This window comes from Plecotus auritus, assembly GCF_963455305.1.
Source record: "Plecotus auritus genome assembly, chromosome: 15".
Classification (NCBI taxonomy): domain Eukaryota; kingdom Metazoa; phylum Chordata; class Mammalia; order Chiroptera; family Vespertilionidae; genus Plecotus; species Plecotus auritus.
Window position 1 is genome coordinate 3,972,409 of NC_137781.1, and position 67,664 is coordinate 4,040,072.

At 55.8% G+C, this 67,664-nt stretch overlaps 1 protein-coding gene and 1 pseudogene across 2 annotated transcripts; one reads left to right on the forward strand and one right to left on the reverse strand.

Moving 5' to 3' along the window:
* The first annotated feature begins 16,734 nt into the window (after window positions 1–16,734).
* On the forward strand, window positions 16,735–53,428 carry OTUD7A (OTU deubiquitinase 7A). The gene is given in 14 exon segments (XM_080651666.1): window positions 16,735–16,934; window positions 39,007–39,099; window positions 40,149–40,303; window positions 40,710–40,892; window positions 42,050–42,268; window positions 43,096–43,197; window positions 44,416–44,543; window positions 46,282–46,397; window positions 47,294–47,421; window positions 48,324–48,473; window positions 50,245–50,359; window positions 50,487–50,571; window positions 51,823–53,027; window positions 53,029–53,428. Coding segments are annotated over 12 exon segments (2,847 nt in total). The 5' UTR covers window positions 16,735–16,934; window positions 39,007–39,099; window positions 40,149–40,152; the 3' UTR covers window positions 53,294–53,428.
* Window positions 35,194–35,531, reverse strand: LOC308238999 (large ribosomal subunit protein eL34-like; annotated as a pseudogene). Its single transcript has one exon. The product of its transcript is annotated as a large ribosomal subunit protein eL34-like (transcript).
* Window positions 53,429–67,664: the final 14,236 nt, after the last annotated feature.

Consider the following 67,664-nt stretch of genomic DNA (forward strand, 5'->3'; position numbering starts at 1 on the left):
TGGGCCCTTGACGGGGAATGGAACCGTGACCTCCCGGTTCCTAGGTCGACGCTCAGCCACTGGGCCACGCCGGTGGGGCCAGCTCTTCGCCATTTCTGGAGAGTGATGCATCCAGGGGCTGTCGGCGGCAGAGATGGAGGCGAAGGTCGTTCCCGACATTCTGCGCATCAGCTCGCCTCTGGTCTCAGGGGCCAAGAAAGCCGAAAACCAACGTCCCTCCCCTCCTCTCCGCCTCCTCCCCGGGCAAACCCGAACTCTGCTGGACTTGGAGATGGAGCAGTTTGTACCTTTGGCCGCTAGGTGGTGCCACAAGACAACCTTTTCAAAGAAGGGACTTTGACCTTCCTCCACCGATGAGATTTCTTCTCGTCCTGAAGGTCCAGAGATTTTAGTCCAAATAACGATTGAAAAATCAGCCCCAGCACCTGGCCAGGGAGGGGGCCACATCGTCAAAGGACCGCTGGAGGGTTTCTTTACAAAAGTCTCTGCCTTCCCTGGTAGAAAAATCCATGCCACACCGATGCCAGTGCAGGGAATGGCTTGCCCTTCAGGGCACAGTGACCTTGCCCTCGACCACCACCCCCTCGTCAGGGCAAACTGGTGCTTGGTAAACGTGTACATACGCTGTCAGTCTTTATTTTTATTTTTTATTTTTTTTTAGTTTTCTTAGTTTTCAGTATGAGTCCTGCCCGTGCTTTGTCAGCTTTGCATTAAGCAATTCTTTGTCTTTTTTTTTTTTTTTTTCAGTGAATGTAACGGGTATTTTATTTTCAATTTCAGTTTCTACATTTCACTGATAGTATAGAGAGGCAAAATGGATTTTTGTATGTTGGACTTATATTCTGCAAACTCACGAAACTCACCAGTATTAGTCCTGATATATATATATATATACACTGAGTGGCCAGATTATTATGATCTCTGAACACATTTGTCCCAATATATATATACACTGAGTGGCCAGATTATTATGATCTCTGAACGCATTAGTCCTAATATATATATACACTGAGTGGCCAGATTATCATGATCTCTGAACGCATTAGTCCTAATATATATATACACTGAGTGGCCAGATTATCATGATCTCTGAACGCATTAGTCCTAATATATATATACACTGAGTGGCCAGATTATTATGATCTCTGAACGCATTAGTCCTAATATATATATACACTGAGTGGCCAGATTATCATGATCTCTGAACGCATTAGTCCTAATATATATATACACTGAGTGGCCAGATTATCATGATCTCTGAACGCATTAGTCCTAATATATATATACACTGAGTGGCCAGATTATTATGATATCTGAACGCATTCGTCCTAATATATATATACACTGAGTGGCCAGATTATCATGATCTCTGAACGCATTAGTCCTAATATATATATATATATATATATATATATATATATATATATATACACACACACTGAGTGGCCAGATTATTATGATCTCTGAACGCATTCGTCCTAATATATATATACACTGAGTGGCCAGATGATTATGATCTCTGAACGCATAATAATCTGGCCACTCAGTGTGTGTGTGTGTATATATATATATACACATATATAGATAGATAGATAGATAGATAGATAGATAGATAGATATTAGAGGCCCGGTGCATGAATTCGTGCATGGGTGGGGTCTGGCCAGGGGGAGGGGACATGGGCGGTTAGCCAACCTGCCTGCTGGTCAAACTCCTGGTCGAGGGGACAATTTGCATATTAGCCTTTTATTATATAGGATATACACTGAGTGGCCAGATTATTATGCGTTCAGAGATCATAATCATCTGGCCACTCAGTGTATACGTATATGTATTATGTGTGTATATATATACACATCCATACACACACACACACACACACACACACACACACACACTCACAGTATTCCAAAAAATGCATACACACCTTAACAGCTGATGGCTCAATTTTGAAAATGAAATGTATTTTAATAAACACCGCCTTTATAATTATTCAAAGTATGTGTATACCATTTGGGACAAGCACACACACACACACACACACATATACACACATATGTATGCATGTATGTATGTATGTATTTTGTAGGTTCCTTAGAATGTTGTACTTGGACTGTTGGGCTGGGCCTGCTGGAGGCATTGACCCTTTATCATTGTGCTATGTCCCTCTCTGCCTCTGGTCATTTTCTTTCCCCGAAAATCTGCTCTATGTGATAACAGACTCATTCTGGCCTTCTTTTTTTTTTTAATATTTTATTGATTTCTTACAGAGAGGAAAGGGAGAGGATAGATAGTTAGAAACATCGATGAGAGAGAAACATCGATCAGCTGCCTCCTGCACACCTCCCACTGGAGATGTGCCCGCAACCAAGGTACATGCCCTTGACCGGAATCGAACCCGGGACCCTGCAGTCCGCAGGCCGACGCTCTACCCACTGAGCCACACCGGTCAGGGCTCTGGCCTTCTTCTGATTAATGTGTTTTCTCATCCCCTTCTTTCAGTCTAACCAGATCGTTATATTTGAAGTGAGTTTTTCCTAACTTAGGTGTGTAGCTGGGTCATTATAAAAACAGTTCAGTCTCTCTTTTTTAATTTATATATTTTTAGACCATTTATACTTAATGTAATCACTGATATTTAGGGCTTACGTCTTCCCATTTATTTTTTTCTTCTCACTGTCCCCCCTGTTTTTGGTTGCTGTGTTGTTGTTTTTTTCTTTCTCTCTGTGTTTATGCTGCTTTCCTGTGGCTCCCTGGGACATTTTTTTTTTTAGAATTCCATTTTGATTTTTCTATAATTTTTGAGTGTATCTCTTTTTATAGATGCCTCATTGGTCGCCTCGATATTCCATCTCCGTGTAGGTGCGAGCATGACAAAGAGCATGCGCGTTCCCGACGTCGGTGCAGCGAGAAGTGGGCCTTCTGACGTTTCCTGTCGTCTGGGCGGGCAGGGTTGTCGCTGAGACAGGCTGCATCCCCCCACGTGGCCATGAAAACGCTGCCAAGAAGGAGACTCGGGTTCTGTGTGTGGCCCGCGTGCTGGGGTGCGTGGGCCTTGTCAACGCCACGGGTACGCAGCTCCCCTCCCCTGGCGACTCCCCAGCCTCCCCAGGGTCTTCCTTTCACGCCCGTCCGACCCCTGGGGTCCCTTCCCTCCTGGTGTCATCGCATCACCGCGCGGGCACCCGCAGGAGCCACAGAGCCCCGCATCCAAAACGCCAAGTTTGCTAGGAACCGTGGGGTTTCCGTGGGGACTCTGGCCCGTTGCCCCCCCCCCCCCGGGGCGCGTCACAGCAATTCGAGCCGGCGTTCCAATGCCACGGCCAGCCCCCAAGGTCAGGGCTGAGGTGCCAGCGGGGCAGGCAGGCGGGCAGGTGCTGTTCTTTTGTGCAAACCAACGTCCTCGGCGAAATGGCCAAGGACCCAGGTCCCGTGAGCTCAGAGGGCGTCTCCCAGCACTGGCTGCTCCCGCAAAAGCAGCTTTCCTAACGCAAGGGAGAGACGGAGGCCGCCAGACGACGGTGCAAAGACTTCTCGAAAGGGAGTTTTCACATGTCAACGGGGGTCATGACTCATCCTGTTGACTTTGCTAAAAATCTGAGTTTGTGGGTGTGTTTTTTTTGTTTTGTTTTGTTTTTTGTTTGTTTTTTTTTTAATATTTTTTATTGATTTTTTACAGAGAGGAAGGGAGCAGGATAGAGAGCCAGAAACATCAATGAGAGAGAAACATTGATCAGCTGCCTCCTGCACACCTCCTACTGGGGATGTGCCCGCAACCAAGGTCCATGCCCTTGACCGGAATCGAACCTGGGACCCTTCAGTCCACAGGCCGACGCTCTATCCACTGAGCCAAGCCGGTCAGGGCTGTTTTGTTTGTTTTTTACTGTGTGGGGGGAGCCAGCATCTGTCACCAGAAAAAAAAAAAAAAGAGAGAAGAAGAACAGGAAGGATGGATGGAGCGGCGTGGCAAGGTTGAAAGTGTAGAAACACCCAGGTACGAGGTCCGTTCTTTTCCATAAGTCATGCGCCACGAAACGTAAACCACGAGACACCGGGAGGAAAGCCAGCGGCGCGGGGAAAGCGTCCAATGCTGTGGACAGGCCCCGGCAGCCCCCTTCGCCGTACGATGCGCAGTGCAGGGGGGTTAGGAGTTGGGGGTGGCAAACGCTGAAGACACAGGGGGGACATGTCCACGGAGGAGTGGCTGCCCGATGAAGGAAGACCTCTAGGTAGTCCGAGCCTTTGCATTCTGTCTAGCGCAGGGGTGGGCAAACTTTTTGACTCGAGGGCCACCATGGGTTCTTAAACGGGACCGGAGGGCCGGAACCAAAGCATGGATGGAGTGTTTGTGTGAACGAATATAAATTCAAAGTAAACATCATTACATAAAAGGGTACGGTCTTTTTTTATTATTATTTCAATAGTTTTATTCATTTCAAACATTTTAACAAGAAGAATGTAAACACTAATTATTATAATTTGAAACTTCAAAAAATGGAGGGATCATAGCACAATAACATACCTTATATTGAAGATGGCAAAGGCAAAATGAAATTGCCTAACAAAGGAAAGGTACAAAAGCCGTTCAAATTAAACTTAAATATAATAAAATAATTGAAAACTAAAACAAATAGAAAAGAACAAAATGTGTAAACAGTAAATTAAACATTTTCTTTAGTGCAACTTCCAAATGATGCCCGGGACGTAGATGTAGATGGCAATGTAGACTGGGTTGAAAGGTTTTTGGTCTTTAAAACATCCACTGCAGTGGGAACAGTGTTGTTGGTCTCCTTTTTAGCTAATGCTCTGATCCTGTGCTCTCCAGGGGCGTGTCTCCCTACATCACCACGATAACGTGTCTATGCATTCCCAGGGTGATGTCGGGGGACGGTCCGCGGGCATTACAAGGAGCCTCTGGAAGATGGAGAGGTTGTTCCTTCTACTGAATGGGGATATAAATCCGCCCGCTCAGAAGAAGGAGCTGCGGCCGTGTTTCCCGACGTTGCCATGTTAACACTGCTGCTGGTGAAGGAGCGGAGGGGAGAGCAAGAGAACCCTCCGCTCTTTCTGCTCCGCGGGCCGGATAGAACAGCCGCACGGGCCGGATCCGGCCCGCGGGCCGTAGTTTGCCCACGGCTCGTCTAGTGACTCGTTTGTAACAAACCTTCACAAAACCGGCGTTTAGAGACAGTGAACAGACCGGGTGGCGTGGCTCAGTGGTTGAGCATCGATACCCCCATGAACCGAAAGGTCACCGGTCTGATTCCCCGTCAGGGCACGCGTCCGGGCTGCGGCTTCGAGCCCCAGCGCGGGGGGGGGGGGGGCGTGCACGCGGCCGCCGATCCGTGATTCTCAATCACTGATGTTTTTCATCTTTTTTCCCTCCCTCTCCCTGCCTCCCTGAAGTCAATAAAAATATATTTTTAAAGGTCAAAAAAATAGCATCTCCGTGGCTGGAACGCGGTTACAGTCATCGTTCTTGTCCTCTCATCATTGCCATCTGCTTGCATCATTGCGTTTCTGGTCTGCAGACACCCACGGGCAGCGCTCCCTCGTTGAATCGTCACCACCACCACGGAGGGTCCTCGTGTCATCGACAGAGAGATGCTCGGGGGCAACTGGTCGCCCGCCTGGCGAGGACCCGTCCGCAGCTGCTGGCCCTCAGTTCTGCTGTGCCCACCCCCCAGCCCCCCCCCCACTGCAGCCCACCTTCCCCAGCTCCCCTGCCGCCTCCACGCCCCCCGCACTTGCTTCCCTCACTGGGTTACTGTGACAGGAGCCGCCAGCCCTGGAAACGCCTCTTGGAAAGTTGCTATAGAAACCGCCCCCCCCCCCCCCCCGGGGGATGTTCCTTAGGCTGCGGGGTGTGACTGCGCCCTGGCTGATGCCAGGAGCCAGGAGCGCTCAACCAAGGCCCCCTCCATCTCCCAGGAGACGTGTGCCACCCTGCTCCTGTCTGGGTGACGCTAGCATCGAAGAGAAAGGGGGTCTTTCCTGAAGAGCGCATGAAGCTGAGCCCAGGGTGGCCACTGGCCGTCAGGGTGCCTCACGGCCAGAGACGGGCAGAGTGCCACCTCGCCACCCACCCTCCCGGAGCGCCACCAGGCCGTCCGCCCTCCAGAGCAGGCTGGTGTGCAGGTGGGAGGAGCCGGCCCCCAGCTGGGTTTTGGACGATAACCTCCCACCTCTTGCATCCCCCTCAAAGCCGCCTGGTTCTAGCCCAGCCAGCGTGGCTCAGTGGGTGAACATCGACCCACGGACCAGGAGGTCTCGGTTCGATTCCCGGTCTGGGCACATGCCGGGGTTGCGGGCCTGATCCCCAGTAGGGGGGCGTGGAGGAGGCAGCCGATCTATGCGTCTCATCATGGATGTTTCTGTCTCTCTCTCCCTCTCCCTTCCTCTCTGAAATCGATAAAAAAATGTATTTTTTTTAAAAAAAGAAAACAGCCCTGACCGGTTTGGCTCAGTGGATAGAGCGTCGGCCTGCGGACTGAAGGGTCCCGGGTTCGATTCCGGTCAAGGGCATGTACCTTGGTTGCGGGCACATCCCCAGTGGGGGGCGTGCAGGAGGCAGCTGATCGATGTTTCTCTCCCATCGATGTTTCTAACTCTCTATCCCTCTCCCTTCCTCTCTGTAAAAAAATCAATAAAATAGATTAAAAAAAACAAAAAAAACAAGACCTGTAACTGGCCACAGCCAGGAGCCCTGCAGAGGGAGGGACACAGAGACATCCTCGGAACACACAGCTCCACAGTGGGTTTCGAACCAGCAGCCACGAGGCCGCCCATGAGAACATCACGGTCAGGGTGGGCGGGGCCAGTGGCTGCCAGCCGGGCACTCGGGGCACCGGATCCCACCTTGTGGGTTTTCACAGCGTTGCCCGTGACGTGTTTGTACGAAGCAGCGGAAAATCGGGTCTCTGAGGGGCCTGCCTCAAAACAAGTAAAGTTCTATTGGGACGGTACCCACCAATTACCTGAAAAACGGGGGAATGTGTAGCCAGCGATGGACATTACTTTGAATAAAGCACTCTTGATGTTTCTCTTGAAATTATCGTGTTTTCTTTGATTACAAAATCTGCATTTTTAACTGGTTGACAGTTCATCTGCATTTTTTTTTTAACCGGTTGAGAGGCAGTCCTCATTTTTAACAGTTAATAATTAGTCTGCATTATTAACTGGTTAATAGATAATCTGCATTATTATAATGAGGATTTTGTAATCAAAGAAAACACGATGATTTCAAGAGAAACATCAAGAGTGCTTTATTCAAAGTACTGTCCATCGCTGGCTACACATTTCCCTCATCTTTCGGGGAATTTGTGGGTACCGTCCCAATAGAACTTTTCTTGTTTTGAGGCAGACCATTCAGAGACCCGATTTTCCGCTTCTTGGTAAGTTTTGAAGGGCTGCTCAGAAAGTGCGTGTGCCATCGATCGGAACAAGTGGTCATCTGAAGGAGCGAGGTCTGGTGAATGCGGAGGGTGGGTTAATACTTCCCAGGCAGGATCTTTTAACGTGTCTTTAACTGGTTTTGAAGTGTGTGATGGTGCGTCATCATGAAGCAAAATTACTTTGCCGTGTCTTCTGGCCCATTCTGGTGGTTTCACGATCAAAGCGTGGTTCAAATTGATTATTTGTTGTTAGTAGTGATCCGTATTAATGGTTTCCCCTGGTTTTAGAAGCTCAGACTACACCACACCTTCCTGAACCCACCAAACGCAGAGCATGGTCTTCTTTCCGAAGCGATTTGGCCTTGCAGTCGATGTTGATGGTTGACCTGGATCCACCCATGATTTTGTGCCTTTGGGATTCTCAACATAAATCCACTTTTCATCGCCAGTCAATTCGATGCAAAAAAAGACTTTTCTTTCGTGCCGTTGAAGCAACATTTTACTGATGACATTTTGGTTTTCCATTTGTCTTTCGTTCAGTTGATGGGGCACCCATTTTCCTTCCTTTAAAATCTTTCCCATTGCTTGTAAACAATCAGAAATTGTTTGCTGAGCAACGTTTAATTTTTCTGCCAGTTGTTTTTGAGTTTGACACGCATCTTCATCCAATAATGCTTGTCATTGTTGGTCTTCAAACTTTTTCAGTTGACCTGGACGTTCTTTGTCTTTCACATCGAAATCATCACTTTTAATGCGTTTAAACCAGCGTTCACAGGGATCTTGAGATGGAGCATGTTCACCATAAGCTTCCCGAAGTATACGATCACTTTCAGCAGCACTTTTCTTCAAAATAAAGTAATGAATTAAAACTTCCCGCAAATGCTCTTTTTTTTTGGCACAAAATTCGACATTTTTTTAAAAACATACTTTATTGATATTTTACAGAGAGGAAGGGAGAGGGATAGAGAGTGAGAAACATCGATGAGAGGGAAACATCGATCAGCTGCCTCCTGCACACCTCCTACTGGGGATGTGCCCGCAACCAAGGTACATGCCCTTGACCGGAATCGAACCCGGGACCCTTCGGTCCTCAGGCTGATGCTCTATCCACTGAGCAAAACTGGCTAGGCAAAATTCGACATTTTTAAGCGTAAAAATATCTATGATGTTAACACCTTCACAAAATTTGACATAGGAAGTTTTGAAGCTTGTTGTCAATACAACAAAATAGCATACATATCAAATCGAATATACACGGAGTGGCCGGATGACGATGATCTCTGAGCGCATAATCATCTGGCCACTCAGTGTATATCCTATATAATAAAAGGCTAATATGCAAATTGTCCCCTCGACCAGGAGTTCGACCAGCAGGCAGGCTGGCCAACTGCCCATGTCCCCTCCCCCTGGCCAGACCCCACCCATGCACGAATTCATGCACCGGGCCTCTGATATATATATATATATGTGTGTGTGTGTGTGTGTGTGTGATATATATATATATGTGTGTGATATATATATATATATATATATATATATATATATATATATATATCCTGAGTGGCCAGGTTATTATGCGTTCAGAGATCATCATAATCTGGCCACTCAGTGTATATCAACATGTGTGGAACCCCATCTATTGAGAAAAAATCTGCATTATTAACCAGTACACCTAGTAAATCCTGCTGAAGGGGGGGATTCACGGAGGAGACGTGACAGATGTATCCTGTTCTGCCTGAGATGGCTAAGAGCCCACCAATGTTCGCAAGAAGCATGAGCTGGAGAATGTCGGAGACACAACAGGCCTTGGAGACAGGGGGGCCTTGTGGCCCCTATGAGATAGGGGAGACCGAGAGCAGGTGCAGCTTTTAAAATGCCATTTACCCGAACACACACCGAGTACCCCCCGTGTGGGAGGTGTTGGGCCGGGGAGGGCCAGGCCTAGAGATGTAAGTAAGAGACAGTCCCCTGCCCTGGCCAGTGTGGCTCAGTGGATAGAGCGTCGGTCTGTGGACTGAAAGGTCCCAGGTTCGATTCCAGCCAAGGGCACGTGCTGGGGTTGCGGGCTCGATGCCCAGTAGGGGGCTGTGCAGGAGGCAGCCGATCAGTGATTCTCATCATTGATGTTTCTATCTCTCTCTCCCTTCCTCTCTGACATCAATAAAGAAATATTTTTTTAAAAAAAAAAAAAAGAGAGAGAGTGAGATAGTCCCCTGTTCCATGGGCAATCCAGTGTAGTTAGGGGACCGAGACACAAGAAAATACACCACAGGGCAGAATGGCAAGAAATACTAAAAGGCCGGTGTGTAAGCTCTCTAATTCTCTTTTTAAAGGGAATTCAGAAGATCAAACAGAATATCCAGTCATTATTTTACCATTGCCTAGAGGTGTGATATATGCATAATGGCAATGCCAGAAGGATAAGAAAGCGAGAAACCACACAAAACATTTGAAGTCATGACTGCCACATCCACGGTTAAACTCAGAAGACCAAAAACCACAGATCCAGGGAGCGCGAAGGACACCAAAAAAAAGTAAGTAAGTACCAAAAAAAAAAAAAAAACAATCTATACCTCGGCGTATTGTATTCAAACTGCAGAAAATTGAACAATAGAGATCATCTTGAAAAGATGTCCAGAAAAAAAAAAAAAAAAAAAAAAAAAAAACCCGACTTACTTATAGAGGAACAAAGGTAAGAATTACATTAGAGCCGAAACCGGTTTGGCTCAGTGGATAGAGCGTCGGCCTGCGGACTGAGGGTCCTGGGTTCGATTCCGGTCAAGGGCATGTACCTTGGTTGCGGGCACATCCCCAGTAGGAGGTGTGCAGGAGGCAGCTGATCGATGTTTCTCTCTCATCGATGTTTCTAGCTCTCTATCCCTCTCCCTTCCTCTCTGTAAAATATCAATAAAATATATTTTTAAAAAAAAAGAATTACATTAGACGTCTCTTCAGAAACCATGAAAAGCAAGAAGAAAGTGGAATAAACAGTGAATGTATGGAAAGAGAAATCATGAACCAAGAATTCTGTACCCAGTGAAATTATCCTTAAAAACAAAAGTGTGTAGGGGGGGAGGGCGGGGGGGAATAAAGACTTTCTCAAACAAGGAGTTTATAGACCTGCCTTTAAAACGTGTTGGAAGAGAGTCCTCCGAGAGAAGAAAATAGTATCAGTGAGAAATTCTGAACCACATTAAGAAAGAAAGCACATCAGAGGTGGAATAAACGAGGTAAAAATAACTACTGGCTTATGATGACCGAAAGATGATTAACTTCTGCATATTTAGCTTGAATCCACCAACGGCTCATCTGAACGCTCGATAGTTATAAATGTATTTCTTTAGATTCTATCGGGCTTTTATGTAATAAACTTGTCTATGAAGAGCATCAGTTTTGTTTCCAATCCATGTGACTCTTTTTCTTTTCTTATTGCATTTGCAAAGATCTCTAGGACATTGTTAAACAGAAATGATCCTAACAGACACTGTTATTCTGTCCTGAATTTAAAGGAATACTTCTAAAACGTAGCCATTATGCCCTAACCGGTTTGGCTCAGTGGATAGAGCGTCGGCCTGAGGACTGAAGGGTCCCAGGTTCGATTCCGGTCAAGGGCATGTACCTTGGTTGCGGGCACATCCCCAATAGAGGGTGTGCAAGAGGCAGCTGATGGATGTTTCTCTCTCATCAATGTTTCTAACTCTCTATCCCTCTCCCTTCCTCTCTGTAAAAAATTAATAAAATATATAAAATAAAAAAATAAAAAATAATAATAAAATAAAATGTAGCCATTAGGTATAGTGTGTGCTGTAATTTTTATTATAAAATAACACTATTAAATAATAATAATTTTATCATATAAACCAGGATAAAAATGTCTACTATTATACTTTTATCATACATTACACTTTTGCATATTTCAAGAATGATTAAGATAATGGAATCTTAAGGAGAAACAATTGTAATAATCTGAACAATAAAGATTTATTAAATTAAAAAAAAAGATAATGGAATCTTTCATTGCTGTAAGTTACACTAATCCATTTTTTTTTTCAGGTTCAATTATTCCTGGGATTAACTCTATATTCTGATAACATGAGGAGTTTTTTTTTTTTTATCACATTACTGGATCTGAATGAAATTAATAGTCTATTTTTGTCAAGGTTACATGAATCTCATGATTTGATTTGGTCACCTTTGCTTCCGTATGTATTCTGTGGAAAATTTTCATTAAAATGATGATTACTTGTTATTTGAAAGTTCTACGGAGCCCCCTGGACATGCCATAAGCCGCGTGCCATATGGGAGAGAATACAGGAGAGTCTCGATTCCATTTCTTTAAAGCTAATGGGACTATTCAGAGTTCCTATTTTTTTTTTTTTAATTTTTAGTGGCCAGTTTGGTCACTGACATATTTTCTAGGAAGTTAGACACTTTCATTTTTCAAGTATAATGGTAAGATGGTACGCTTGGTTTTATAATTGTCAGATTATTCCTGTGTCTTAAGATACGGTTGTTAGCCAAAACCGGTTTGGCTCAGTGGAAGAGCGTCAGCCTGCGGACTGAAGGGTCCCGGGTTCGATTCCGGTCAAGGGCATGTACCTTGGTTGCGGGCACATCCCCAGTGGGAGGTGTGCAGGAGGCAGCTGATCGATGTTTCTCTCTCATCGATGTTCCAGACTATCTATCACTCTTCCTTCCTCTCTGTAAAAAATCAATAAAATATATTTAAAAAAAAAAAAAAAAGGATACGGTTGTTAGTCATTACTGGGACCTTCTTATGTTCGCGTGATTAATCTTTCCGTGTGTCCATTTTATTAGTAGTCCTCTCCTAGGAGCTAGCCCTGGGCTTGCCTCGCCATCATCACGGCATCTTCACTTCCCCGTTCAATGGTATCTGTGCTTTCTCTACTTTCCCCTTCTCTCCTCGGAATTAGACTCTTTTCAAATATATTCTTATTGATTTCCAAGAGGAAGGGAGAGGGACCAGAGAGAGAAACAACGACGAGAGAGAATCATGGATCGGCAGCCTCCTGCACACCACCCCCCCCCATCGGGGATGGAGCCCGCAACCCAGGCACGTGCCCTTGACCGGGAGCCGCACCATGACCTCCTGGTTCCTGGGTCAACGCTCAACCAGTGAGCCACCCTGGCCGGGCATCCAGGAGTTTTTACATTTCAGGTGGGGTCTATTAGCTTCCGACAAACATACTTGGCATCTATTTTTAGACCTCATCAGCTTAATGAAAGGCGCGCTGAATGCTTCACCGCCAATTACCGTGCTCAAGATAAATGCATGCATTTATTCACTCTGGGTAGTGATGATTAAGTGGGGGCGCATCTCACCGTAGCCTCGCAGACATTGGAAATATAAATGAACGGACTGCGATGAAGAAGACCCCCTCCCCGGCCCAGCCTGAGGGAAATGCTACTCATAGGGCTCCCTCATCCTATTAGCGTGCAGTCGCCCCTCTGTTCCCCCTGCGCGTTGTGGGGATGAGATAAAGCACGAGCCAGACGCGTGCCACTCCAAGAAGGGGCCTGGCCCAGCCAGCGTGGCTCAGTGGTTAGAGCGTCGACCTATGAACCAGAAGGTCACGGTTCGATTCCCGGTCAGGGCACGTGCCCAGGGTTGCAGGCTTGATCCCCAGTAGGGGGCGTGCAGGAGGCAGCCGATCCATGATTCTCTCTCATCATTGATATTTCTATCTCTCCCTCTCGCTTCCTCTCTGAAATAAATAAAAAAATAGATGTTTTTGTTGTTTTTTTTTTTTAAAAAAAAAAGATGTCTGGGTGTAAATACTGGTAAATGCTTTTTTCTTCTTTTGTTTTATGACTGTATTATAAAACATTTTATGACCAAAATGTCAACTTTCAATGCTTACACAAATACAGGGTATCTCCCAAAAATGTGTATACACACATTTTGAATAATTACAAAGGCAGTGTTTATGAAAATGCATTTCGTTTTAAAAGTTGAGCTACCAGCTGTTAAAGTGTATATACATGTTTTAGGACACCCTGTCTATGTATTTGTTAAATAGTATTTATCCATAAATTAAATAAGTTAGTACTTTTTAATCGCTTTTTTAAATTGATTTTATTTTTTTAAATATATTTTTATTGATTTCAGAGAGGAAGGGAGAGGGATAGAAACATCAATGATGAGAGAGAATCATTGATCGGCTGCCTCCTGCATGCCCCCCACTGGGGATCGAACCTGCAGCCCAGGCATGTGCCTTTGACCGGTATCGAACTTGGGACCCTTCAGTCCGCAGGCCAACGCTCTATCCACCAAGCCAAACCGGCCAGGGCTAAATTGATTTTAAAGAGAGGAAGGGAGAGAGGTTGAATCATGAATGTGAGAGAAAAACATCGATCGGTTGCCTCCCGCACACACCCTGACCAGGTCTGGGGATCGAACCCGCAATCTAGGTATGTGCCCTGACCAGGAATGGAATCCACGAGCTTTCTTTCTTCTTTTCTCCTCTCTCTCTCTCTCTCTCTCTCTCTCTCTCTCTCTGGTGCACAGGACAATGCTCTAACTGACTGAGCCACCCGTCCAGGGCTATAATTATTTTTTGAAAGTCACAGTCCCCACTTCGATTCTGCATTCATTGTATTAATACTGTTCCTCATCGATGCCTCCATTAAAACCACGTGCTTTATATTTCCCGCCGCCGAACAGATTTTATCGCCATCCATAGCCCCCAGGGCTTACTAGTAGACAGAGGCTCGATTTTAAAGGAGGGCAGGGAGCATTTGAAAGTATGTGCCAAAGCAAACACATTCTGTGCTCAACAACTGTTTCTTACGCAATTCTTGGCCTTCCAGGTGCCAGCCACCGTCCTAGGAACCGGAAATACCGCAGCGAGCCAACCGGACCTGCGCCCGCTCTGGTGGAACCTACAGGCCGGAGGGAGGGCTCAGCGGATAATGAAAGAAGCAAGGGAAGCGTATGTGTCCGTGGAAGAAAAGGCCCCGACACGGTAGGGAGAGAGGCAGGTGTTTGACTTCAGGGAGGGTGTTCAGAGAAGACGTTTCTGGGAAGAGTTGTTTGAGCAGAGACGTGAAATCGTGTGAGAACAAGCCATGCAGGTTGCCCTCTGAGGGCACTCTGGGCATTCGGAACAGCCAGTGCCCATGCCCCATGGGAATGCCAGGGATGGCTTGGAGACGAGAAGGACAGGGCCCCAGTGAACAAAGCTGGGAGGATGGGGGCTAGGGTCATGGTGGTGGTGGTGATGGCATGGGCTAGGGTCATGGTGGTGGTGGTGATGGCATGGGCTAGGGTCATGGTGGTGGTGATGGCATGGACTAGGGTCATGGTGGTGGTGATGGCATGGACTAGGGTCATGATGGTGGTGGTGACATGGGTTAGGGTCATGGTAGTGGTGATGGCATGGGCTAGGGTCATGGTGGTAGTGATGGCATGGACTAGGGTCATGGTGGTGGTGGTGGTGGCATGGGCTAGGGTCATGATGGTGGTGGTGGCATGGACTAGGGTCATGGTGGTGGTGATGGCATGGACTAGGGTCATGGTGGTGGTGATGGCATGGACTAGGGTCATGGTGGTGGTGATGGCATGGACTAGGGTCATGGTGGTGGTGATGGCATGGGCTAGGCGCAGGGGTGGGCAAACTTTTTGACTCGAGGGCCACAATGGGTTCTTAAACTGGACCGGAGGGCCGGAACAAAAGCATGGATGGAGTGTTTGTGTGAACTAATATAAATTCAAAGTAAAGGAGCGGAGGGGAGAGCAAGAGAACCGGATAGAACAGCCAGATCCGGCCCGTGGGCCGTAGTTTGCCCAAGGCTGGGTTAGGGTCATGATGGTGGTGGTGATGGCATGGGCTAGGGTCATGATGGTGGTGGTGATGGCATGGGCTAGGGTCATGGTGGTGGTGGTGGCATGGGCTAAGGTCATGATGGTGGTGATGGTGGCATGGGCTAGGGTCATGATGGTGGTGGTGGTGGCATGGTCTAGGGCAGTGGTCGGCAAACTCATTAGTCAACAGAGCCAAATATCAACAGGACAACGACGGAAATTTCTTTTGAGAGCCAATTTTTTTAAAACTTAAACTTCTTCTAACGCCACTTCTTCAACATAGACTCGCCCAGGCCGTGGTCTTTTGTGGAAGAGCCACACTCCAGGGGCCAAAGAGCCGCCTGTGGCTCGCGAGCCGCAGCTGGCCGACCCCTGGTCTGGGGACATGATGGTGGCATGGATACGTATTGCAGCGGGACAGTGATGAAAAGGAATCAGATTTGAATATGCTTCGAAAGTCGAGCCCTCAGGAACGTACAACACTTGCGTGCAAACAGCCTGTAGAATAACTACCCCTATCATCCCCAACGGGAAGCCACCCACATAACCTTCAGGGAGTGAACGAACCGAAGGTGGTGGGTGGTCCCAGCTGGCGTGGCTCAGGGGTGGGGCGCGTAGACAGGAGGTCACCCTGGGATTCCCGGCCAGAGCGCACAGCCAGGTCACCGGCTCCATCCCCAGCAGGGAGGGGGGGCGTGCAGGAGGCAGCGGATGGATGATCCTCGCACATCTTTGATGCTTCTCTCTCTCTCCCTCTCCCTTCCTCTCTGGAAATCAATAAAAAACATATATATATTTTAAAGTCAAATAACTTACATTGTGTTAAACATGGTATACAACGTTTAGAAACCTTCACGAATGCCCTAAGCTTGGAGGAGTTACATGAGGATTGTCAAGAAATGCGCGAGGGCGGTGTGATCGGGGCTGTTATTTGCAAAGGGGGCGTGGTCACGCCCGGAGGCAGACGTGGGCCGTCCTCGGCATCAGCCGCGGAAACCACCCCGAAGCGGTGGCGCGAGAAGTTGCTAAGAGGGAAGCGAGAAACGGGCGAAGGTCGGAGAAGCGGCTCAAGAGGCAGAAGGACCGACTCCCGGCTGAGATGAGACGTGATGCGTCGGCCCGGAGCAGGGCTTGGAAACGGAGCCGAGACCGGATGGGTGGGAGAAAGTTTGGGATGCTTAGGAAGGAGGAGGGGTGGACGCAAACCGCCCCCGGCAGGTGCCCCCGGGGGCATCGGGAAGGGCGAGCGTCGGAGCGCAGGTGCCAGGGCGCGGAGGGGAGCCGTGCGCTCTCCCGGGTCCTGCCACGAGTGCGCGCGCTCGGGAAGGGGGGGGGGGGCCGGCCGCGGCGGGGCGGGGCGGGGACGCAGAGCAAGGCGCGCACTCGTCCACCTTCCACGGGCGGCTGGGCCGCGGCTGCGGCCGGTGACGTCAGGGGAGGGCGCGCGCAGGGCGGCTGCGGGCGGAGCCGGGAGGCGGTCGCTGCGCGCGGCCGCCAGCGCACGGGCGCGAGGGGCGGAGCGGCGCGCGGGAGGAGGCGGGGGAGGAGAGGCCCCCGGGACCGCGATCGGCAGCTGGGGAGGGGGCCGCGGCACCGGAGCGGAGCGCGAGAGGAACAGCTGATCTGATTTTTCCGTGAAAGCGAGAGAAAATGGAAGTCGGGTAGCCTCGGCTTCGGTGCGGGGCCGGCAGAGCGCAGAGGCGCGCGCGTGCGGCAGGTGAGACGGCGCTGGCCGCGGTGCTGACGGCAGCGGCGGGGTCGGGGCCGCGAACCACACAGGTGCTCAGTGCGAGCGCGGGCGCCGGGTCCCTCTGTGGCCCCGCGGCGAGGCGGGTGGGCGCACAGACGGGGTGGCCCTGGATCGAGGGCGCGGGGGACACAGGGTGGGGGCGCCGGGGTCATGGGGTCCGCACAGGGCTCGCCCGCGCGTCTGCATTGCAGGCTCCTCTCTGGACCCCGAGGGCGGCCGTGGCCACCGGCTCCAGCCCGGAAGGCGCGCCTTCTCCCGGGCAGGGCGCGGCGCTCCGGCTGGATCGGGGCCGGCGGCTCCTCCGGGCCGCCTCGCTGTCCGCACTGGAACGTGAGGACAGGCGTGGGGGCACCGGCCCCGCTATGCGTGCGGACGCGCCGGGTGCGGGGCGGGGGGGGGGGGGGTCTCGCGAAGCCGGCTGATTCCCAGGCCCGGCCCGGCCCGGGAGCGGTGCGTGAGGCCGCCAGCCGGGCGCCCGGGCTGTGGCTGCGTGGGCCACCGCGGCCCAAACCACCGCTCCCTCCCTCGCTCCCTCCCTCGCTCGCCCCGCTGGGTCTGGCTGGACAGCAGGCAAGCCGCTCATGCAGTTTGGCTGTGAACCCGGAGGCCTTCCCGAGCGTCTTCTCCCTGGAGGAGGGAAAAAAAAAAAAATTGCATCGCCTGTGCCTTAAATGCTCCTTTAAATTGGGGAGATGTCAGTGACGTCATCATGAACAAAAACTTTCCTTCATTGGACACAGCCGCTCGCGTGTCCCCTCCCCTCCTCCCCTCCTCCCCCCGGGGTAGCGGTTGCAGCCCTAGCAGAAGCCTGGGCATCAAGCGGATCTGCCCTCTGCCCTCTGCCCTCTGTGCGCCATCCAGCGCCTGGCAGGAGTGCAGCGCTGTTTCTGTGGCTTGGGGATGGACCGATGTGAGGGGAGCCGGAGGGGAATGTGGAAGCTCCCGGTGGGTCTGGGTGCTGCTTCAGCCACAGGGAAAGTCACGCATGACACTGGCCAGGCCCGAGATGGCTAAACGACAGCGGGCCGAGAGCCGGGGGGGAAAAATTGTAAAGATATTCTATTGTTGGGGGGCGGGGGGGGGGGCAGGTGGTGTGTCCAGGAAGAGGTGGACGGGTTCGCCCAGATCGTCACAGGCCTTGGCGGCGTCAGGGACATCTCCAGCTCTCCTTCCTGGTCGTCACCCTCCCTCCCCCTCTCCGACCCCCTCCCTCTCCCCCCAGGATGTATCTGGGAACAGCCTGCCCCGCCAAAGGGGGTGGCGGTGTTTGATTTCAAGTTCGCACATGTATTTCTTCATTTGTTAACCCTCAGCCGAGGATATTGTTCTGTTGATTTTTTTAGAGAGAGTAGAAGGAAGGGGACGGGGGCGGGGACATTGGTTGCCTCCCCCCCACGCACCCCGACCCGAGGCCAGGGGTTGAGTCTGCAACCTTGACCGGAATCGAACCCGGGACCCCTTCCGCACGCAGGCCGACACTCTATCCGCTGAGCCACACCGGCCAGGGCTTCTCCGGGGCTTTTGCGTCCTTACCGTGTCCCACCAGCGTCCACGGCCAATTCAACACCCAAAGCGGGCAGAGAGCGAGCAGGGGGCCCGCAGACCTCCCTACGGCGCCGCCCTCCCCCCCCCCCCGTCCCCGGTTCTGGGGGAACCCTCCCCCCACAAAGTGTGAGCAGCGGGCCATCATGGTGGGGCCTGTGGCTGTTCCATGAGTGCCGACAGTTGTGAGAAGGAAAGGAAGCAGGTCCCCAAGGCCGTCTGGATGCCTCGTCAAGCCCGTCATTTCCAAGGGATGCCCCACCAGGGACCAGGCTATCGACCTGTTTGCATTTAATAATGAATGACCGCTCCTCGTTGGTCAGAATAACGCTGGCCTTGCCCGGCCGGCGTGGCTCCGTGGCTGAGCATCCACCTAGGAACCGGGAGGTCACGGTTCCATCCCCGGCCAGGGCACACGCCCGGGTTGGGGGGGGCTCCGTCCCCAGGGCGGGGCGCGCAGGAGGCGGCCAGCCGATCCATGATCCTCTCTCGTCACCGATGTTTCTGTCTCTCTCTCTCTCTCTCTCTCTCTCTCTCTCTCTCTCTCCCTCCCCCTTCCTCTCCGAAATCAATAAAAATATATGAAAGTAATGATGAAATAGGCATGCCTGACATTACCAGGGTAGCATGGCGGGTCCGTAAGGAGTACAATACCACGTGCCACGCAAACGTTAAGAGTCTGGTCAGGGCCGAAACCGGTTTGGCTCCGTGGATAGAGCGTCGGCCTGCGGACTGAAAGGTCCCGGGTTTGATTCCGGTCAAGGGCATGTACCTTGGTTGCGGGCACATCCTCAGTGGAAGGTGTGCAGGAGGCAGCTGATCGATGTTTCTCTCTCATCGATGTTTCTAGCTCTCTATCCCTCTCCCTTCCTCTCTGTGAAATATCAATAAAATATATTTAAAAAAAAAAAAAAAGAGTCTGGTCAGGGACGCGCGACTCTCGGCCCCTGGATGGGCGTGAAGGGGATGGGAAAGCTGTGGTGTACCAGAGGCCCCTGGCATTCAGGGTGGCCATGGGCAGAAGCTGTTGCTTTTAAAAAATATATATATATATATTTTTTTATGGCATGCGCCCTTGAACGGAATCGAACCCGGGACCCTTCAAACCGCAGGCCAACGCTCTATCCACTGAGCCACACCAGCCAGGGCGAAGCCATGGCTCTATGGAGTCTTCCCAGGTCTGGGTCTCAGCTGAATTCTGTGTGGCAGGTGTCCCCTGAGGGAGGGACTGCTGAGGCCCTCAGCCCTGGGCGGGTGGGGGGGGGGGCGGGGGCAGCACTGGCGTTGGGGAGGCACTGAAGCCTGTGTTCGCCTTGTGGAGGAGGGGGCGGCCCCACCCTCGGAGGCAAGCAGGGTGTCATGCGCCTTCCCTCCCGGAGCCGCCACACGCGTGTCCGTCACGGCCAGGCTGGGTGAGACGGGGCCTGGGAGCGGAGCTGTGTCCAACGTGTGCGTGTGTTTAGCGAGTTTGCACCGTTGGGCGTGTGTTGGTTTCTTTGTTGTTTTAATCCTCACCGCGGGGATGCTTTTCCACTGATTTTCATGGAGAGGGAGAGAGAGAGGGAAAGACAGAGGGAAACATCGATGGGGGAGAAACACATCGACGGGCTGCCTCCTGCACGTGCCCCCCGACCAGGGCCCGGATTGGGGAGGAGCCTGCAGCCCAGGTACGCCGTGCCCTTTGAGCGGAATCGAACCCCGGGACCCTTTGGTCTGCAGGCCGCGGGTCTATCCACGGAGCCACACCGGCCAGGGCTGCCCTGATGCTCACAGGCGCTCTAACATTTGGTCGAGGCGTTTCTGCGCGTGACGTGTTCTCCGTGGAGGAGATGGGTCGTTAAGGCTCTGGGCTGTGAACCTTTTAGAAATGGGGTCTGGATGCAGGTTCGGTCCCCCCGCCCCGGTCAGGGCACGCATGGGGGGTGGCAGATAGAGGGTCTCTCACATCGATGTCTCTCTCTCTCTCTCTCTCTCTCTCTCTCTCTCTCTCTCTCTCTCTTTCTCTCCCCCCCCCGCCCCTCCCTCCCTCCCACTCTCTCTGGAAAGCAAGTCTGTGCACCGGTCTGGCCGCAGACCCCGTGTATGCTCACCTGTGGCTTGTGGGGACGCTCACCGCGGGGTTCCTGGCCGAGGTCCCTGCGTTACGTGTGAAAACGAACACAAACGCGGTCCGTCTTCCCAGCTAAACCCTTCAGAAAAGCAGTCCCTGCGGCCCCTCCGCCGTTTCCCCCGCCTCGGCTGTTCCTTTCCTTCCCTGTGGAGCAGGGGGGTCCTCACACTTTTTAAACGGGGGGCCGGCTCCCTGTCCCTCAGACTGTTGGAGGGCCGGACTATAGTTTAAAAAAAAAAAAACTATGAACAAACTCCTATGCGCACTGCGGGGCCCGGGACGCATCGGCTGCTAAGCAGGACAGGCAGCGGCACCCGGCGGGCCGGATCAATGTCCTCGGCGGGCCGCCTGTGGCCCGCGGGCCGTAGTTTGAGGACACCTGCGAGCTTCAGGTCACGGATTTCCTGCCTTAGGCCCCCCGGGGAGGAGGGGGGGAGGCTGAGTCAGCTCCTGTGCGGGACCAGCAGGGGGCGCGCTCCACGGGGCCCTTGGGCGCTGGGGGACCCCCTACCTGAGCCACCTTGGGAGGGATCGCCACGTGGGGAGGCGGGGGGAAGAGTGGGGGGTGTGCGCGCACGGGTATGTGTGCGCTCGCTGCGCTGGGGTTGGGGGGATGGAAGCAGACAGAAGGTGGGGCGCATACGTGATTGAATAGCCAGCCGTGGTGGGCCTCCCTGGAGGGGCCAGGGAGATGCTTTCGTCAATGGCTCCGTGTCGTGTCCTGGGAGAGGGGCGGCTGGTTCTTGGCTGCAGACCCAGTGCCCTTCCCAGACCCCCTGCCCCAGCTGCTGCGGAAGGGAAGGAGGAGTTGGCCCCCACACGGTGAGGGCTTGGGGGTGCAGGCCCTGTGCTGTCTGGTCTGGGTTTGACCCCTGTGGGCTTAAAACCCCTGGGACTCAGGGTGGGCGGCACCTCCCAGGTCCATCTGCCTGCCTCGCCACGATCGCTGGCCACACTCAGGGTTTCCCCGATGGAGACCAGCAAGTGGTCCATCACCGGGCGTTTCTTTTGCCATAAAAACAAACAAACAAACAAACAAAAAAACACAGGCCCAGCCGGCGTGGCTCAGGGGCTGAGCGTCCACCTAGGAACCAGGAGGTCACCGTTCGATTCCCGGTCAAGGGCACAGGTCGGGGTGGCGGGCTCCATTCCTAGAGTGAGGCGAGCAGGTGGCGGCCGATCCAGGATTCTCTCTCATCACGGATGTTTCTCTCTCTCTCTCTCTCCCTCTCCCTTCCTCTCTGAAACCAATAAAAACATATTTTACAAAAAGAAAAGGAAAATTTTTAAAAAAACGGGAGCAAAGAGGCAGCTGTGCTTTGCCCAGGAGTGTGTTTCCGGCGTCAGGCGAGGGCCGGCTTCCTCACCAGCCAGTCCCCACCGGGGCCTCTTCTTGCAGGAACAGGGCCTGGGGAGGGAGGGAGGGGGGGAGGGAGGGCCCGCGTGCAGGCCCCTTTTGGGGATGTTGTTCCCCTATCTCTTCCCACAGAGCCCACACGCGAGAAAGCGGAACCGTCGCACCCTGGAGGGGAGTGATCTTCTCCTAGAGAACTACCCCTACGCCACGCCCGGACATGGCTTTGTACTTCTTAGTCTGTCGAACGCGCACGGAGGCCCTGGTCGGCTTTGGCTCAGTGGAAAGCGCGTTTGGCTGGTGGCCTGAAGGGTCCCAGGTTCGATTCTGGCCAAGGGAACGTGTCAGTTGCAGGCTTGATCCCTGGCCCTGGTGGAGGGCACGTGCTGGAGGCAGCCAATCAATGATTCTCTCTCATCCTCCCTCTCTCTCTCTCTCTCTCTCTCTCTCTCTCTCTCTCTCTCCTTCCCTTCCACTCTCTCTAAAAATCAATGGGAAAGTATCTTCAGGTGAGGATTAGCAAAAAGAGGGAGGGAGGGAGGGAGGGAGGGAGGGAAAAAGCAAACTATTGATTTCCGGGGGACAACAGGATGGTGCGTTTGGAGCTTTGGGCTGAGCCAGGCTCCGCACTGGCACACTTCAACTGGCTGCAGGGAGAGGTGCCACTCGATGTTTAAAAGCAAACCAGCAGGTGGCTACTTGTACTGATTTCAGAGAGGAAGGGAGAGGGAGAGAGAGAGAGAGGAACCTCGGTGATGAGAGAGGGTCACCGACGGACAGGGCCCCTGACTTTCCTTCGACCCGAGTCGACTTGCCTTATCCCGGGGAACGGTCTGGCAGGCGGCAGCGCGGCTCACCAAGGGCGCTTGAGGCCTCGGGGCTCCTGGGAGGGGCCGGTCCAGGCGAGACCCCACTGCTCAGCACGTGGGGTCTCGTTGTTACAGCATCGGTACGCGGCTGCGTTTCAATTCAGCTCCTGCGCGCCTGACGTGCCTGGACGGCCGGGAGCACGGACACGGGCGTGGATGAGTGTCTGTCTGTGCGTGGCCCTGCTGTCTCCATGGTGACCAGGAGGGAGCCCCCCCCCCAGCCTGGAGCGGGCCCCCTCCTGGCCCCAGCCCTCACCGCGGGCCCATCCCCTAGGTCTTCATGTCACGCGTCGAAGGAAGACACGCAGCTGCCCGGCCTGTGATATTCCCCTTTCATCCCACGGTTCCATGCACCGTAGCCTCTTATTTTTCTCCAAGGCTGAGGAGAAAGAAAAGAAAAAATAAAAAAAAAGGCAGTGAGAAAATTGAGATGCCTCTTCACCATATTTGTGTGCGTGCCCCCCGCCCCCCGGGCCCGAGGGAAGACGGACACGTCAGCAAGTCCTTGCGCTTAGGAATGAGCTGCGTGCGTCTCCGAGGTGCCTTGCTCAGAACCGGCTCCCCATCTGTGTTTGCCAAAGGCCCCCGAGCCGTCCTGTGGGAATTAAAACCAGAAATTGAATCACGCGTCCCCGGGATCGCCGCGATCCCCCGGACCCAGACCACACGGTGACGCGCAGTAACGGGACTCGGATGTCCTGTAGCACCGTGTTCGGTCTAAGAAGCGATCGCTTCGTCCGGCTGGTTGCGGCTCAGCGGCTAAGCCTTCACCCACGAACCAGGTTCAGATGCCCGGCCAGGGCACAGGCCCGGGTGGCGGGCTCCATCCCCAGCGGGGGGTGTGCAGGAGGCAGCCGATCCATGATTCTCTCTCATCACTGATGTTTCTCTCTCTCTCTCTCTCTCTCTCTCTCTCTCTCTCTCTCTCTCTCTCTCTCTCTCTCCCTTCCTCTCTGAAATCAACAGAAAAGAGAAAAAGACGTGATTGTTTCTCCTTTGCCATTATCTGTATACATCGCAGTCCCGGAATGCAGTTGCAGGCAATAACGAGCTACACCTATCCGATCAGACAAATTACGGCACGCTAGATTTGGTTGTTGTTAATCCTCACCCAAGAATATCTTTTCCACTGATTTTTAAAAAAATATATTTTATTGATTTTTTTACAGAGAGGAAGGGAGAGGGACAGAGAGTTAGAAACACCGATGAGAGAGAAACATCGATCAGCTGCCTCCTGCACACCTCCTACTGGGGATGTGCCCGCAACCAAGGTACATGCCCTTGACCGGGAATCGAACCCGGGACCCTTCAGTCCGCAGGCCGACGCTCTATCCACTGAGCCACACCGGTCAGGGCTCCATTGATTTTTAGAGAAAGTGGAAGAGAGAGGGGAGAGGGAGAGAGAAACATCCATGTGAGAGACACGCATCAATTGGTCGCCTCGTGCGTACACCCCACCCAGGGCCGGGAGGTCGATCCTGCAACCCAGGTATGTGTCCTTGACCGGGAATCAAATCTGTGAGCTACCGGAGTACAGGCCGACGCTCCAACCACGGAGAAACCCCAGCCGGGGCTGCGCACTAGACTTCCCAAAACTCTTCTCTCTGCCTTTGCTTTTCCGAATCTGGGTTTACAGAAGGGCCTGGAAGGGGGACGGCATGTCTGTGCCGTCCACGCTGCACAGCGGGGTCCGTCCCCCCCGGGGGTCGGCGGGTGGGCACGCGCCATGGCCACTCTGATGGACACTGGTCCTAGCACACACACAGATGACTTGCGCTTGTGTTTGTCGCCTAGGTTCATGGCAGGTGGAATATATTTCTCTCTCTCTCTCTCTCTCTCTCTCTCTCTCTCTCTCTCTCTCTCTCTCTCCCTTTCATTGTATGGGGGCTTTCAGAGAAAGTGTGGAGGAGTCAGCCATCCCCGAGAAGCGGCTGTCTGGCAGGCGGTTGTGTGGGTGCTGGGGGTTTCGCTGACCACCTTGGGGGACTCCGTGTGCTTCGAGAAGGAGATGAGGGTCAGCGTTTCCCCGTCGGAGCTGGGCAGCGTCCAATGTTTGTAACTCTGGGGTTCCTTTCCCAAGAAAAGTTGTTGTGTCCGGCCGGCGTGGCTCCGTGGCTGAGCGTTGACCTGTGAACAGGGAGGTCACGGTTTGATTCCCGGTCGGTTGGGGCACATGCCGGGATTGCAGGCTCCATCCCCAGGAGGGGGCGTGCAGGAGGCAGCCGATCCATGATTCTCTCTCCCCATCGTGGATGTTTCTATCTCTCTCTCTCTCCCTCTCCCTTCCTCTCCGAAATCAATTTAAAAAAATTAAAAAAAAAAGGAGTTGTTTTGCTCCAGAACACTTCCCCACAAAGGCCCCTCTGTGAGATGAGGCGAGCTATTGTATTAGAGATTTGGCATTGCCCCGGCCCCAGGCCCTCCCCTGCACAGCAGCCGGAGACAAGGAGGCACATGAGTGCCACAGTGGACGTCTGGCCCGGGTCCCCCCGGTCGCTGAGGCCTGGCCCTACCCCTCCTGAGTCCCAGCAGAGCCGGGGACGGACCCCCCCCCCGCCGCCCCGGCCTGTGTCTCGGAAATCTCTGTGGCCTTCTGGACATTCATTAATAAAGCCTTCGGTGAACACTTCCTGCTCTAGTCACTAAAGAATATTGAATGGAGGCCACCATGTGCAAACAGCAAGAATAGCCACGGCCTGGCCGGCGTGGCTCCGTGGTTGAGCGTCAACCTAGGAACCAGGAGGTCACGGTTCAGTTCCCGGTCAGGGGCACACGCCCGGGTCGCGGGCTCGATCCCCAGTGTGGGGCGTGCAGGAGGCAGCTGACCCGTGATTCTCTCTCCTCATGGATGTTCCTCTCTCTCTCTCTCTCTCTCTCTCCCTTTCTCTCTCTCTCTCTCTCTCTCCCTTTCTCTCTCTCTCTCTCTCTCTCTCTCTATCTCCCCGTCCCTCCCATCCACTCTTTCTGAAAAGCAATGGGAAAAATATCCCCTGGTGAGGAAAAAAAAAGAGAGAGAGAGAGAGAGAGAGAGAGAGAGAGAGAGAGACTCTACTCATCAAGGCTCATTTGTATTTTGTCTTTTTGAGAAAAATGTTTACAGAATTCTTGTCACATGGGGCAGGGGGTAGCTCCTGTTAGACAAAAGCTCCCAAGAGCACCCCCCCCACCCACAGGAGACGGGTGAGCGCTGTGTGTCTGAGGCCCTCCTCGGGGCGCTGTGCCCCGGGGCTGTCAGGAAGGGGCACCGGGGGCCAGTCTTCCCCGCTGCCAGGCCTGGTTCTCCTTCCTCTCGTCCCCTCGCTGAGTAAGGCCCGAGGCTGCCCAGCGGGACATCGGTCAGGGGATCCCGGGCTGGTGACCCGCCATTCCCTGTCCCTATCCCCAGCCCTGCCCTCGGGGTCCACGTTAGTTAGAACGCCTGCCACGCCCGCCTTTGGGGTCTTCGGGGCCAAGTGGCAACTGTCCACCCATCTTTTTTTAAATATATTTTTACTGATTTCAGAGAGGAAGGGAGAGGGAGAGCGAGAGAAACATCCATGATGAGAGAGCACCATGGATCCGCTGCCTCCTGCACAGCCCCTCCTGGGGATGGAGCCCACAATCCGGGAATGTGCCCCGACCAGGAATCGAACCGTGACCTCCTGGTTCCTAGGAGGACGCTCACATGTGGAGCCACGCCGGGGCTGGCCAGGCTGTCCACCCATCCTTTATACAGGGGTCCTCAAACTACGGCCCGCGGGCCACATGCGGCCCGCCGAGGACATGGATCTGGCCCGCCGGGTGCCGCTGCCCGTCCTGCTTAGCAGCCAACGCGTCCCGGGCCCGCAGTGCGCATAGGAATTTGTTCATAGTTTTTTTTTAACTATAGTCCGGCCCTCCAATGGTCTGAGGGACAGGGAACTGGCCCCCTGTTTAAAAAGTTTGAGGACCCCTGCAAGTTTAGAACACGAGGCATTGGGGATCGGCTTCTGTGCGCCGCGCTGCTGGCTCCGGTCGTAAGAGACGCTGTCACTGAGGAAGTGGCGGCGCTGTCACCGGCGGCCTCCCGGCACCAAGTAGGTCAGGGTGTTGTCACAGTGCCGACGGGATCGCAGGTGAGTCACCGTGCGCGTGGGGAGCCACGGGTCTCGTGCACAGCTGCAAACTGGTTACGTAGCCCTGCCTCAATCCCAGGTCTGCCGGCGTCCTCCGGCCCTCTCCCCCCACCCACCAGCACAACCACGGCTAAAACAGCCCTCAGAGGGCGGGCGGGCTGGGTGCCCGCAGGACCCACAAGAGACCGGCCCTCCCTGCTGGCTGGGAAAACTCTGTCCCCTTCCCACCCCACTGGTAGGAAAAGCCACGTCCTGGGGGGAGCACAGTGGTTAGCGCGTCGACCTGTGGACCGACAGGTCACAGGTTCCATTCCTGGTCAAGGGCATGTACCTAGGTTGCAGGTTCAATCCCTGGTCCAGTCGGGGCTCAAGCGGGAAAGAAACCTGGGGACCCATTGATGTGTCTCTCTCACCTGGATGTTTCTCTCTCTCTCTCTCTCTCTCTCTCTCTCTCTCTTCCCCTTCTTCCCTCCCTTACACTGTCTCAAAAAAAAAAAGTCAATGGGAAGACTATATATATATTTTTTTTTTCGAGTGAGGACTAACAAAATAATAAACCGTTTTTTAAAATGTGAATTGCAGATACATATCGGATCATGTTTTTTTTATATATATATTTTTTACAGAGAGGAAGAGAGAGGGATAGAAAGTTAGAAACATTGATGAGAGAGAGACATCGATCAGCTGCCTCCTGCACACCTCCCACTGGGGATGTGCCCGCAACCAAGGTACATGCCCTTGACCGGAATCGAACCTGGGACCCTTCAGTCCGCAGGCCGACGCTCTATCCACTGAGCCAAACCGGTTAGGGCCGGATCATGTTTTTTTTTTTTTTTTAATATATTTTTATTGATATTTTACAGAGAGGAAGGGAGAGGGATAGAGAGCTAGAAACATCGATGAGAGAGAAACATCGACCAGCTGCCTCCTGCACACCCCCTACTGGGGATGTGCCCGCAACCAAGGTACGTGCCCTTGACCGGAATCGAACCCGGGACCCTTCAGTCCGCAGGCTGACGCTCTATCCACTGAGCCAAACCGGTTTCGGCTGGATCATGTTTTAATACAAATTTATCCCAAATATTTGCATGGGACATACTTACAGAAAACATGTGCAGTTTCTCTGAAATTCAGATTTCACCAGAAAAATCCTGTATCTGATATCGGACAACCCTCGCTTCTTAAAAAATGTTTCTTCCTCTACTCCGAACCCGGCTCATTCTCATTCAGGCAAAACGCCCAAGTTACAGAGAATGTCAAGTTCTGTGGCCGTTGTTTTATTTCTAGTCTAAGACGGTGAGTGGCTTTTCCTGGCCGGTGAACATGATGTATAATTACTATTTTTTTCTCTTGTGGGTGCCTGCGGTGGGGTGTTCAGCCCCGGGGAGGGTTATGCCCCTCCCAGGACTGGTCTGTGCCCTGAACCGCCCTCCCCTCCCCGCCCCCCCAGGCCCACACCTTCTATATGCAGGCATCTCACTTCATTCCTCTCGCCACAGGGCCTAATTATGCAAAGAGGTTCTTGTCACCCACATTCACACCTCACTCCTATCTGTGATGGCCTTTTTATTTTATTTTTATTTTTTTTTGTAATGTTTTTCTTGATTTCAGAGAGGAAGGGAGAGGGAGAGAGCGGGATAGAAACATCCATGGATCGGCTGCCTCCTGCACGCCCCTTACTGGGGATCGAGCCCACAACCCGGGCGTGTGCCCTGACCGGAATCAAACCGTGACCTCCTGGTTCACAGGTCAGTGCTCAACCACTGAGCCACGCCGGCCGGGCACAAAAAAATATATTTTATATGAGCCCTGGCCGGTGTGGCTCAGTGGATAGAGCGTCGGCCTGCGGACTCAAGGGTCCCAGGTTCGATTCCGGTCAAGGGCATGGACCTTGGTTGCGGGCACCTACCCAGTAGGGGGTGTGCAGGAGGCAGCGGATGGATGTTTCTCTCCCATCGATGTTTCTAACTCTCTGTCCCTCTCCCTTCCTCTCTGTAAAAAAAATCAATAAAATATATACTTTAAAAAAATATATTTTATATGAACACATTTGGAAAGTGCAGACATCTGAGAACCAATGGCAAACGGGGAAACGTGAGTTCAGTTTTTCGCAAGCCATGAAGAGAATGACCCTGTGGAAGCTGCCACTTTGCTTTTGGGGTAGGGGGCCCCCCAGCGCATCCCTACCCAGAACCCCACGTTCCTCGGGATCTTTCCAATGAAGCGGGTCGTGGACTGTGGCGGTGTTTCTGGACTTGCCTCCCGAGGGCGTCTGGCTCTTACGAAGCAGTAGCTCTAGCTGTCTGAGGCTGGGCTGTGATCCCAGTGGCCCCGGCTGCCCTGAGCCGCCAGCACCGCAAGCAAGAGCCGGGGCGCTTCCCTCTCGGCGAGATGAACCCCAGCAGGCAGGCGAGCGGTGCCCGCAGCAAAGTGGTTGGAGCTCACCGCACGGTTTGGCCCGGAATCAGTGCGAACGGGAACAGAATAGGGGGCTGGGTCAGCGGACCCAGGCTGCCCAAAGCGGGAGGGAGCAGGCCCGGCCGGGGTGGCTCGGTGGTTGAGCATTGACCTATGACCCAGGAGGTCACGGTTCGGTTCCCGGTCAGGGCACATGCCCGGGTTGCAGGCTTGATCCCCAGGAGGGGGCATGCAGGAGGCAGCTGGTCCATGATTCTGGCTCATCATGGATGTTTCTCTCTCTCTCTTTCTCTCTCTCTCTCCCCACTTCCTCTCTGAAACCAATAAAAACATATTTAAAAAAATAAATGTGGGCCGAAACCGGTTTGGCTCCTCTCTGTAAAAAAATCAATAAAATATATTTAAAAAAATAAATGTGGAAAAATATCCTTGTGTAAGGAATAACTAAAAAAAAAAAAAAAAAAAAAAACACACACAAAGAAACCCCCCCCCAAAAAAAGGAAAAAAATTAAAAAAAAACATTTTAAAAAAGGATGTGGTATACATACATACACACAATATGAAATGATTGATACAAAGTCCTGGTGACTTTCTTTTAAAAAAAAGTATATATATTTAAATATATTAAATAAAAATATTAATTTGGAAAATACAAAATATATTGCAACCTGTGCATGTGCCCTGACCGGGAATCGAACCGTGACCTCCTGGTTCGTAGGTTGCGTTCCACCGCTGAGCCACGGCCGGACCTGGTGACTTTCTCGGTGCCCTTGGCGCTCTCCCCCTGGCAGGGAGGGGAGGACACGGGACGGATGTCGGTGGGGTGGCACCGTGCGGGCCAGCCTCTGCCACGCTTCACCCCCCTCAAGGACACGGAGCGACTCCCGAGGGAACAGTGGCTGTCCCGACGCCGTCTCCTTCAGCCAAACCGTACGAAGACAGAGGCCACGGGCGGATCCCCTGCGGGTGCCAGGCATCGGACAGCTTCGCCGCCGTGAGCCCTTTTGAACGGATGCACACATTGAATCAGACTATCGAATGTCAACACCCAGCCAGCACGGAAGCGAATGAGCATTCAGAGCTTGGCCGAAGACGGGTGGTGAACCTCCGGTCTGTTTAAATGCACAGCCCGGCCCGCGTGGCTCCGTGGTTGAGCGTCACGCTCAATTCCCGGTCAGGGCACATGCCCGGGGCGGGCTCCATCCCCAGTGTAGGGCGTGCAGGAGACAACTGATCCATGTTTTTCTCTCTCATCATAGATGTTTCTCTCTCTCGCCCCCCTCTCCCTTCCTCTCTGACATCAATTTTTTTTAAAATATATTTTATTGATTTTTTTTTTACAGAGAGGAAGAGAGAGAGGGATAGAAAGTTAGAAACATCGATGAGAGAGAAACATCGATCAGCTGCCTCCTGCACACTCCCTACTGGGGATGTGCCTGCAACCAAGGTCCATGCCCTTGGCCGGAATCAAACCTGGGACCTTTCAGTCCGCAGGCCGATGCTCTATCCACTGAGCCAAACCGGTTAGGGCTCTGACATCAATTTTTTTAAAAAAATCTTTAAAAAATTAAGAAAGATTAGCCACCTCTGCGGATTATAGCAGCAACGTGAAGTATACGTGATGTAAACCTTACAAACGATGGTCTGGCCTCAGGAAACCCCTGGGTGGGGGGAGGGAGAAGCGTGGCACACAGGTAAAGTCCTCGTCTTTCTTCCCAGCACAGTCGACAGTTGAAAATGCTGTTTGGCCGAAACCGGTTTGGCTCAGTGGATAGAGCGTCGGCCTGCGGACTGAAGGGTCCCGGGTTCGATTCCGGTCAAGGGCATGTACCTTGGTTGTGGGCACATCCCCGGTGGGGGGTGTGCAGGAGGCGGCTGATCGATGTTTCTCTCTCATCGATGTTTCTAGCTCTCTATCCCTCTCCCTTCCTCTCTGTAAAAAAATCAATAAAATATATTTTAAAAAGAAAAAAAAAAAAGAAAATGCTGTTTGAAAGATGAGGGCTCTTGCCCGGCCCGGTGGCTCAGTGGTTGAGCGTTGACCATGAACCAGGAGATCACCGATTCAACTCCTGATCAGGGCCACACGATGCCCAGTAGGGGGCGTGCAGGAGGCAGCCCATCAATGAATCTCTCTCATCATTGATGTTTCCCTCTCTCTCTCTCCCCCTCTCCCTTCCTCTCTCTCTAAAAAACCCATTTTTTTTAAAAAAAAAAAACATTAAAAATAAGGAATGAGTGCTGAATTTAGTCAGATATCATTAACAACAACAACAACAAAAAAAGATGAGAACTCTGACTTCAAGGTTCCTCACCATGTGTGCGTTCCCGTCCTGGCAGTCTTTTTTTTTTTTTTTTTTTTAAATATATTTCTTTATTGATTTCAGAGAGGAAGGGAGAAGGAGAGAGAGATAGAAACATCAATGATGAGAGAGAATCATGGATCGGCTGCCTCCTGCACGCCCCCTACTGGGGATCGAGCCCGAAACCCAGGCATGTGCCCCTGGCCGGAATCGAACCCGGGACCCTTCCGTCCGCAGGCCGAAACGCCATCTCCAACAGCGAAGAAACGCGTCTCTGAACTTCCATGGGGCCTGTTCCCTTCTTATTCTCTGTTTCGCCGTCACATCTTCGCTTCCCTTTCTTTGTCCATAATGAAACAAACAAACAAACAAACAAAAAAAAACGCCGCTGGCTCGCCAAATGCTGAGTGTGCTGGCATGGGGAAGGTGAGGAGTGTTGCCGTGGAAACGAAGCAGGTGAAGGGATGCAGGATCCGAGGTGAGATGTGGCTGAGGAAGGCCTCTGGGAGGAGACGCTCAGGTGGAGGCCCAGATGCCGGGCCGGAGAGGCAGCCGGTCAGGGGCCAGGCTGCAGGGCGGGGCGGGGGCCCGTTCCGGAAACAGAACAGAGGCCTTGTGTGGGGGTGCCCTGCCCTGTTGGTACTCGAGCAGGTGGTGCGCCCACTGCACCATCCTTTCCCTGCTACGCTCTTCATGCCTTGGACTGTGTTTTTGTTTTTCTGCCTACCTAACCAGCTTTTAGGACTGCCTGGAAATGCTCAATGAGTGTATAAAGATAGGTGAATGGATGGATGGATGGAAGGAAGGAAGGAAGGAAGGGAGGAAGGGAGGGAGGGAGGGAGGAAGGAAGAAAGGAAGAAAGGAAGGAAGGAGAAAGAAAGAAAAGGAAGGAAGGAAGGAAGGAAGGAAGGAAGGAAGGAAGGAAGGAAGGAAGGAAGGAAAAAGAAAGGAAGGAAGGAAGGAAGGAAGGAAGGGAGGGAGGGAGGGAGGAAGGAAGGAAGAAAGGAAGGAAGGCTGGACACATTGAGGGTATCGGGTTCATGACATCACAATTTATGCCATGAGCTGCGTTTTATGTTTCATTTTAATATTTTTTAAAATAGATTGCCTTGCCCAGCTGGCCTGACTCAGTAGTTGAGCGTCCATGATAGAGAAACAGGTCGGCTGCCTCCTGCACGCCCCCTAGTGGGGATGGAGCCCGCAACCTGGGCACGTGACCTGACCGGGAATCGAACCCTGACCTCCTGCTTCATAGGTGATGCTCAACCACTGAGCCACACCGGCCGGGCCAGCCTGCGGTTTCTGACCAGGTGGGTACGGGATATATTGTCTCCGTTCCTCCGCAGGCCGGTCATTTAAGCATCCTGTCTCCCAGGCAGGACACCTCCTGGTTTGGTCCCTGGCTGCTTCCCTCTTCCCGTGCAGGTCTCGGCCACCTGTCTGGAGTGGTCCTCACACATGTAAGACCTGAGCAGCGTCGGTGCACACACACACACACACACACACACACACACACTGTACCACACGGAAACACAAACACACACGGTGTATCACAAAGACACACACCACACAGACACACACACATGCTACACACATATGCACACACATCCCCTCCACACACACCCACACCACGTAACAGGCTACACACACACACACACACATTCACACATCAGCCCACATCTATGTCTGATCCATCGAAAGGTCTCCATAACTCATTTTCTCAAATGTCTGCCACTCTGTCTGCCTCTTCTCATCTCTGCTATCCTGGCTGCAGCCATCACTGTCTCTCCCTGACCTGAAATACTATTATCTTTTCCACCAAATGTAATTTAAATTGCTCCTAATGGTAGGGTCTGAGACGGGCGGTTAAATCCAGCCTCCCCCCTCTGCAGCGCCCAATGTGTGTCTATTGTGTTTTCAGCTGGCCCTGGCCCTCTCTCCCCCATTTTTGGATTTGTATGAAATAGAAATCTGAGCCATTTATTTATGTGAGGTCCATTAAAATATCTCAAACCACTTGGCAGTGTATAAATTTGCAATTGTGTCAAGTGAGCATCTAGCCATCGTTTGGGGGGGGGGTCAGGCACATGGATGACCCCACCTAAGGGTCACCGGTGAGTCAGCTGTGTTTGTAGTAACGTGTATTTTTTATATATATATTTTTTATTGATTTCAGAGAGGAAGAGAGAGGGAGAGATAGAAACAGCAATGAGGAGAGAGAATCGTTAATTGGCTGCCTCCTGCACGCCCCCCTACTGGGGGTCGAGCCCACAACCTGGGCATGGAATGGAACCAGGGACCCTTCAGTCTGCGGGCCGACGCTCTATCCACTGAGCCACACAGGCTAGGGTTGTTCCTGGCCCTGGTTGGCATGTAGCCCTCGAGTTGTTTGCCGTAATAATTGCAAGTGTCCCTGGACCATTCCAAGAGCCCGTAGCACGAGGGGTGATACCGTGAGATCTAACCCCTACCACATCCTCTCTCTGGGCGAGGCACCCTGGACATCTTCACACGCATTGTCTGACCTCATCTCCTCAGCAACCACATACGGAAGGCGTCCTTCCCACCCTCACTCGGCAGAAGTAGACGTTACATTACTTGCCCAGGCGTTGGCCACGGGAGAATGAGAACCCTGGCCATAGCTGCTCCAGTTTGAGTGTCCCGGTGATCCAGCACCTGGGACAGCGCCTATAGGGTCAGCGCCTGGGGGCCAGTGTCTATAGATCCCTTGCCTACAGTTCCAGCACCTAGGACAGTGGCCTGTGGATTCAGCACCTGGGAGAGTGTGCATTCAGCACCAAGGGCAGTGTCTATGAATTCAGCACCTTGGACAGCGCTCATGGTCCAGCGCCTGGGGCTTGTCTATCAGTTCAGCACCTTGGAGAGTGTCCGGACTCGGCCCCTAGTTCAGTGGCTTGTAGATCCAGCACCCAAGACCCCAAGGACAGAATCTATGGGTTCAGGGCCTGGGACCCCACCTGCTTTTCTGTCCTAGACAGAAAAGGGTATGGGCGTGGCTATACCGTGGCGAGGTTGGGTTTGCAGCGACGGGCATGGAGGGTGAAGACCCTCAGTAGATGCATGCCTCTCTCTTCTACCTCTGCTCGGCTGCCCCCTGTTCCTGCATTACCGTTGCTCTTTGAGATGAACAACATCCCCACCCACCTTGCTACCTGGCCACCCGTCCGTTGTCCATGGACTTGGGGACATACCTAAGCCCTCACCGGGCAGAAGACAAACAACCAGGTCAGACCGAGGCCTGAAGATAAGGAAGCGTTTCCATTAAAACGTCGTTCTCGTTGGAGCATTTCTCTGCGTTGCTTAAGGACTCCAGATCTTAGCTTCTTCTTTATTTTTTTTTAACTTAACTTTTATTGTCGAAAGTATTACAGATGTCCCTATTTTTCCTTCCCCATTGACCTCCTCCACCCCAACCTGCTGTGTTATTTGGAAGAGTGACTCTTAGGACAGGTCTCATGAGCTATTTATTTCTTTATTTTTCTTTTTCTTACTCAAAAAAGCTTCGTTTTTTAAACTTATTTAGCTTTCTGACTCTGTGCTTGTGCCTTCAACACTTGCACAACGGATTTCCAGCTCCTCAATAAGGAAAGCACGCTTGATCCTGTCACGGACACATCTAGCACACGTGGATCCACCATAGGCCCTGCTGACGTGTTTTTCCGTCGTAGACAACCTCATTAGAACTTTAGGCCTCACAGCACCAACTCCTCGAAGTCGGCCTGGGCACACACCACACGCAGATTTTGGTGTAAAGGTAAACAATTCTATTACCCGGGGCTCGGGACACAGTCCAGTTTTGTTAGAGGGCCGTATTGTAGGACAGCGTCCGACGGTGTATCAAACGCTGGACCATGGTGAATACCTAAACTGAAGTCACCGTCCCCGGGAGAGGAAAAAAACTCACAAGCCATTCCGAAGCACTGTATTGCCACCCATTGTCATAGAAAAGCTCCGCTGGCAAATATTGTACAAAGGTCCCGTGTGCCCTGAGAGCATTTGGTAAGTCGTCAGCTCTTGAGAGTACAAAGTTCTGTATGTCCTTTGGGTGAAGCGTGTCAGCGGCAAGGTCAAGTCCTTTCTGCCCCTGCGCCTATGACGTGTGACTTCATCATGACGAAGCACTTGTCTTCGTCGCCGGTGAGTGCCCTCGGCCTCAAAGCCTGCTCTGTCTGACAGTGACGGGCCACAGCAGTTTTCTGCTGATTGCAATTTGCATAGCGTGTTCCTTTCCTACCATTTTAATTAAAAAAATTATTGATGTCAGAGTGGAAGAGAGAGGGAGAGAGAGAGAGAGAGAGAGAGAGAAAGTGATGAGAGAGCCGAAACCGGTTTGGCTCAGTGGATAGAGCGTCAGCCTGCGGACTGAAAGGTCCCGGGTTCGATTCCGGTCAAGGGCACGTACCTTGGTTGTGGGCACATCCCCAGTGGGAGGTGTGCAGGAGGCAGCTGATGGATGTTTCTCTCTCATCGATGTTTCTAACTCTCTATCCCTCTCCCTTCCTCTCTGTAAAAAATCAATAAAATATATTAAAAAAAAAAAAAAAAAAGAAAGTGATGAGAGAGAATCATGGATCGGCTGCTTCCTGCACGCCCCCCACACGGGGGATCGAGCCTGCAACCCGGGCGTGTGCCCTGACCGGGAATCGAACCGTGACCTCCCGGTTCCTAGGTCCACGCTCAGCCACCGAGCCCGCCGGCCGGGCACCTACCATTTAAATTTCGCCTTTTCTGTATCCGTGCCTTGTCGACATCTTCCCCAGACAGATCGTTCGTGAATTTGCGTCCTCGGTCTGCCAACGTATGGCTTTTCACTGGAGCATCTGGTGTCTCTACATTTAATTTAATTAGTGACACATGTGGGTTAGGGCCCACCCATCTCATCCTGGGCTCGCTCCTTGCTTTCACATCTGCTTCCTGCCCCTCTTGTTTATTGCCTCCTTTTGCATTTCTTTAAAAAAAAAAAATCAGCTTTTGGGAAGTATGTCAAGAATTCAACCACTTCTCACCACCCCATGGCTGCCGTCCTCACCCGGACCATCCCCCCCTTTCCCCCCGCCCGTAGCCATCCTGACTCATCGCCTCCTCGCCTCCTTGCGTCTCTCCCGCCACCCACTCCCCACCCTCCCTCGGCCATCTGCTCTCGAAGCAGCAGCCAAAGTCAGCTTCTTACCGCGGAAGCTCCCTCGCGCTAGGCCTCGGCTCAAAAGGCTGCCACGGCCCTGGCCCGTGTGGCTCAGTGGATAGAGCGTCGGCCTGCAGCCCGAAGGGTGTCCCGGGTTCGATTCCACGCAAGGGCACAGGCCCAGGTTGCAGGCTCCATCCCCAGGAGGGGGGGCGTGCAGGAGGCAGCCGATCCCTGATTCCCTCTCGTTATCGATGTTTCTCTCTCTCTCTCTCTCCCCCTCTCTCTCCCTTCCTCCCTCTCTCAAATAAAATCAATAAAAACATATTTTTAAAAAATGAAATGGGGCCGAAACCGGTTCGGCTCAGTGGATAGAGCGTCGGCCTGCGGACGGAGGGGTCCCGGGTTCGATTCCGGTCAAGGGCACGGACCTTGGTGGCGGGCACATCCCCAGTGGGAGGTGTGCAGGAGGCAGCTGATGGATGTGTCTCTCTCATCGATGTTTCTAGCTCTCTGTCCCTCTCCCTTCCTCTCTGTAAAAAAATCAATAAAATATATTTTTTTTAAAAAAATGAAATGGGGTAGTAACCAAAAGCAAGTATTCTAGGAGAGAAGCACCGGGAGGGAGGGGGCCGGGGGCGGCGGGAGAGACTACTTAGACGTGAGGAACGCAAAGGAAGACCACACAGGGTCATGGGACTAACCTGGCTGGATCAACACCGCCCTTCCCATGCTAGTTCACAGGGAATTCCGCGTGAGGCCCTGGGCAGAGTCGCCCTTCTGAAGCCAGCTCGCCGAGGGGGTGGGGAGGGGGGGTGGAAGGAAAGAAAAAAATAAAGTGGACGCGTCGGGCGTGCTTGTTGGCAAAGCTCCAGGAATTCACACGGTGCCTCTTAGCTCAGCCGGCTCCGAGGAGGAAGTGGGAGTGAGCGGAAGCGATCGCAGGGTGAGCCCCCGGCACCTGTGTCATTTGCAGGTCACGTGGCCGTGGAGGGGCCCGCGGGACTGAGCAGGGGCGGCAGAGTGGCAGGAGCCCAGGTGCATGCTGGCTGGCCTAGGAGAGCATGGCGCCAGGTGAGCTCGCCAGGTGGCACAGGCTGGCGGCTTAGAAGGGAGTCCGGCCCGGCCGGCGTGGCTCCGTGGTGGAGCGTCGACCCATGAGCCAGGAGGTCACCGGTTCGGTTCCCGGTCAGGGGCACAGGCCCGGGTCGCGGGCTCCGTCCCCAGTAGAGAGCGTGCGGGAGGCAGCCGATCCAGGGTTCTCTCTCATCATTGATGTTTCTCTCTCTCCCTCTCCCTTCCTCTCTGCAATCGATACAAATATATATTTTTTAAATATATTTATTGATATTTCACAGAGAGGAAGGGAGAGGGATAGAGAGTCAGAAACATCCATCAGCTGCCTCCTGCACACCTCCCACTGGGGATGTGCCCGCAACCAAGGTCCATGCCCTTGACCGGAATCGAACCCGGGACCCCTCAGTCTGCAGGCCGACGCTCTAGCCACTGAGCCACACTGGTTTCGGCCAAATATTTTTTTTTTTTTTTAAAAAGAAGAGACATTCTGACACACGCCCCCACGCCGACGAACCTTGAAGACGTGATGCTGAGCTGACCTGACTCGGCCCCTCACAAAAGGACACGTGACCCACAGGTCACCTCTGCGAGGTTCCCCGTGTCGTCAGCATCAGCCACAGAACGCAGTATGGCGGGCGGTCGCCAGGGGCCGGGGAGGTGACGGGGAGTTCGAGTCCAATGGGGGGGGCCGGGCTTTCGTCCGGGGAGGATGTTAAAAATTCTGGGGATGGACGGTGGGGGTGGCTGCCCCCGCAGCAGGAATGCCCTTAATGCCACCACGTTGTACACTCACCCAGGGCAGGATGGTGAGTCGCGTGTGACGTATGTGTTACCGCAATAAAGGGGGGTAGGGGGGAAGCTGAGAGGCGGTGTATCGCGGTGGTGTCTGGTGGGAGGTTAAAAACAGCTGTGGGCTGTGGCAGGTAGGTGCTGGCTAACACGAGGGACGGCGAGAAGCCTCCGGAAGCGGGGGGCCGGGGGCCGGCCGGCGGACAAGCGTCTGCAGGCAGCGGTGTGGCCGCGGGCGGTCGGCCCCACAGACAACCTCGTGGCGTGACCAGGGGCCACGCCTCCCTGCCCGCCCGAGGGTGTGAGCGTAACGAGCTGTGTCCTCTGGTTCGTCCCCCAGGTGGAGGTGACGAGAGAGCGGACTCCCGGGCACGGCTCCAGGGCCTGGACGGAGGGAAGAAGACAGTCTCTTAGCTGGTGCCGCAAACATCAGGTCCAATCATTCTCTTTTTAATACGTTTTTATTGATAGTTTCACGACATCTCCCCCTTTCCTCCCCTTTCCTCCCCTCCTCCAGTGATTTCATTTTTAAAAATAATATTTTTATTGATGTCAGAGAGGAAGGGGGAGAGAGAGAGAGAAACATCCATGATGAGAGAGAATCCTGGATCGGCTGCCTCCTGCACGCCCCCTACTGGGGATCGAGCCCGCAACCCGGGCATGTGCCCTGACCGGGAATCGAACCGTGACCTCCTGGTTTGTAAGTTGACGTTCAACCGCGGAGCCACGCCGGCTGGGGAGATCCAATCGTTTTCTCACTTTCTAGCTACACCTCACAAAAATTGCCCCCCCCCCCCCCGCCCCGGAGGTGCCTGGCGAGTTCGACTGTTAGGATTGAACGTCTGACATGGAGAGTCAGGGCGTTGTGCCAAACCCAGCCCAAAACTTGGTCCCAGCAGACCCAGCCGGTGTGACTCAGTGGATGGAGCACCAGTCCCAGGACTGACGGGTCCCGGGTTCGAATCCCGGTCAAGGTCACGTACCTCGGTTGCAGGCTCGATTCCCGGCCATGATGGGGGCCCGTGCGGGAGGCAACCAGTGGATGTGTCTCTCTCTCACGTCGATGTTTCTCTCTCTCTCCCCCCCTCCCTTCCACTCACTCTAAAAATCAATGGAGCCCTCACCGGTGTGGCTCAGCGGCTAGAGCATCGGCCTGCGGACTCAAGGGTCCCGGGTTCGATTCCGGTCAGGGGCATGGACCTTGGTTGCGGGCACATCCCCAGTAGAAGTTGTGCAGGAGGCAGCTGATCGATGTTTCTCTCTCATCGATGTTTCTAACTCTCTCTCCCTCTCCCTTCCTCTCTGTAAAAAAATTCAATAAAATATATTTTTAAAAAATAAATAAGTAAGAATCAATGGAAAAGTAACCTCGGATAAGGAGGAGCAATACGCGTATAGATGCCCCGGCGGGCGGGCAGGGCTCCGCCTGCGCCCAGGCCCACGGCCACGCCCGTGACCCTCGCTCTCCCGTCCTCCCTGCAGATGGATGGTCTCTAGCCTGCTCCCCAACCCCACCTCGGCCGAGGGTTGGGCGGCCCTTCTGCGCGATCCCATGACTCTTGATATGGACGCAGTCCTGTCAGACTTTGTTCGGTCCACGGGGGCAGAACCTGGTCTGGCCAGAGACCTGCTGGAAGGTAAGCACCCTCCTCGCGCCCCCACCTCCCTCTCGGGAGCCACCACCGCCCCCCCCCCCGCCCCAGGGGCAAAGGGAAAGAGGCCTCTTACTGGGCCGCCGTGGCACGTGGACTCTTTAGAATGAAGGCGATGGTGGGGACGTGATTTTTGCTATTTTTTTAAAATATATTTTCATTGACTTGAGAGAGGAAGGGGGAGGGGGGGAGAGAGAAACATCCATGAGGAGAGAGAATCACGCATCGGCTGCCTCCTGCACGGCCCCCTCCTGGGGATGGAGCCCGCAACCCGGGCGTGTGCCCTTGACCGGGAATCGAACCCGGGACCTCCTGGTTCCTAGGTCGCCTGACGCGCACCCACGGAGCCGTGCCGGCCCGGCCACCTCCCGTCGTCCTTTCTCGTCCACAGGCAAAAACTGGGACCTGTCGGCCGCCCTGAGCGACTATGAGCAGCTCCGGCAGGTGCACACCGCCAACCTCCCGCACGCGTTCAACGAGGGCCGGGGCCCCAAGCCGCCGGAGCGCGAGCCCGCCCAGCCCGGGCCCAAGGCGGAGCGGGCCTGCCTGCCAAGACAGGACGACATCGCCCAAGGTGCCCGCCGAGGGTCCCAGCCCGGCCCCCCCCCCCCCCCGCTGTCTCACCCCCCCCCCCCCGGTGCCTGAGCCCCCAAGTCCACCCCCTTCCCGGGCTGTCCCATGGGGAACCCCTGCCGAGGGTCTGGGTTTCCCGTGCTGAACCCAAAAGGAAAAGGAAAACTCTGAGCAAACGTCTAAAGACAAATGGGGGCCTGGCCGGCGTGGCTCAGTGGGTAGAGCGCCGGCCTGCGGACCAAAGGGTCCCGGGTTCGATTCCGGTCAAGGGCACGTACCTTGGGGACAGGCTCCTCCTCAGCCCAGGCAGGAGGTAACCCGTCGATGTGTCTCTCGCATCGATGTGCCTCTCTGTCTTTCCCTCGCTCTTCCGCTCTCTCTAACAATCCAAAGGCTCGATCCCCAGTAGGGGGGCGGGTGTGCAGGAAGCAGTGGGCCCATGATTCTCTCTCGTCGTGTTACTGATTTTCTTACTAAGACTATTCTAATCGCTTGGGTTTTCTAACTCTATAGTCCTTGCATCTGAAATAATTTCACTTTCTTTCTATTTACACAACGAAATCCATGTGTCTCCTGTTGCATTAGGTCTCACACACACACACACACACACGCACGCACACTCACACATGCACGCACACACACATGCACACACGCTCACTCACGCACATGCACATACACACATGCACACTCACACGCATGCACGCATGCACACACACATGCACGTGCATACACGCACACTCGCATGCACACATGCACACATGCACACTCACACGCGTGCACAAACACACATGCACGCACGCACATGCACACTCACACGCGCATACTCACACACATGCACATGCATACACACATGCACACTCACACAGTGCACATACACACGTGCACACATGCACACGCGCGCGCACGCACACCCACACACGTGCAAATACACACATGCACACACATGCACGCACACACTCACACCTGTGCACATACACACACGTGCACATGCACGCACGCACACTCACACACGTGCACATACACGCACACACGCACGCTCACGCACCCGCCGAACTGTGGTGACTGAGCGTCGGGTTTGATTCTGTTCGCCGGGCCCCAGCGTCCCAGCTGAATCAGAACCTCGGTCTCCCCCCCCCCCCCCGTCTCTCCTCCCCCCAGAGAAACGCCTGTCCCGGGGCATCTCCCACGCCAGCTCCGCCATCGTGTCCCTGGCGCGGTCCCACGTGGCCAGCGAGTGCAGCAGCGAGCAGTGCCCCCTGGAGATGCCCATCTACACCTTCCAGCTGCCGGACCTGAGCGTGTACAGCGAGGACTTCAGGAGCTTTATCGAGCGGGACCTGATCGAGCAGGCCACCATGGTGGCCCTGGAGCAGGCGGGTGAGCGGCACCTCCCACGGTCCCGGGCCCGGGGCTCAGGCGACCGGCGGGCTGGGTCTCCCTGACGTCAGAGAGCAGGAGAGATGCGGGCGGCCCTGGCTGGTGCGGCTCAATGGTCAGGGTGTCAGCCCACGCGCCGCAGAGTCGCGGGTTCAATTCCCGGTCCTGGTTGGGGCGTGTGTGGGAGGCAACCAGTCCATGTGTCTCTCTCCCATCGATGCTACTCTCTCTCTCTCTCTCTCTCTCTCTCTCTCTCTCTTTCCCCCTCTCCCTTCTCCTCTGTAGAATTTAAAAAATAAAAGAAAGAAAAAATAGCCCCTGCCCCACCTTCCCCTGAGGTTCTGGAAACCCTCTAGCCCAGGGGTCCTCAACCTTTTTAAACAGGGGGCCAGTTCCCTGTCCCTCAGACCGTTGGAGGGCCGGACTATAGTTTAAAAAAAAAAACTATGAACAAATTCCTATGCGCACTGCCGGCCCGGGACGCGTCGGCTGCTAAGCAGGACAGGCAGCGGCCCCCGGCGGGCCGGATCCATGTCCTCGGCGGGCCGCACGTGGCCCGCGGGCCGTAGTTTGAGGACGTCCGCTCTAGCCAGTTTGGCTCCGTGGATAGAGCGTTGGCCTGCGGACTGAAGGGTCCCGGGTTTGATTCTCCGTCACGGGCACATGCCCAAGTGGGGCGTGCAGGAGGCAGCCGATCTAGGGACTCTCTCTCTCATCATGGATGTCTCTCCCTCTGCCCCCTCTCCCTTCCTCTCTGAAATCAATATATTTAAAAAAAAAAAAAAAAAAGAAAAAAGAATGCGGAATAAGACGAGCTTCTGCCGCAGGTCGCCTGAACTGGTGGTCCACGGTGTGCACCAGCTGCAAGCGTCTCCTTCCGCTGGCCACGACCGGCGACGGGAACTGCCTCCTGCACGCCGCCTCCCTGGGTGAGCTCCGCGGCGGGGACGGGACGGGACGGGACGGAGCGGGGGGCGGGGGGCAGCGCCCAGGCCCGCTCCGGGCATTGGTGAAGCACAGACACGGCCTCAGCAGAGCCACGGGCATCGCTGCCATCTGGAGGAGTCCCCTGGCAGGTTTAGGGGTGGGGCGGGGGACGGGGGGGGGCGAGCGAGACGTAGAAAACACGCGAGGAAAGACCTGTCGTGGTAGGAGGGGGACTCAGTGGAACGGCCGGGGAGGGGGATCTAGAGAAATCAAAGGGGGCTTCCCGGAGGAGGCGGGGTTTTGCTGAGACTCGAAGAACCTGAGAGTGTGAGAAAGAGGTCCAGATGACGGGGGTGGCTCAGGGGGGGAGCGTCAGCCTGTGAACCAGGAGGTCACGGTTCGATTGCGGGTCAGGGCACCTGCCCGGTCGGGTAGTGGGCTTGTAGGAGGATGCTAGAAGCAGCCGATCAATGATGCTCTCTCCTCATTGATGTTTCTCTCTCCCTCCCTGTCTCTGAAATCAATAAAAAATATATATATATATATATATAATTTTTTTATTTTTTTATTTTATTTTATTTTATTTATTTATTTTTTTTCAAATTTTTATTAAGGTATTATATGTGTACATATCTTACCATTGCCCCCCACCCCCACCCCACTCCCATACATGCCCTCACCCCCCAATGTTTTGCATCCGTTGGTTACTCTTATATACATGCATACAAGTCCTTCAGTTGATCTCTTATTTCCCACACCTCTCCCTAACCTTACCACTGTAATTTGACAGTCTGTTTGATGCTTTACTGCCTCTGTAACTATCTTTTTGTTCATCAGTTTATACTGTTTTTCATTATCCCCAAATGAGTGGGATCATGTGGTATTTTTCTTTCATTGACTGGCTTATTTCACTTAGAATAATGTTCTCCAATTCCATCCAGGTGCCTACAAATGGTAGTAATTCCTTCTTTTTTACGGCAGCATAGTATAATTTTTTTTTTTTTTTAATAAAAGGGACATTCCAGGCAGGGAGCCCACATGGGTAAAGCATGAAGGCGGGAAGTCAGGGCACGGGGAGGCCGGGAGCGCCGCGGGCAGATGGTGGGAGCCGCGCGGAGACGGGTGGGTTAGCTCTGTGCAGCGCCGATGTGGGAGGCTACGTCTCCCTCCCGACGTGTGTCCCCCTCCTCACGCACGCCCCGTCCCCGCCCCCGCTGCAGGCATGTGGGGCTTCCACGACCGTGACCTGGTCCTGCGGAAAGCTCTCTACACCATGATGCGGACGGGGGCCGAGCGGGAGGCCCTGAAGCGGAGGTGGCGCTGGCAGCAGACGCAGCAGAACAAGGAGGTGGGTGCCCGCCGCCCCCCCCCGTCCCCCGGGACCCCCACCTCCTCCGGGCGCCCGCCGTGGGAGGCCCCAGGAGTTGGGAGCTGGGCCCCCGAGGCCAGGTCCGTGCCTGAGGTCAGGCGGAGGAGTGGCTGCTGGGACGCGTAGGGCACCTCCAGCCTCAGAGCTGGACCCACGGAGGGTGAGCCTGCCAGTGAGTGGTTCCCAGCGTGGGCACACGCCCCACAGGGGGGGCAGTTGATGTTTCAGGGGGGCGATTCGAGAAGGCCTTATTCACAGTGAATGTTTTGCATGTCTTAGGGTTCGAGGGGCCTCGTAGACAGTCTATAACAGCCTTGGGCAAACTACGGCCCGCTGGAGGGCCGGACTATAGTTTAAAAAAACAAAAACAAACGATGAACCAATTCCTATGCGCACTGCGGGCCCGGGACACGTCGGCTGCTAAGCAGGACAGGCAGCGGCCCCCGGCGGGCCAGATACATGTCCTCGGCGGGCCGCCTGTGGCCCGCGGGCCGTAGTTTGAGGAGGCCTGCACCTAAACCCAGGTCTCTGAGCATTGTGTTGTTGGGTGTGTGTTTTCTTAGTGAGCAGGCAGACAATCAAAGAGAGGGAGAGGCTGGGAGAAGGAGTGTCCAGGGCAGCCGTGGGCAAACTACGGCCCGCGGGCCGGATCCGGCTGTTTTATCCAGTTCTCTTGCTCTCCCCTCCGCTCCTTTACTTTGAATTTCTATTCGTTCACACAAACACTCCATCCATGCTTTTGTTCCGGCCCTCCGGTCCAGTTTAAGAACCCATGGTGGCCCTCGAGTCAAAAAGTTTGCCCACCCCTGGTCTATAAATATATACGGTGACATATTTATGCATCTCTGTTCTCATGTTTTAAAACTTTATTTGCCATTTTTTTCATATCCCTTCATATCATCATTATTATTATTATTATTATTCACCAATTCCTCAGTGATCTCTTCCTCAGGACGTCCACTGTCCTTTCATCCTTTTATTTCTCTCTCTCACGGATGCCATGTTCTTGGGAAGCTTGTGTAGACCACGTTCATGGCCTTTGAGGCTTCCTCCACGTGAACGGGAGTTCCCTTTGTGAATAATAAGAATTCTGTGTCACGGGGGCGGGGTGGGGGGGCCAGGATGTTAGAGACGCTTAGCTGGGGCGTGGCCAGGACAAGGCTGGGAGCCACTGGCCTACCCCTAACGCAGTGAGCACGCATCCGCTCGCGCCAGAGAATCACGAAAACCCACCGTCCTCGCCCTCAGAGGTCGGGCCCTGCTGGGGGGGGGGGGGCGGTCTCAAGGCCACGTGCAGGCCTGGCTGTGCCCACGGCCGCGCCCCGTGGTGCGGGGACGCCCCGGCGCCCTGAACACACGCACGCTGGCCCGCGGCCGTCCCTGGGGCGGGATCTGCCTGCCACGTTGGCCCTCGGCCCTTTAGACTTTCTCATGGCCGGCCTCAAGCCTGTGCAGGTCGCGCCCCCCCCCCCCGCCCCCGCCGCTTGGTGCTGGGTGGACCCCCCCCCCCCGACGGCACTGAAATGAGAGATAGGGTTCTGAAAACGATGGTCAGACATGGTGACAGTCGGTGCCACTCACAGGTGTGCCCGCCAGGGTCCTGGTGGGCTTGCACCGAGCCGGGAGGTCCAGCGGGCTGCCCGACTGTCCTGGCTGGGGCGGGGGAGGGGCCGCCATCCCCCCGGCCCCTGCCCGGTGACCCCACGTCCTGTGCCAGTCAGGGCTGGTGTACACCGAGGACGAGTGGGAGCGCGAGTGGACGGAGCTGCTCAAACTGGCCTCCAGCGAGCCGCGCACGCACTTCGGCAGGAACGGCAGCGGCACGGGCGGGGGGTAAGTGCAGCCCCAGCTCCCCCTCCCTCCACGGGCCAGGGCGGCAGGGGGGCGGTACCAGGGAGCACGTGGCACCCCGAGATCAGGGGACACAGAAACTCCAGCCTCCAGACGCTAAATTCTACTTGGGGATGAAGGTCTCAGAGCCAGCTGTGCCCTGAGCGGGGGGGTGGGGGGGAAAGGGGGGGGTTTGAGCCCAGGCAGGGGCTGGGGAGGGCCATCCCGCCCTCATCCATGGGGGGATTTCTTAGAAAGCCCCCCAGCCCTGGCCGGTGTGGCTCAGTGGATAGAGCGTCAGCCTGTGGACTGAAGGGTCCCGGGTTCGATTCCCGGTCAAGGGCACATGCCTGGGTTGCAGGCTCCATTCCCAGGAGGGGGCGTGCAGGAGGCAGCGGATCCATGATTCTCTCTCATCACGGATGTTTCTATGTCTCTCTCCCTCGCCCTTCCTCTCTGAAATCAATAAAAATTTTAAAAAAATAAATAAAATAAAAGAAAGCCCCTCAGACCTCGGTAGCCATGGCCCCTGAGCGTGAGGATTGAGCCCAAGTGCCAGCAGCAGAGGGAGGCCGGGAAGCCAGGCTCTCTCCTGCCCCTACTGCGTCCTCCTTACTTGACCCAAAGAGCCGGCCCCCATGTTCCCACGAGCTCCGAGTGGCCGCCTCTGCCACCAGGAAGACCTCCAGGCTTGGAGGGGGCGGGGTGGAGGGCAGGGACGTGTGCGTTTTGTCCTCAGCTGGGAGCGTGGGAGGACGATGGACTCGTGTGGTGCTGCGCTGGCCCGGGCCCGTGGAGGTCCCATCGGAGGGGGGTGTCCGGTCTCCCACACGCCCCCGCCTCCCCCTCCCCCCGGCCCCGCCTCGGCGCAGTGACAGCTGGCCTTCTCCGTCCCGCAGCGTGGACAACGCCGAGGACCCCGTGTACGAGAGCCTGGAGGAGTTCCACGTGTTCGTCCTGGCCCACATCCTGAGGAGGCCCATTGTGGTCGTGGCCGACACGATGCTGAGGGACTCGGGCGGAGAAGGTGGGTCCCCCCATCACAACGCAGGGCTGCGGGGTGGTGGTCTAGAGCCGTGGTCGGCAAACGGCGGCTCGCGAGCCACGTGTGGCTCTTTGGCCCCTGGAGTGTGGCTCTTCCACAAAATACCACGGCCTGGGCGCGTCTATGTGGAAGAAGTGGTGTTAGAAGAAGTTTAAGTTTAAAAAATGTGGCTCTCCAAGGAAATTTCAGTCATTGTCCTGTTGATATTTGGCTCTGTGGACTAATGAGTTTGCCGACCACTGAGCTAGAGGAATCCAAGGGGGGCCTCCTGGAGGAGGCGGGCTTTTACTTGAAGAACTTGAAAGCGTGCAGAGGATGCCAGCCGGCGTGGCTCCGGGGTTGAGCGTCGTCCTGTGAACCAGGAGGTCACGGTTCGATTCCAGTTCAGGGCTCGATCCCCAGTGTGGGGCGTGCAGGAGGCAGCCGATCCGTGGTTCTCTCTTATCATGGATGTTTCTCTCTCTCCCCCTCTTCCTTCCTCTCTGAAATCAGTTTCTTTTTAAAAATATATATATTTTATTGATTTTTTACAGAGAGGAAAGGAGAGGGAGAGAGCATTAGAAACATCGATGAGAGAGAAACATTGATCAGCTGCCTCCTGCACACCCCCACCTGGGGATGTGCCCACAACCAAGGTACATGCCCTTGACCGGAATCGAACCCGGGACCCTTCAGTCCGCAGGCCGATGCTCTATCCACTGAGCCACACCAGTTAGGGCTGAAATCAGTTTCTTTAAAAAAAAACATATGGAAACTAAAGCCCCCCTCCCCCCGCCCAGGAAAGCCTTGGAAGAACCGGGGTCCCCGTAACCCCTGCGGGGTGAGGGTGCCGTCCACGCTGCCCCTGCCGGCTCCCCACACCCTCACCTTGTCTGTGTCCACAGCCTTCGCCCCGATCCCGTTCGGAGGGATTTACCTGCCCCTGGAGGTGCCTCCCAACCGCTGCCACTGCTCCCCGCTGGTCCTCGCCTACGACCAAGCGCATTTCTCTGCCCTCGTGTCCATGGAGCAGCGGGACCAGCAACGGGAGCAAGGTAGGCCCGGGGCACGGTGGGCGACCGCAGGCGCCGATCCATGACTCTCCCTCATCGCCGATGTCTGTCTCTCTCCCTCTCCCTCTCCCTCTCCCTCTCCCTCTCCCTCTCCCTCTCCCTCTCCCTCTCCCTCTCCCTCTCCCTGTCCCCCCTAAACACTGGGGACTGGGAAGCGTAGCCAGGAGGTGGGTAGGCCTCTCCTGACACCCACGGTGGACCCACAGAAACGGCCTCAAGCCGAGTACTGTTCTAGAACAGCGGTCGGCAAACTCGTTAGTCCACAGAGCCAGATATCCACAGGACGACGATGGAGGTTTCTCGGGAGAGCCGAAACCCCACTTCCGCGCACGGGCCACGAAGTTTCCGTCGCCCTGGACGTGCGCGCCCGCACGTGGTATTGTGTGGAAGAGCCACACCCTCAAGGGGCCAGAGAGGCGCATGGGGCTCGCGGGCCGCAGTTTGCCGACCCCTGTTCTAGAACAAAGGCTTCCCGGTTTCACTGCTGTAAAGAGCCACGGTGTTTGTTTACAACGGGTCCTGGCCCCCGGCCGGTGTGGCTCCGTGGATAGAGCGTCAGCCCGCGGACTGAAGAGTCCCCGGGGGTTCGATTCCGGTCAAGGGCACGTGCCCGGGTTGCAGGTTCGATTCCCAGCCTGCGCCATGGTGCGGGCACGTGCGGGAGGCAGCCAGCCCGTGGCTCTCTCACATGGATGTCTCTCTCGGTCTCACCCCCTCCCTTCCATTCTCTCTAAAAAAAAAATCAATGGGAAAATATCCTCGGGTGAGGAGTACCAACAACAAAATTGTGGCCTTTGGCTCCGTGTGCTGGAGCCTGGGGTTCGGCCGGCTGAGTGGGGGCTGGAGTGGGGGCCGTCCCCCAGGATTGCACGTCCTCCTTAGCAACACCAGAGGGCAGGCTGGAGTCGGTGCGAGGGAGATGCCCCCGCTGCTGTGCGCAGCCTGGGATTCTTGCTCGTTTATTGGCCTTTTGTTCTGCCAGGAATCCGGGGGGCCTGATACCGGGGGGCCTGGCCAGACCCTGGAGAGAGGGGAGAGGAGGAGGAGGAGGAGGAGGAGGAGGCGGCGGCAGGCCCAGGGCAGGGGCGGGGCCTGAGGCTCGCGGACCCCAAAGGCTCACCTGTGCCTGGATCCCGGCCAGGCCAACATCTGGCCGCCAGGGGAGGCGCCGGGGAGAGGCCGAGGGCTCGCCCTGAGAGAGGGGGCCCAGGCCCCCCGGGGCTGGGGGCTCCGCCGCCTTCCCCACCTGTGGGGGTGCCGCCACATCTGCTTCCCAGGCGGGTGGGGTGGCGGAGGTGGAGCCCAGCTGTGGGGCAGGAGGGTGCACCGGGCCTGCGCCTGCCCCCCACGCCTGCGAGGGGCCTTTTTTTTGCGCCCTGTTTACGCACGCCCACTCCGAACACAAGACGTGGGCAAGTCCCCACACAACTCTGCCTGCGAGATGGGGACGCCGGGTGCTGCGCGCCGCCCAGTTCCTTAGACTCCTGTGTGGGTCCTGGGGGAACCCCCGGGAACCCCGGGAACCCCGGCCGGCCGCGGAGTCCTGGGCTCCTAGCGCCCCGGCGGGCACAGATGTTGTCTGGCTCCCTCGGCTTGACTTACTCACGGAGACATCTGGTCTTGGAACTCCCTTTCCCGCGCCCCCTGGGGTTGCGGGGCGGGACGGCGCGGGGCGGGGGGGACAGGGGGACCTCTAGCCTCGCCTCCAGCCGCGCTGGGCCACCTGGCACCGCGGCTCTGTCTTCTGTTCCAGCCGTGATCCCGCTCACGGACTCGGAGCACAAGCTGCTGCCGCTGCACTTCGCGGTGGACCCGGGGAAGGACTGGGAGTGGGGCAAGGACGACAGCGACAACGCGCGGCTGGCGCAGTAAGCCCTGCCCTGCGCCCCCTCCTCCCCGCCCCGGACCCTCCCGGCCTCTGCGCCCCGGCTGCCCGCCCCCCACCGCCCCCGCGCCTCCGGCTCACGGTTCCCTCGGTGTCTTCCTCCGCTGCAGCCTGATCCTGTCGCTGGAGGCCAAGCTGAACCTGCTGCACAGCTACATGAACGTGACGTGGATCCGGATCCCCTCGGAGACGCGGGTGAGCCTGGCGCGCGGGCCCAGGAGGCGACCGTGCGCACGCGGCCCAATGGGCTGGGCGCCCAGCAGAACCGATGCTTCTTCCTCCCAAACACGGTCCGGGTGGGGCTCGCCTGCCCCGGGCTACGCCGGGGACCCCACCCCTCACCCCCTACCCCGCTCCGGCCCAGCCTTGCAGGGAACCCCCGACCCCCAGGCTCTGGCGGGACGAACTTCCGGCGGTTCCCGTGCGCGTGGGTGCGCGGGCTCCTGCCAGGGTTTTTGTGTGTTTTTGTTTTTCTCTCCTGCGTTTTCCCCGGGGAGAGAATGCACACGCCCGCTCCGAAAGCAAACCGTGGGCGCGTCCCCGCACCAACGAGGTGTGCGAGATGCGGACCAGGTGCTGCGCGGGGCGGGGTTCCTGAGACGCCACGTGGCGGGGGGAGGGGGTCCTGGGGAAGCCGGGGACCCTCCCGCGCGCTGGTCCTCCGCGCGCCCCGCGTCTCTCCCCCGCTTCCAGCTGCCGAGAGGGAGTCGCTCTAAGCATCTGCCTGACGATGTTTTGTTAGCTCAGGAGGGAACCCCAGGGAAAGGGGCTTGTTTTTTAAAAAAAGAAAAAGAAAAGAAAACGTGCAAATACGTGGTCCCCCCCAGACGTCGGTTTATGGGTCGTAAAGCGGGGATGGTGTTCAAGGCAGTATCGGGGCCCAGGACACACTTCAACCTTCACCTGTAATTTTTTTTTAATATTTTCTATTTATTTTTGGAGAGAGAGGAAGGGAGAGGGAGAGAGGGAAACATCCCTGATGAGAGAGAATTGTGGGCCGGCTGCCTCCTGCACGCCCCCTAGTGGGGATCGAGCGTGCCCCCCCCCCCCCAGGTGCCCGCAGGCTGCCCCGCGCTGCTGGGGGTGTACCTGCCTCGCACCCAAGAGAGGCGCGGAGGCGGCGCCTCCCGACCTAGAATCCGGAGGCTCTGGGGCTGGGCGCCCTCGGTTCGGTTCGGCAATGAGCAAGGGCCAGGCCGTGGTGACCCCACATCCTACGCGGGGGCCCTGAGCAGACAGGCAGGCCAGGGCCCCTCCCGCCCTCGGGCACCTGAGCCTCTGCGCTCCCCGCGGAAGGGCCTTCCCTGAAGTTCCCCCTGGGGCTCGGGACCGGGGTGCCCGCGCAGGGCAGGGACAGGGTCTCCCCGTGGGTCCCACGCGAGGACAGCTCCTCTCTGACTCTCCTCCTGCCCCGCCCTCCCTGTCCGCCTCCTCCCCTCGCCACAGGCCCCGCTGGCGCAGCCGGAATCCCCGACGGCCTCGGCGGGCGAGGACGTGCAGTCCCTGGCCGACTCCCTGGACTCGGACCGCGACTCGGTGTGCAGCAACTCCAACAGCAACAACGGCAAGAACGGCAAGGACAAGGAGAAGGAGAAGCCGCGCAAGGACAAGGACAAGACGCGCGCCGACTCCGTGGCCAACAAGCTGGGCAGCTTCAGCAAGACGCTGGGCATCAAGCTGAAGAAGAACATGGGCGGCCTGGGCGGCCTGGTGCACGGCAAGATGGGCCGCGCCGGCTCCACCAACGGCAAGAGCGGCGGCGGCGGCGGCGGAGGAGGAGGAGGAGGAGGCGGGGACGCGCCCGAGCGCGCCAAGGACCGGAAGTCCAAGTCGCGCAAGGGCAGCAAGGAGGAGTCGGGCACGTCGGCCAGCACCTCGCCGTCGGAGAAGACCACGCCGTCGCCCACGGACAAGGACAAGGCGGCGGGGGCGGGCGCGTCGCCGGCGGACAAGGGCGGCGGGCCGCGGGGCGACGCCTGGAAGTACAGCACCGACGTCAAGCTGAGCCTCAACATCCTGCGCGCCGCCATGCAGGGCGAGCGCAAGTTCATCTTCGCGGGCCTGCTGCTCACCAGCCACCGGCACCAGTTCCACGAGGAGATGATCGGCTACTACCTGACGAGCGCGCAGGAGCGCTTCAGCGCCGAGCAGGAGCAGCGCCGCCGCGAGGCCGCCGTCGCCGCCCCGGCCGTTGCCAAGCGGCCACCCCGCAGGCCCGAGGCCGAGGGCGCGCCGGGAGCCGAGCGCGCCTCGCCAGGCCCGCCGGCTGGGCCGCCCACGCAGCTGGTGCTCAAGTTCAAGGAGCGCCCGAGCCCCGGGCCAGCGACCGGCACGCGGGCTGGGCGCGCGGCGGCTGGCGGCACGGCCTCCCCGGGCCCTGGGAGCGCACGGCGCGCCGGCGCCAGCGGACCCGTCCCCGGGCGCAGCCCCCCAGCGCGCCAGAGCGTCATCCACGTGCAGGCGGCAGGCGCGCGGGACGAGCCGTGCGCCCCGGCGGTGGGCGCGCTGCGGCCGTGCGCCACGTACCCGCAGCAGAACCGCTCGCTGTCCTCGCAGACCTACAGCCCCGCGCGCGCCGCCGCCCTGCGCACCGTCAACACCGTGGAGTCGCTGGCGCGCGCCGTGCCCGGGGCCCTGGCGTGCGCGGCGGGGGGGGGCCGGCGCGGCCGAGCCCAAATCGCAGACCTACACCAACGGCTTCGGCGCCACGCGCGACAGCCTGGAGTTCGCGGACGCCGACGCGCCGGCCGTGCGCTCGAACGGTGAGGGTGGCCGCGGCGGGCCGGGCCTGGCGCAGCAGCGGTGCCAGCGGGAGAACTGCGCCTTCTACGGGCGCGCGGAGACGGAGCACCTGTGCTCGTACTGCTACCGGGAGGAGCTGCGGCGGCGGCGGGAGGCGCGCGGGGCCCGGCCCTGAGCGCGCGCCCCCCCGCCCCGGGAAGGACCGCTTTCCATGCTCTCGGTGTCTTTCTTTTACGCGCCCTGGTCACCCGGAAGGCCGGCCGGCGACCCCGCGTGTCAGTGCCGTGTACGTACGTGTCGGGTCCCACGTTCCTACTGGTGCCTGAACCTACACTGACCCCACTCAGGTAGTAGACGGATAGGAGTCAAGTCATACCGCCGGCAGTGGGTGCGCGCTCGCATCCGCCTGGTCCCGTGGACACTCACAGCCATTGCAAGAGTATTTTTGTTCCGAAATAAAGGAAATTTGCAGCCCTTTGTTTTTAGAAGGGAGTGTTTTACATGCTTTTATTTTTTATTTTTTTCCTTTTTTCCTACGTCAGCCACTGACCTCTTCCATGCAGCCGTCAGCGTGGGTGCGCTCGGGACCACCCGGGATGGAGAAGCTCCGCGGTGGGCGCCACCTGCTTCCCCTCCCGGGCTCCTGGAGGAGAGGAGGCACTTGGCCTGGCGCGCCCCCCGCTCTGGTGGTTCCCTGTGGCCCTTTAGGCTCCATCTCATAAGCCAAGCCTCCCCCCACAGGGCCTCCCCTCTTCCCCCCCACCACCACCCCTTACCCCCCACCCCCGCTGGAGCACCACTGACACTGCCATCCGGGCCTCGGGCACCGCCGTCAGGATGGGCACCGGAGGACAACCTACCTCGCAGGGCGCGGTGAGGTGTGGCGATGTCCCTCCCCATTCCCCCCCCCCCCCCCCCCGTGATGGGCAGCTCAGGCGGCTGGAGCCCCAAAGACTTCTTAGGTCCCAAAAGCCAGGCTCTGAACTGCCAGCCTGCTGCCCCCCGTTCTCCTCCGAAGACTCTTCCGTAGAGGCCTGTGGCCGGTGCCCCCGGGGAGAGAGGCGAGGCATGGAGCCTCTGGTCACTGTGAAACCCGCACGAGGCTGCTTGGACCCCAGGCTGCGCCTCTTTCCCACCCCCACCCCACCCCACCCGCATCTGTCTGGGTTCAGCCAGGTACAGGGCAGCCATTCCTATGGGGTGGGGGTGGGGGTGGGGGTCCCCATCCACAGGCCAGGGGTCCCCCTGCCCGTGGCACCCTCCCTGAGCGGACCCTTTTTATGGTGCCTCCTACATTTCTTGAGGAAAAAAAAAACACAAAAAACAAACACACAAAAAAAATGTGTCCTTAGCTATAGCCCATTTTGTGCAGCAATACACAGCCTCTTGCGCCCAAGATTACCTCTGGAGATCTCGCCCCTGGTCCAGGACGCAGCGTCCACCCTGCCTCGCTGAGGGGAGCCCTTGTTTCCAAGAGAGACGGAGAAGATGGGGGAGTCCTCGCCAGCGAGAGAATGCTCAGGGGACCCTCCACCAGGAGATGATGCGCCGAGGGCACCCTCAGGAAGGACAGCAGGCAGACCATCTTGCCATCGGAGCCAGCGTCTCCTCCAGAAAGGACGCTTATCCCGGACATAAAGAGCAGCAAAAAAAAAAAAAAACTATATATATACACACACGGGGAGGGGATTATTTTTTACTTGTTTGAAGAATTCTAATAAACTAATTTGAGTATCTCCTGTGAGTATTTCTTTCTTGTTTTTTTGTTTGTTTTTAAGATATATTTTTATTGGTCTCAGAGAGGAAGGGAGTGGGAGAGAGAAACATCCATGGTGAGAGAGAATCATGGATCGGCTGCCTCCTGCACGCCCCCTATTGGGGGGTCGAACCCGGAACCCGAAACCCGGGCGTGTGCCCTGACCGGGAATGGAACCGTGACCTCCTGGTTCATAGGGCAAGGCTCAACCCCTGAGCCACGTGGGTTGGGCGGGCAATTCTTTCTTATTCTTTTTTTTTTTTTTAAATATATTTTATTGATATTTCACAGAGAGGAAGGGAGAGGGATAGAGAGTTAGAAACATCGATGAGAGAGAAACATCCATCAGCTGCCTCCTGCACACCTCCTACTGGAGATGTGCCCGCAACCAAAGTACACGCCCCCGACCGGAATCGAACCCGGGACCCTTCAGTCCGCAGGCTGACGCTCTATCACTGAGCCAAACCGGTTTCGGCTCTTTCTTGTTCTTAATGACTCCACAGCACGTGGACTTCTCCATCATTTTACTCACGCTTGGCATAAGTGGTTCCTGAGACTAAGCAAAGTGACCTGTGAAATCGAGTGTTTTTATCCCATTCTTCCGAGAAGGTTTACTTTTCATGCTGCATACTTTCGACGTGTGGCCGTTAGTAAACCATCCTGTCCTTGGTTCTGTCCTTGGTGTTACTGGGGTTTCTCTTGTGGCTCAGAATAACAACAACAAAAAGGTGTTTGTCTTTTTTTTTTTTTTTTAATATATTTTATTGATATTTTACAGAGAGGAAGGGAGAGGGATAGAGAGTTAGAAACATCGATGAGAGAGAAACATCCATCAGCTGCCTCCTGCACACCCCCACCTGGGGATGTGCCCGCAACCAAGGTACATGCCCTTGACCGGAGTCAAACCCGGGACCCTTCCGTCCGCAGGCTGACGCTCTGTCCACTGAGCCACACCAGTCAGGGCAGTGTTTGTCTTTTTAAATCTGTCACCGAGGAGGTCTGTGGCAGCTTTTTGGACCGACTCTTCATGTCACTCCGTGTCGCTACGGTTCCTGTCACTCTTCCCGTGAGGTCACATCCATAGCTGTGAGGTCACCGCAAGTGTGCGGCGCTCGAGACTGTCACACTGTGCATTCCGGAACCCAGACTCGTACACGCACAGCATCAAGGAGGCAGGAAGCAAATTCTTGCTTGTTTTTTTTTTGTCCTCATTTTTTTTAAATATAAAAACAGCCAACTAGAATTTTCCAAAACGGGATATGCAAATATTGTATCTTTCTCATGTTCTCTGCCAGGTTCTTGGGGAAAACACACACACACGCACACACACACACACACACACACACACAAAGGTAAGCTGAGAGCCCTCACCGGTGTGGCTCAGTGGATAGAGCGTCGGCCTGCAGACTGAAGGGTCCCGGGTTCGATTCCGGTCAAGGGCATGGACCTTGGTTGCGGGCACATCCCCAGGAGGGGGCGTGCAGGAGGCAGCTGATGGATGTTTCTCTCTCATCGATGTTTCTAACTCTCTCTCCCTCTCCCTTCCTCTCTGTAAAATATCAATAAAATATATTTAAAAAAAAAAAAGGTAAGCTGAGAATCAAATCCGTCCATTGGAATGAGAGAGGAAAACCTCCAAAATCAGGCAGTTTAGGTATTATCAGATAAAGGTGACCCGGTCTATCTCCTGGAATTTCAAAGTCACCCCAGCCCCAACCAGATCTGACAGATGCGCCATGAATGAGAGCCTGAGATCTAGCTGCAGGCCAGCCCTGGGCTCCTCCCACACGGGGGGCTCCTCCCACTCTAGGCTCCTCCCATTATCTGGGCTCCTCCCATCTTGGACTCCCTCCACTCCCGGCTCCTCCCACTATAGCTCCTCCCACCCTGTGGGCTCCTCCCACTATAGCTCCTCCCACCCTGTGGGCTCCTCCCACTATAGCTCCTCCCACTCTGTGGGCTCCTCCCACCCTGTGGGCTCCTCCCACTATAGCTCCTCCCACTCTGTGGGCTCCTCCCAGTCTTTGGGCTCCTCCCACCCTGTGGGCTCCTCCCACTATAGCTCCTCCCACTCTGTGGGCTCCTCCCATCTTGGACTCCTTCCACTCTTGGCTCCTCCCACTATAGCTCCTCCCACTCTGTGGGCTCCTCCCACTCTGTAGGCTCCTCCCACTATAGCTCCTCCCACCCTGTGGGCTCCTCCCACTATAGCTCCTCCCACTCTGTGGGCTCCTCCCACCCTGTGGGCTCCTCCCAGTCTTTGGGCTCCTCCCATCTTGGACTCCTTCCACTCTTGGCTCCTCCCACTATAGCTCCTCCCAGTCTTTGGGCTCCTCCCATCTTGGACTCCTTCCACTCTTGGCTCCTCCCACTATAGCTCCTCCCACTCGGTGGGCTCCTCCCACTCTGTAGGCTCCTCCCACTATAGCTCCTCCCACTCTGTAGGCTCCTCCCACTATAGCTCCTCCCACTCGGTGGGCTCCTCCCACTCTGTAGGCTCCTCCCACTATAGCTCCTCCCACTATAGCTCCTCCCACCCTGTGGGCTCCTCCCACTCTGTAGGCTCCTCCCACTATAGCTCCTCCCACTATAGCTCCTCCCACTATAGCTCCTCCCACCCTGTGGGCTCCTCCCAGTCTTTGGGCTCCCCCCATCTTGGACTCCTTCCACTCTTGGCTCCGCCCATCCTGTGGGCTCCTCCCACTATATAGCTCCTCCCACCCCGTGGGCTCCTCCCACCCATGACTCCTCCCACTTTGGGCTCCGCCCACCATATGGGTAGGAACTAGTGGACACTGCATGCATGGTGTACATGGGGGCCAACAGGTCCCCTAATGTCCTTCTGTGACTCGGGACGCTGTGGTGCCGGGAAAGGGGAGTGGGTCATGGGCGCCGGGGAAAAAGGAGGGAAGCCAGTCCCAGTTCTAGAAAGGTCGGGAGCCTCGCCTTCTGGGACGTCCTGGACTAGGCTGTGCGGCCGTCCCAGACCTTCCCATCGGATGGGGCCACGTCCCTCTCCACGGGGGTCAGATGTCTCCAAAGGACAGTGGGTTCCCAGCAGGGTCCGAAGTCCTTTCCATAATTCAGTTCGCCTTTCCTGGGTGAGCATTACCTGGGTTTATGGTTTGTTTTTTTTAAATATATTTTATTGATTTTTTACAGAGAGGAAGGGAGAGGGAGAGAGTTAGAAACATCGATGAGAGAGAAAGATCAATCAGCTGCCTCCTGCACACCTCCCACTGGGGATGTGACCACAACCAAGGTACATGCCCTTGACCGGAATCGAACCTGGGACCCTTGAGTCCACAGGCTGACGCTCTATCCACCGAGCCAAACCGTTTAGGGCATGGGTATATGGTTTTTTAAAGAAGAATATGTTGCCTTAGCCCAGTGGTCGGCAAACTCATTCGTCCACAGAGGCAAATATCAACAGGACAACGGTGGACATTTCTTTGGAGAGCCACATTTTTTAAACTTAAACTTCTTCTAACGCCACTTCTTCAAAATAGACGCGCCCAGGCTGTGGTATTTTGTGGAAGAGCCACACTCAAGGGGCCAAGCAGCTGCATGTGGCTCGCGAGCCGCAGTTTGCCGACCACTGCCTTAGCCGGCTTGGCTCAGTGGATAGAGCGTCAGCCTGTAGACTGAATCAGGGTCCCAGGTTCGATTCCGGCCAAGGGCACAGGCCTGGGTTGTGGGCTTGATCCCCAGTGTGGGGCGTGCAGGAGGCAGCCGATCCATGATTCTCTCATCATTGATGTTTCTCTCTCTCTCTCTCTCCTTCTCCCTTCCTCTCTGAAATCAATAAATATATTAAGAAGAAAGAGAAAAAGAATAATATGTTGTGTCCGGCCGGCGTGGTTCGGTGGTTGAGTATCGCCCTATGAACCAGGAGGTCAGGGTACAGGCCCGGGTTGCGGGCTCGATCCCCAGTGTGGGGCGTGCAGGAGGCAGCCGATCCATGATTCCCTCTCCCCATGGATGTTTCTCTCCCTCTCTCTCTCTCCCCTTTTTGAAATCCATAAAAATAATCTGTTGTTAAAGGAAGGTGTTCTGAAGTGTGTCTGTCCTGCCTGTCGATGCTATGCGATGTGTCCTTGAAATCTTATATTCTTTCCAGCCCTCTTTTGTGCCCTGACCACAGAGCCAAGTGTGGGTGGGAAGGGACTTGGTTCTAGGTCTAACTCTGTGGGTCCACCCTTTTTAAAATTCTCCCGGAGTCATGGCATCCTCTCTGCCCTTCACACTCAATCCAGGTCGAGACCCTGTGTGGTGGTGGTGGTGTGTGTGTGTGTGTGTGTGTGTGTGTGTGTGTGTGTGTGTGTGTGTGTGTGTGTTTTCTTGGGGTTTGGAAGGAAGAAAAACCGCCTGCCTCCAGATGGACAGACCCGGTGGGGCGGGGCATTGGGGCCAAGGTCAGCCCAGTGCTGCCCCCTGGTGGTGAGGCACTTAAAAGTATCAACCAATGAATGCAATTAAGTGGGACGACAAAGCCATGTGTCTCACTCTCTCTCCCCACTCTTCCTCCCTCTCTCTAAAATCAACAAATATACTTTAAAAAAAAAAAAAAAAACACAACTCTGCAAGCACTCCTAAATGATACAGTTGCTCGTGTATCTTTTGCAGCTTTTGGCTGCAAATCCCAACACAGAATTGGTCCCTTTCCCCCAAGACCAACCTGCTGGTGGGAGAAGCAGGTTCCCCCTGGCCTCGGTGTGGGAGCGAGAAAGAGACAGGCCTTCCCGTGGGATTGGGGCGAGGAGGGGGGGGGGGACTTCCCTCTGACGCCCACTCTTCCTCTTTCCCTTGAATCTCGTGTCTTGTGGTTCCAGAGGTCAGGATGCGACAGAAACGGGGCGGCCCAGGGCGGCTGGAGAGCCCCCTGTCCTCCGAGGCGGGGTGCACAGGGCTCCGATGGGTGAGCTACCCCTGTGGTCCATAGAAAGCACCTGGTCACCTCTGCAAGGCTGGGGTGCTGGCGGGGACGGTGTGGTGGGGAGCAGGGACCTTGAGGTGAGCCTGGGTGGAAGGGAGTTTCCGAGGGGGGGGTCACGCGACATCCCGCCCGCCCACAGGAGGGTTTGTGGGCCCCGGGGAGCACGCACAGCTTCTGTCTCCAGGATGTTGACCAGCTGGTTCATTTTTTCCCCCATGTCTGCTCTCTGCTCTCTGCTCAGGGGCTCCACTGTCTTGTAGCTGCCCCCCGCCCCGGAAATCTGCAGCCTTAGCCCCCAGCCTCCCCCCCCCCCCCCCGCAGGGCCCAAGAGGGAGGGCTGCTAGGTGACATTCAGGACGCTGGGTCCTGCAGCGCTGGGGGCACGGGGACCCGGAAAATACACTCGCTGCTTGTTTGCACTCGAAATAGAACTGGGCATCCTGTGTTTTTCTTTCTATTTGTTTTATTTTTAAAAATATATATATATATGTAATTGATTTCAGAGAGGAAGCAGGCGGGTGGGGGAGGAGAGAGAGAGAAACAGCCATGGTGAGAGAGAAGCCTCCTTCTCATTCTCACAGCCAGAGGTTTAACCCTGCAGAGACGCCCCGGCCGGCGTGGCTCCGTGGTTGAGCATTGACCTCGGAACCAGGAGGTCACGGTTCTTCAACTCCCGGTCAGGGGCCCAGGCCCGGGTTGCGGGCTCGATCCCAGGTAGGGGGCGTGCAGGAGGCAGCCGATCCATGACTCTCTCTCATCATGGATGTTTGTCTTTCTTTCTTTTCTTTCTTTCTTTCTTTCTTTCTTTCTTTCTTTCTTTCTTTCTTTCTTTTATTGATTTTTTACAGAGAGGAAGGGAGAGGAATAGAGAGTTAGAAACATCGATGAGAGAGAAACATCGATCAAGGTCCATGCCCTTGACTGGAATCGAACCTGGGACCCTTGAGTCCCCAGGCCGACGACGCCCTATCCACTGAGCCAAACTGGTTAGGGCATGGATGTTTCTCTCTCTCTCTCTCTCTCTCTCTCTCTCTCTCTCTCTCTCTCTCTCTCTCTCTCCCTCTCCCTTCCTCTCTTTGAAATTTAAAAAAAAAAAAAAATCCTACAGAGAAAACCCTTCTGAAAAGTCGCTTCTGTATCTTGTACCCTGAGAACCAGCCCCTCCCTCCCGCCTCCAAGCCCCAAAGAGACCAAGCAAGAGGCAAACACACTTAAAAGCAGCCACCGGCGGGCACTGCATGGGCCACGGGCCACGGGCCGCCCCTCCCTCGGCCGTCAGATACACACAGGAAGGAAGTGGCCTGCTGATTCAAAGCGGCCGGGTCCCAAGGTCTCCAGGAAGAGGAACGTTTTCCAACAAAATCCGCCCTGGCTGTGGTTTGGAACAGGATTGCAGAGGGAGCCGGGGCCTGCCTCCCCCGCCCGACCCCCCTCCAGCCCCGTGTCCTGTCTGTCTCTCTCTGCCTGCCGTCTAGACACAGCAACTCACAGGAGGAGGCCCGGCCGGGCCCTGCTCCGTGGCCAGGCCAATGTCTCACGGGCCACGTGGCCCGGCTGTGGTCCCAGCAGGACGTGTGGGCGGCGGCCCGGTCTGCAGGGAAGAACCGGACCTGGGCCAGGCCTGGTGCCCTGTGTCCCACCTACTGACCCACCGGCAAAACCCTTTTCTTTCTTTCTTTCTTTCTTTCTTTTTCTTTCTTTCTTTCTTTCTTTCTTTTTCTTTCTTTCTTTCTTTTTCTTTCTTTCTTTCTTTCTTTCTTTCTTTTTCTTTCTCTTTCTTTCTTTCTTTCTTTCTCTCTCTCTCTCTCTCTCTCTTTCCTTTCCTTTCTCTCTCTCTCTCTCTCTCTCTCTCTCTCTCTCTCTCTCTCTCTCTCTCTCTCTCTCTTTCTTTCCTTCTTTTTATATTTTTGTTGATGTCCGAGAGGAAGGGAGAGGGAGAGAGAGAGAGAAACATCCATGACGAGAAGCAATCGTGGATCGCCTGCCTCCGGCACGCCCCCTCCTGTGGATGGAGCCCACAACCCCGGGCAGGTGCCCTGACCGGGAATCCAAGACTCCTGTGACCTCCTGGTTCCTAGGTCGAAGCTCAACCCCTGAGCCAGGCCACCTGCGATCCAACAACATTCTTCTAAGTTCTTAGGTCGACAGCCCAGAGCTGGGGGAGGGGGCGTGGAGAACGCCCGTTACCCACCCTGGCGAAGGCCTCGCCCCAGAGATCTCGGTCAATTACTAGGCAGCCAGGGAGGGACAGGCACCTTATCAGGCTACGGGTGGGCCCCTCTTAGGCTGTCGGGGGAGGGGAGAGGAGCTCTGGGTTGGCCCAGATAGGGGTTCCAAGCTGCTGTTTTCCTGGGGGGAGGGGGAGGGGGCGGGGGTTGGTCCAAAGCTCTCCTGCTGAGGCCTGAGTCGGGGAGGGAGGGTGATGGAAGAAGCTATGGGGTGGGAGGCCCAGAAAGAGCAGAGGAGCCTGCAGACCCCACCCCAGGCCCCACACTCCGCCCCCCAAACTCCACCTCCACACGCAGGGCCCCCTGAGGCTGTCTCTCTCTCTCTCTCTCTGCTTTTATTTATTTTATTTTATTTTTTAAAAATATGCCTGTATTGGTTTCAGAGAGGAAGGGAGAGAAACAGCGATGATGATGAGAGAGAATCATGAATCGGCGGCCTCCTGCACGCCTCCCCCGCCCCCCCCCCCCCCCCCCGCCATTGGGGATGGAGCCGGCAACCCGGGCATGTGCCCTCGACCGGGAAAATCGAACCTGGGACCCTTCCGTCCGCAGGCTGACACTCTATCCCCTGAGCCAAACCAGCCAGGGCTATCTCTCTGCTTTTAAAAGGATGTGTTTTTTATTGATTTCAAAGAGAGGAAGGGAGAGGGAGAGAGAGAGAGATTTACCACTTTGGTAAATTTTTTTAAAAAAATATTTTTATTGCCCGGCCCGTGTGGCTCAGTGGTTGAGCTTCAACCCAGGAACCAGGAGGTTATAATTTGATTCCCGGTTAGATGCCCGGGTTGCGGGCTCCATCCCTAGTGGGGGGCATGCAGGAGGCAGCCGATCCATGGTTCTCTCTCGTCATTGATGTTTCTCTCTCTCTCTCCCCCCCTCCCTTCCTCTCTGAGATCAATAAGCATCTATTTAAAAACAAGAATCTGGCCCTCACCGGTGTGGCTCAGTGGATAGAGCGTCGGCCTGTGGACTGAAAGGTCCCGGGTTCGATTCCGGTCAAGGGCACGTACCTTGGTTTCGGGCACATCCCCAGTGGGAGGTGTGCAGGAGGCAGCTGATGGATGTTTCTCTCTCATCGATGTTTCTAACTCTCTCTCCCTCTCCCTTCCTCTCTGTAAAAAATCAATAAAATATATTTAAAAAAATAAAAAATAACAACAAGAATCTGCACCAGCCCATCCAATAACGAATCATAAATTTTTATTTCAAAATGTAAACGTCACTAAAACATGCATACACGTTAAAACAACCAAATGTACAATTGCGTTCCGGTGTTTTTTTTGTTTGTTTTTTTTTGTTTTTTGCTTTTGCTGTTTGCATAGGAGAACATCATTACAATATAGACTTCTATGCCGTACAAAATACATACAAAGTTTCATCGGAGCCAGAGGCGGGGCCTGTACATGGGTAATACTTCACTGTAGGGATCCGGGAGCGTGGTGTGAGGTGCTGGTTAAAAAAAAAAAAAAAAAAAAAAAAGAACGGACGACGACCGAGAAAATTCCTACGCAAAAAAGGGAAAACGTGCTTTGGGTGGAAATGGGTGGAAATGGTCTTGGACCCTTGGATCCTGCCTGGGGGGAAGGGGGAGGGCGGGGTGGGGAGGCGTCTGGCCCAAAGTTCCCACAGACGCTCCATCAATGGCTTTTGGAGGCACGGGGTCATTTGTGTGGCGGGAGTCCGGGCCCCCCCCCCCCGACGCCCCCACGCATGCACCCCACACACCCACGCGGGCGATGCCCGGCCACACCGGAGGCACAGCAACCACCTGGGAGGTGGCCCCCTTTCCAAGGTGCAGCCCAGCTGGCCTTGCTCTAAGTGGGAGACCAGCCCTCGGCCAGACCTGCCGGTGCCCTGCAGGCGGGCATTCAGCGGGCGCAGCTGGTTTGCATCTGGTGGGGTGTCCAGCTGTCCACTAGGAAGAGGCCTCGAGCCCTGGGAGCAAGCTGACCGCCCCCGCCTCCCCTCCCCCGGCTCTGTCACTCCCACCCCCCATCCTGTTCACCTTTAAAACCTATTTGTACTGATGTCAGAGAGGAAGGGGGAGGGAGTGAGAGAGAAACATCCAAGATGAGAATCATGGATCGGCTGCCTCCTGCACGCTCCCTCCACTGGAGATAGAGCTGGCAACCCGGGCCTGTGCCCTGACCGGGAATGGAACCGTGACCTCCTGGTTCCTAGGGCGACGTTCAACCACGGAGCCACACCAGCCGGGCCGATCCTGTTCATCTTTAAATCAAAGTAGTAAGTTGTTTTTAAAGCTTCATGAGAATGGGAGAGGTTGGGCGGGGCCAGGCAGCCACCGGGCAGGCCCCACGTCACAAGAGGGGGTGCACAGACACCGAATGGGGCCCCTCTTCTCTTGGAGACACCTCACGGCAAATCCAACCCTTCTAACCCATCAGGCACTCAACAGTGGGTGAGGGGAAGGCCCCCCCCCACACCCCGCAAGGATGCTCAGGCATTTGTCAGTAGTAAGCCGGATGGTGCACCCCCATCCGGACACAGAATTCTCTGGAATGTGTCCGGGACAAACCTTCGGAGCTGGTCTCCGAAACGGGAAATCAGACAGCCACCCGGGTGTTCCTGGAGTCCCCACCACCACCCCCCCCCAAGCGTCAACCCACATCCTCAGCCGTTCGCTTTTGGAAAACGGGGTCCCTGGGATGGCACAGGGAACCTTGGGGTGGCAAAAGGCATGGGTGACCCCCAAAGCATTCCAACTGGCTGAGACGTGCCTGAGACTTCCGACCCTTTCGACCTTCGAGCACTTGTGTGGTGTTTTGTGTTTTGTTTTTTTTTAAATATATGTGTATGGATTCAGAGAGGGAGAGAGAGACACATCCATGACGAGAGAGCATCGTGGATCGGCTGCCTCCTGCACGCCCCCCACTGGGGACCGAGGGCACAGCCCCAGGCACGTTTCCTGACCCGGATTCCCACCGCGACCTCCTGGTTCCTAGGTCGATGCTCCACCCCGGAGCCACGCCGGCCGGCCCCGCGAATGAATGACTTTTTTTAAAAAATGGGTTTCCACAAAATCAGCGCTCCCTTGTCCCGAGTCAGGCAGAACCGGGAGTCAGAAATGAGGGGGTGCTCTGGCTCTGACCACCTGTGCCTGTGACGTTGGGGGGTACCGCTGACGGAGGTCCCCTGGGGAGCGCCGTGACCCGGTGTGGTCTGCGTAGCACCTGCTCCTAGCGAGAAAGGAAACGGGTTCTTCCGGGCCCAGAAGATCCTCTCTCGGGGCCCAGCTGTGTACCCCTCCCCCTGCCCCAAATCGCCCTTCCCTGGCCCCAGCCGTGACCCAGGGCTTGGGGAGGTCTGGGTACCCCCTGGGAATGCCAAGGTCAGCCCCCGGAGGCTGCACCTGCCCCGGTACGTGGCCTTAGAATAAAGGAGGGGGGCCTGCAGCTCTAAGGGGGAAGGGGGGCAGGTTATGGCCGGATCCACAGGGCACCTCCAACCATGTTCCCATCCAGGGCACCCGTGCCCGTGGCTACGTAGCACCCAAGGGCCGTAGCAGGCAGCCGCTGCCCTCCTATGGCTGAGACAAAAAAATTAAATAAAAGGGACACCCGCTTTTGGGATGTGAGTCTCCCCGTCTGGGGTCCCTCGAAGGCCCATGTGGAGGGGAGCCCTCCCCCCACTCAGACAAGCTTCCTTTTCTGATCCCAGCCCCCTCGCCCCGCAGGGCCCGGGGGTGAGCCCCCCAATAAAGGCGTGCGCTGTGATCCTAGGAGGCCTCTGGGCTCCTCGGGGCACAGCCAGGACCCCAGCCAATGAAAGACCCTGACAGAGACCCGCTGGGAAGCCATCTGCAGGCTGTACCCCGAGGGTCCTCCGTGGCGGGGCCTGAGGGAGGGCGGTTTCCAGGTCCCCCCACTCTCCCCCCCACCTGAACTTGGCCTGAGATTCGTGGCTTTCCTGCCCTCAGCCCCCCCACAACCTTCCTGGGAGGTGAGTTTTCCTCTCAGATAATAGACCTGGCAGGAAGGCTGTTCCCCCAAAGGTCTTCCCGTTGGGAGGAGGGGGCCCTGAGGGAGGGCGGTTTCCAGGCCCCCCGCCCTCTCCACCTGAACTAGGCCTGAGATTCATGGCTTTTTCCCTCCTGCCCCCCCCACCCCCACCCCCACGGTCCTTCCCGGGGAGATGAATTCTCCTCCCAGATAAGTCAGGGCTGGCCACTGGCCGGAGCCCCAGGGAGCCCCAGGTTGGGCTGGGGAGGCCTGGAGGGGTTCCTTCCCAACGCCCCACCTCCCCAGGCCAGACCCACACCCAGCCATGAGCCCAGCCAGCATCGGTGTGTTTTAAGGCAATGTCACCCTTCCACCCCGCCCTGGGTCACTGAGAGGAAACACACTGAAATCAAGTGCTCTCTTTGGGAAAAAGCAAATGCCCCCCCTCCTGGCCCCTCCCCCCACCCCCACCCCCCCACTCCCCAGCCTCTAAAGCAAACCAGCTCTGCCTCACCCAAGGGGACTGCGCTTAGGGTCCTCCCCTCCCCCTCCTTCCTGGGTCCCAGCCCCTCCCTCCCAACGCCAAGGCCCATGGCTCCTGCGGGGGGGGGGGGGGGCCTCCCTCCCGCCGCCTTTGCCTTTGGGGTTCCTTTGGGGACCGGTGCACAGAAGGACTTTGGAATAAAATTCCTGAACCTGGAGTGTGAGTTCCTGAGACGTGAAATGCGTTCGGAGCGTGGCATTCAGGGGGACCCCACGCGGAAACAGCTTTGGGAGGGACAATCCCCCCCCGCCCCGCCCCCCGGGCCCCGCCACCCCGCCAGGCCTGAGAACTGGGCACGGAGACATTTCGCCCCACGCCCGCCAGGAGGCGCTGTCCCGTCCAGGCCTCCCGCCCGCGCAGCCCACTCTCTCTCTGGCGGATCCATGGCAAGGCCTGTGGCCGAGGCCACCTGGTCTGCACCCCGGCCAGGGCGGGGGGCCACCCCCACAAGGACACCCATGGCCACCTTGGTACCTACTCAGAACCCGCCCCACCCCCCCGCCCCCCGCCACTGGCCAATCCCTGCTGACTCAGAGCACTTGGGTGTGGGCACCAGGTTGCTGGAGGCAGCGGCTGCCACCCTCCTGGTTCCTGGGAGCAGAGAGTGCCCCTCCCCTGGGGGCCGCCCTGCAGCAGTGGCGGGAGGGCTGTGAGCGCCAGCCAGGCCTCGGCCACCCCGGTGATCTGTGCAGCACCCCACACCCTGAGCGAGGGGGGGGGGTGCAAGCGGGGTGGCCACCCCCAAGGCACTCCGGGCCCTGGACGCCCATCGACGGTCCCCTGAGGTCCCCAGGGTCATTCCTCCGCATCGACGCAGGCAGAGGGCTCTGTGAGATCCCCCCAAGTCCGCCCCAAACCCACACCCGCAGCCCCCCACACACGTACACACACGCACGCGCGCACACACACACACACACACACACACACACACACACACTGGCCTGGGGGCTCGTATGTCCAGGCCCCGGCTCTGCCCGGCTGTCTGCAGGAGGACGGCACGCAGGGGTCCGGCCTCAGGGACCACCAGGGCTCGCCCCCGCAGCCAGCCCAGGCCTGGGGTCCCGGAGAAACGTGCAGGCTCTCTGCTCTTCCTCGGCGGCTGGAGGGTGCGGGCGTGGGCCTC